The 53683-nt window shown below is 51.5% G+C and overlaps 1 protein-coding gene and 1 long non-coding RNA gene across 2 annotated transcripts; one reads left to right on the top strand and one right to left on the bottom strand.

Annotated features, from left to right (window-relative positions):
* The first annotated feature begins 13015 nt into the window (after positions 1–13015).
* LOC122209891 lies at positions 13016–18859 on the top strand. The gene is made up of 2 exons (XR_006197817.1): positions 13016–13116; positions 18574–18859. It is a non-coding gene; the product is annotated as an uncharacterized LOC122209891 (long non-coding RNA).
* Positions 18860–30140: 11281 nt separating this feature from the next.
* RHBDD2 (rhomboid domain containing 2) lies at positions 30141–41413 on the bottom strand. Its single transcript, XM_042922083.1, has 4 exons — positions 41151–41413; positions 38723–39130; positions 33894–34044; positions 30141–31135 (listed from the first exon to the last, which is right to left on the bottom strand). The coding sequence occupies exons 1-4, from the start codon at positions 41335–41337 to the stop codon at positions 30778–30780; spliced, it is 1104 nt and encodes a 367-aa protein (XP_042778017.1). The 5' UTR covers positions 41338–41413; the 3' UTR covers positions 30141–30777.
* Between the last annotated feature and the right edge of the window lie 12270 nt (positions 41414–53683).

Genomic DNA, 53683 nt, shown 5'->3' on the forward strand with positions numbered 1-53683 from the left:
AACGCTTTCAGGATGTAAAAGACTAAAACAGTAGGGTACAGATTTAAGCGGCGTAAGATTCCCAAATGAGCAATTCACCCAGAAGGGAGGATATTGGCAGTGAGAGGGTCTGAAAACCCACTACAAGAATACGCTGCTCTGTCCTAGTCACATCATCCACCTAGTTCAAAGCCTTCCCATCACTTAGCATGGATCACAAGACTCCTTCAGATAAGCCCCAGATTGCTTCCAAGCCCCAGGCAACCTCTACCCTACACCCCCTGGGGGAAGTGTGCCTTCGTGGGTTCAGTGAAATCCCACCTACCCTCCAAGACCCAAATCAAATGTCACCTCTTCTGTGGAGCCTTGCATGACCCCTATATAAAAGCAGCTCACCCTGAGTGTTCCCCAGCACATGCTGGGCTCAGCACCAAGGATAAGCATCTCACACGCTCTATCTCCAGAACGAACTCAACACATTCTGCCATAATTGCTTGCTTTATGTTTGCTCTCCTCCCTGACAGAATTCTCAAGCGCCTGCACCAGGCTCTAAACAGACTCTTAGAACCTGAGGGCCAAATACGTGGTTTTTAAGCATCATTCCACAGGGATGGAAACACTGCCAAGAATGGGGAGAATTAACCGCTGGAAAATAAACACCTTTTGAACTGTTCCAGGAGGCAGGTGGAGTGTGGATTCTTTCTCCCACTTCATGGCTGAACCAAATAAGGCCTGGAGCAAGCCAACACCTGTATAAGCTGGTATGCTACCTCTGACCCAGGAGCTTCTCCCACCTGCCAAGGGGAGTCTAAATCTCTATCGAATGCCAGACAACAGAACTACACAGAAAAAGAAGCTTTGTTCTGTAGCCTATATGATGATGATGATGATGATAATAATGGACTGGCATTGTCTCTCTCTATATAAGATACTCATTTCATTTATGTTTCTTACACTATAACATACAGTGAGACGTATTAAGACATACTGAGGGGCACCTGGCTGGCTCAGTAGAAAGGACGTGTAACTCTTGATCTCAACGGGTGTGAGTTTCAGCCACGTCAGGGGTAGAATTTACTTACAAAAATAAATAAATATATATTTTTTTTAATTAAAAAAGAAAAGACAGACATACTTACCGGTGTTTTGGTATTGGAAGTGGGGAGGAACAATCATATTATTGAGCAACTACATGGATTATGTGATTTCCCTTCCACCCAAAAAAAAAAAAAAAAAAAAAAAAAAAAAATCCTGTACAGTCAGAAAATGAGATAACACAGCACAAAAGGAGAGCGAAGGTTCTGGAGGCAGAGGGGCCCTGGTGAGGCCTCAGCTTCACCCTCAGCCTTGAGCAAATGACTGCATCTCTGAGATGGCCTCCCCCGCTGTGAGGCGGTCATGAAAACACTAGCCTTTTGGGGTCATCGGAAGAACTTAAAAATACACACACACGCACACAATATTGGGTGTGTGCATGCACACACGTGTGCATACATAATACAAACTTAACACAGAGTCTGGCATACATTCTCCTGAAATAAAAACACTCTTTGCCATTAGCATTGCATGGTCACAACTGACCTGAGAATTCTGAATTTAAAAATGCTGAGTCTCTGCCGGTGGGAACATAATAAGGTACTGTTTTTGGAGGGGAGTTTAATACCAATTGACATTTAAAGTCACACCATTTCTATAAACACACACACACACTCCTTTGTATTATTTTTCTCGATAAAGAAAATGTCGCAGTGGAAGGCTATGAAGGACATTCACAGTCTATATTGCATATTTCTGTAATAGTCCTTTTTAAATAAAAAAGCACTTCCTTTTTTGGTAAGCAGAAAAAATACATTTTTTATAAAAAGTCATTTCTCCATTTCACTTTTTTTCTGATTTTCATTTTTAAGTGAATCTGCTATGCAATAAAAAGTTAAATCCCAAATTAGGTATCATTTGATAAACCATTATGTTGTTTGCCCCCCATAAGAGGTCAGACTCATGGGGGGTTTGTCTGTTTTGTCACAGCCAAACCTTCGATACCTAAGTAGTGCCTGGTATATGGTATTCAGTATCTGTTAAATAATACATTTAAAAGCTCATAAACATTGTTCCAGCTCTTCTAATTCTAAGAATTCATACTACAAGAATAGTTGCCCAATGGCACAAAGATAAAGAACAAAGGCTGCCGCAGAATTCATAATAGCAAAAAGCTGCAAAAAATACATTTTTTCCCAATAATTCTGGTTACTGGAATATTCTGTCATTTTAAAAAAGAATGAGGTAGATCTTTACAAAGTGATAGAGACATCATGGTAAGGAGTAAAAAGCAAGCCTCAAAACAGTATGACTGTTTAACAGTATGACTCTGTATTTAAAATTTAAATAATAAGGGGTTCCTGAGTGGCTCAGTCGGTTAAGTGTGTGACTTCGGCTCAGGTCATGATCTCACAGCTTGTGAGTTCGAGCCCCGTGTCAGGCTCTGTGCTGACAGCTCAGAGCCTGGAGCCTGCTTCAGATTCTGTGTCTCCCCCTCTCTCTGCCCCTCCTCCACTTGTGTTCTCTCTTTCTCTCTCTCTCTCAAAAATAAACAATCATTTAAAAAAATTTTAAATAGTAAAAATAAATAGTAAAAGATTTCTGTCGTTTTAAGTAAAACAAAGTTAGATAATAAGTGCCCTTATATGTGAAGGAAAATATCTGGAAACACGTATTATACCACCAGTGGTGATTTTTTGTCTCAGTGTAAGGCTATGAGGGATGTTCACTGGATACACTGTGTATTTCTATAATTTTAATAATGAGCACTTAATAGTTCTGTAAACAGAAAAAAATACATTTTTATAAAAACAGCCATTTCTCCATCTCATTTTTTTCTGATTTTAATTTTTTTTTAAGTTTATTTATTTATTTTGAGAGAAAGAGAGTGCAAGCATGAGCAGGGAAGGGGCAGAGGGGGAGGGGGTGGGAGAGAGAGAATCCTAAGCAGTCTCTGCGCTTGGGCTCAAACCCACAAACCGCAAGATCATGACCTGAGCCAAAATCCAGTCAGATGCATAACCAACTGAGCCACCCAGGCACCCCTCTGATTTTAATTTTCAAATGAATCCGACATAGAAGTTAAATCCCAAAGCATTACATTGAGGGCCCACAGGCCCGATGTGGTTTGCCAAAAGGCACACGGTGCTAGTGTCATAGCTGGAAGTCACGTTCCGTGACCCCCAGCCCTGTGCTTTGCTCCTTCCTAAGGCACAAGGAAGCAGAGATGTTGCAGGGGCAGCTGGGGTCTCTGGAACCACAGAAGGTCATACAGCTACAGAAGCTTCCATCAGGGGGAAATTTTTTTGTTTAAAAGCTAAACTCTTCTTAACCTGAAACGCTCCATAGGTTTAGCAAATAAATGTTCTAGATTTGCCAAGCAGTCCCGATTCCAAATACTCTCCTGAGCACAGGTGGACTTCTGTAACTCAGATCCTGACTTTCAAGGGTTAAGGAAGAGCCAACTCAGAGACACTGGCAGGTCCCAAAATGTTAGGTTTGTCAGGCAACCAAGCAAACCCGTGGCCTTTCACAAACTCATACCACCCAGAAGTATTCACCTGCCTTACGTCGGCTTCAGTCAATGCTCTTCCCAGGTGCTGAGGCACATCCTTGGGGTTCTCTCTGTCTCAAACCTACTTGCTGTTTTCCCCCAAGTGCTAGACACAAAGAATCTGGGACAGTTAAGACCCCTCTGCAGTTTTCAACACCCCAACACAACTGAAGGCTAATATGCCATTCTCTGAAATGCAGCCCTGTTTTTTGGACACTCGAGACAATGATGAAGCTATCTGCCCGATGAAACAGTTTCTCATCTCAGCTGGTACACAAACCAGGAGAAACACAAGGACTGTCCATTCTCTCAAAAAAGAAAAGAAGACCTCCGCAGAGGGCCACCGAGAAAAGAACGCGTTCCCTTCTGGGTTCACTGCTCTACCAACTACGACTCACAACCACCCAAAGGGGAGCCATCTGCATGGGCAGAACTTGAGAGGAGTTGGAACCAATGTCTCCTCCCCAAACGAGAGGGCCCGAGGAGTAACAGCGCAGTAAGGACACTGGATCCCAGAGGGTTAGTTAACTGATCTGCTCACACGGAAGGTCACCGTTCTCAGTGGCACCCTCCAAGCCTCTTTTGATGCTCAGAACCTCAACCCTGTGTGGGTGGCAGACAGGGCTGTATCAGTAGCTGCACTCCCGAGGAGGCAACAAAGGCTCCAAGAAGTTAAGGGTCCTGCCAAGGTGCCAAGATTCAAATCCAGAACTGCCCACTCCAGCCCCATCTCCCTGGATGCTAGAGCTCTAGAATCCCAGCCCAGCCAAATTCAGAGGAAAGGCTGTGTTTTGTGGGTCTGAGAGAAGGGGCGGCCACCTTCACTGAAAGGGACTCAAACTCTTCCGTACTGGTCATCAGCTTACACAACGGGCTTGAGAAATGTAAGCAAAATGTCGAGGTCAAGTTCCCTGCAGCCCCCTCATCTCCCAGGAGACCTTGACCTCTTACCCAATTCCTCCCACGAGCTAAGGGGGTCACGACTAATCAGCAGACCCCGGCAACGTGTCGCAGCGGCCGCCAAGGCACCTGCCCTGGAGGGGGCACTGCCCCCCAGGGATGCCCTTGCCCGCACCCCGTAAGATTCTCAGGAGAGGAAGGGCTGGCAGGCTCCCCTGAGCCCTCGACTGAGTCCACCTGATGCTGCAGGGTCGGATTCGGGTTCCAGTCGCATTCACAGAGCATCTCCTACGTGAGTTACCGCAATAACTTGGCCTTCTCCTGAGGCCCATTGTACAGATGGGGAAACTGAGCCTCAGAGGGGAAAAGCGGCTTGGCCGAGGGTGGCGGAGCGGAGATTGCAGCTCGAGCCCTCTGACACCGAGGCTCGGCCCTCGGCGGAAGGGCCCGTCGGGCGCCCTCGGCCGTGAAAACCACGACCCTCAAGCCTCCGCGAGAGGTCAGCGAGAGGGGAAAGGCCGCCCCTGGAACAGCAAGGGTGGGAGCCGCGCTTTCCGTGAGAGCGCCAGTTGAGACACGCAGCGACCCGGCCCGAGAGCCCGCCCCAGCGCCGAGGGCTCGGGCGGCTGAAGCGGCCGAAAGCCGTCCGGCCCAGGAGCGCCGACACCCAGAGCCCCGGCGCCCTGACCTCTCAACCCCACACCCACGAAAGCACGCACTCACCGCGGGCGGCCCGGCAACACTGTGGCCACCTGAGCAGGACGCAGGCCCGCACCACTGAGGCGCTACCACAGCCCGCGCCGGCCGCGGGGGTGGAGGCGTGGCCTTCGGGACGCCGCCCCGCCCCACCGAGCCGCGCGCGCTGTCAGGGCCGGGCTCCTCGGCCCCGCGCCCCCCCCCCCCGCAAATCCGAGCTGTTGGTACGGTCCGGCCCGGCCGCGCCCCCTTAGCGGCCCCGCCCCGCCGCCGGGCCAGAGAGCCTGGCGCTGGGCTCTCCCGGCGGCGGGCGTCTCAGTGCTCGTTACGCTGCCGGTACCCGGGCGGGCTGCCCCAATTCGTGGGTCACCGCGGGGCCGTGGCTGTGCGCCGAGATTGTCTGGCCTGCTGCTGCCGGCTGCCGCTTGCGTGTGTTCGCGCTTCCTCTCCTCCGCGGCCCAGTTCCCTAACCCAGTTCGCGGAGGGCCGGGACGGAAATGCGGGCCTGCTTGGGGTAGGGGACGGGAGGTGATCAGGCTGGGGGCGAGCACTGGACCTCGGAGGCGGAGAGGGGGCAGAGGGCGCCTCTGGCTGGAAAGGTCTGGCCGCTTTGGTCGTGGTTAAGAACCCCACCTCTGGGGGCGCCTGGGTGGCTCTATCGGTTAAGCGTCCTACTCCTGATTTCGGCTCAGGTCATAATTTCACGGTTTTGTGAGTTTGAGCTCCGCATCAGGCTCTGTGCGCTGACCTCTGGGAGCCTGTTACTGGTTTTGGAGGACTAGGCGATATAACTTGTGTTTCTAAAAGATTTAACTCAGTGCAGTAGTAAGTGGTCTAGAAATGGAAGTCGTTGCCAGTAGTGGTAGTCGTCACAGCGGTAGTAGTGGAGGCTCTGTTGCAAATTCCTTTTGGAACAGTGGGCAACTCACTTCTTTCAGAGCCCATTCTCCATCTTTAAAGACGGGACCAGCCAACCAACAACAATACTTTGAGAGAGATTATTCCTGTGGCCCCAGTTCTAGGCTTCTGGAGCCAGTCTGTCAAGAACCAGCCTGATCCATCCCATTGAACCAGTCCCTCCAACAGATGTGATAAATGTAATAGCCCTCAGGGTGAGGTGCACCCTGTCCAACCAAGCAAGGAAAGGTGTAACTCTTTTACTTGGCCCTCAAGAGAGGGGTGGGGAAATTCCTCTTCCAGATCTCTGCTACTCCCTCCCACCTTCCCAATATCTTGTTGAACATCTTCCCTGGGTGTCCCTGGGAGGCTTCAGCCTTTGACTCTGAATCCTTGTACCCTGCTTCCGTGAAGCCACAAATTACGACACTGATCGCTAATCATAGATCACTGAGGCAGGAACAGACACCTTCTTTTGCTTTTCCCCATTGAACCAGTAACCGAGTCCTATGGATTCTATACCCAGGACCCTCCCTCCCCCTTCTCACCTTATCTGCTGCCTCTGCCCTAGTTCAGGCTTCCCTGGGTTCAACTCTCACCTGGATGATGTCAGCGGTTCCTGAAGACTGTGCGTGTCACTCCGGTTTCTTCTACACCCACTTCCAGGGAAGGTTCTTCACGTACCTCTCTGCTCACTGCCCTGCCTTCCTGTCCCTGTCTCGTCCTCCCCAGAACACACTCTTGCTGGCCTGCTGAAAAAAAAAGTAGGTTGGGTACACACTTCACACTCCACACCAATATACATTCCTGATGGATAAAAAATTTAAAGGATGTAAAAAAGAAGAAAAAGGCCAAGTCCTACAAGGAAACATTGGAGAATTTCCCGTTAATCTCCAAAAGGGAGTTCTGAGTTATGACAAACTCCAAAAGACATAAATGAAAGGTTGGGAAATCTGCCTACATAAAAATAAAAACTTGTGTGCCAAAGACCTGCAGACGGGAGGCACCTGGGTGGCTCGGTTGGTTAAGCATCCAATTTTGGTTCAGGTTATGATCTCTGAATTCATGAGTTCAAGCCCCCTATCGGGCTCTCTGCTCCTGATCCTTTGTCCCCACCCCCGTCTCCCTCTGTCACTCCCCTGCTTTCGTACTCTCTCTCTGTCTCAAAAATAAACATAAAAAGAAAAAAAAAAAGACCTACAGGCAAAGTCAAAAGACAAATGAAAAATATTTGCTATTATTAAGAATCAAAGGACTAGTTTCCCTCATAAAGAGCTGCACTAATTAATGAGAAAAGACGAATTAATATAAGTGGACAAAAGATATGAATCATCAGTTCACAGAAAAAAAGAAATACAAATGGCCTTTCACCATTGGAAGAGTTTTTCAACCCCACATGTAAAAGAAATGCAAATCAAAACTCAGTTGGGATAACGTTTTTTTTTTTCCTTAGGAGTTTTATTTTTTTATTTTTTATTTTTTTCAATATATGAAATTTATTGTCAAAATGGTTTCCATACAACACCCAGTGTGGGATAACCTTTTTAATCTATGCTGATGACAAACCCCAAAAACTTGATGAGACACTGTGGGCGGAGCCATGGGGAAATAGACACTGTCATTTATTGTTGCTACATCAGTACATGAATATCACCCAGCTATAAAAAGGACAAATGAGGAAGTTCACTGCTGACATAGAACAATCGTGAATAAATTGATTTTAAAAAATGAAAGTGATAGCAGTTGTAGAGACCTACTGTTTGTGTTTTTAGAGAAAGTTGCTGCGGTGCCTGGGTGGCTCAGTCGGTTGAGCGTCCGACTTCAGCTCAGGTCACGATCTCGCGGGTTCGTGAGTTGGAGCCCCACATTGTCCCGGTCTGTGCTGACAGCTCAGAGCCAGGAGCCTGCTTCCGATTCTGTGTCTCCCGCTCTCTCTGCCCTTCCCCCATTCCTACTCTGTGTCTCACTCTCTCTCAAAAATAAACATTTAAAACATTTAAAAAAGAATTAAAAAAGAAGAAAAAGAAAACACTATTTACTCACCCTAAGTTGAATGCATACACACTTTTTAAAAATACCCAAACAACCTTGTCTCTGGCCAAAGAACCAATTCTTTTACTGGTTCCCAGTCCCTAAAGATTAGTAACTACACACTTGATTTTTCTGAAATCAAAATCAGACACATGTGGGTTTCGGACAAGAGTTTCCTGCCAATTCTCCTCCTTTCCCCCTTTATCTTCACTGCCCAGAAAGAATCACCTCTTAACTTGTTTAGCACTTTATTCTGGTCCTTATTTCCATGCTGGTAAATAAATGTCTTTGTGGCTGACTGTTGTCCCATATTTGAGGTGTTACCTCTTCAGTCCTGCTAACGGTCATTAAAACCACAACCTGACTCCCTTGCCCGCGCATTTCAACATAATTACTTATTACTTACTTTGCTTCCTCTACTAGTCATCTTTATAATCGAAGCAGCAGCCTTGGACCTTTCTCCGTCCGTCCACTGCAGGCATATCTCTTCATACTCCATGATGACGTTATCATGATGTATCCTTGTCCTTGTTGCTCTGTGCCCCCACCTCTGCTTCCCACGTTCAGCCGTCTGCCCCTCGACATTTTCACGAATGAGCTTGATAATGTTTACATTCTATACGTGTTTTTGGCTTTGCCTCACGTGGGAAGTCCAGGCAACAAGCGGCATTGACACTGCTGTAACATTGGGCAGAGTGTGCACAGATGAGCCAATCAGCCCTGTGACTTCAGGGCTCTTCCTGTGCAGCTGCCCTCTTTCCAAAGGTTGGAAATCAGTCCTCATAGCAGGTGCACAATCAAAGTGTGTGGAAAGGATGGATCTCCTTAGTCTGGAATGCAAGGGTGTTCAAAAGCCAGCCTTATCTTTCCAGTTTGGTCTTTATGACTTTCCTCCACAAACTCTATACTCCAGCAAAATTGAACAAATCCTGGTATGCGCTGTGCATTTTTACTCCTCTGAGCCATCAGGAATGTCATTCTTGTTTCACGTTTCTATGTCTGTGTCCCACCAATGTGCCCACCTCCGAAAAGCTGCCCTTAGCCCTCCTGGAGTGATGGCTTCTCACTACTGTCCAGCCCTCCAAGGCCCCAACTATTTCCTACTTTAAGTCACATCTCCAGAATATTGGTCTCCTTTTGATCTGGAGTCCTTCCAGGTCATGTCTGTGTCTGGGGTCTCCTCTGTCTGTCTCTCTGCCCCCCAAGTCTTGCCAAATACAGGCAACAGGAGGCATGTGTTAGATGAGCCACAGAGGATTCGGGAAAGGTGGGCTGGAGTTACAGAGACTAGACTGGGGTCGGTGGGAGCTAGGGACTGGACTGTGGTCATTGCAGGACAAGGACTTGGTGGCCTGTCCAGGGTCCTGTTTTATTGGGTTTTGGAGCGGGGGAGCCATCGCCATTGAACAGGTGCAGGTGTGACCGCATTACCAGTTCATCGTGAATGTGTGATCTTTTAAGGGAGTGATGGGGCGGGGGGGCACCAGGGCTATTATCTGCTGCAGGCAGTCCAGTCCCACACATTTCCCCCATAAGGTTCTCCAGAACATGAACAATGTGAAAACTCATTGCACCTGCAACAAAGTGTCTTTCCCTGGGAGCAGCCTTTAAACTGTAGCATCCTCCAAAGCTAATCTTACCTTGTATCACTTTTGATCACCATGATCCCTTGGAACCTTCTCTTGTTCTATAGAACCAAATGCTTATTGAGCACTTGTAATGGGCTCCCACTTGCTATTGGATAGAGGGGACTAACTACCATTTATTGAGTACCAAATAGATCCCAAGCTCTGGGCTCATCACTCTCTACATGTTACTGCAAATCTTCTCTCAGAAGTATACATGGGACGCCTGGGTGGCTCAGTCAGTTAGGCAGTTAGGGGTCCGACTTCAGGGGAGGTCATGATCTCACTGCATTGGGCTCCGTGCTAACAGCTCAGAGCCTGGAGCCTGCTTCGGATTCTGTGTCTCCCTCTCTCTGCCCATCCCCTGCTTGCGTGCTCTCTCTTGCTCTCTCTTAAAAATAAATAAACATAAAAAAAAAGTATACACTTTTATCCCCACTTGACAGATGAGTAAACAAAGGTTCAGAGAGTGAAGGGATTTGTCCCAAGTTCCCCAAGATCCTACAACTAGTAAGGGTGAACTATGACAAACCTGGTGCCCATGTGAGCTTGTCAAGTTTGTTCAAACCCTTCCCACCTCACCCCATCCCTGGGAGTGTCAGGCTGGGTCTTCCCCAACCCCCCTTCCCCCCAACCCTACCCTGGGACACACACTCAGCTCCTGAGGTCTCTGTTCAGCTCTTACTTTGGAGTGGTACCATTCCCCGGGTTGGTATGGACTCCCCACACTTGTGCCCAGGCAGCCCCCTCTGCTGAGGGCTCTGGCCTTAGCCTCTCGGGGCCCCTGTTCCGGGGGCCTGACTCTTCTCTACTCCTTCTGACTCAGGCTTCCTCTTTCATGGGCAGGCAGATTCTTTTTTTTTTTTTTTTTAATGTTTATTTATTTTTGAGAGAGAGAGAAACAGAGAGAGCACAAATGGGGAGGGGCAGAGAGAGAGGGAGACACAGAATCCGAAGCAGGCTCCAGGCTCTGAGCTGTCAGCACAGAGCCTGACACCGGGCTCGAACTCACGAGCTGTGAGATCATGACTTGAGCTGAAGTTTGACACTTAACCCACCGAGCCACCCAGGTGCCCCATGACCTTGGAGTTTCTTTAAGAGTCTTCATGCCCAGGGCGCCTGGGTGGTTAAGTCGGTTGAGCGTGGAACTTCAGCTCAGGTCATGATCTCACGGTTTGTGGGTTTGGGCCCCCACCGTCCGGCTCTGTGCTGACAGCAAAGTGGGTCGTAGGTCAGCTGGGCGCTCAGAGAAGTTGGGTCGACACCGCCCACAGATGCAGAGGGGTGTGGCGGGTAAACTGAAGGCAGCCTCCTCACTGCTCAAAAATGCTAAGTGTCACACCAGCTCTCTGACGTGGTGTCTGAAATGCCACCAGGGCCCTCCAAGTCTGTCAAATTAAGCATCGCCCTGGCCCTCTTCCCTCGGGAGGTTTCCATAAGCATGCAGGGGAAATGATTTTGCAGATTTCCCGATGCCACAGGCAGATTTCCTGATACCTGCAGGGCCAGGGATGAGGCAGTCACCCAAGCGCAGAAGCACAGAACCTCCATCAGGAGGTCAAGGGCCAAATTCTGCTTTGACTGCTAACCAGATGCGTGGTTAGTCTCTTTATTTCCCTTCCTGGATAAGAAATCAGTTTCCTTATCCGCAAAATGGGGAGTGGGGGCGGGGGCAGGTATCCTGTGCCTGCCTTTGCCACTTCTCACAGGCATCCTGAGGCTTGTGATCATGAGCAAAAGGATGGATGTGTGACAGTGGGGTAGAAGGCCAGTACACAGGTGAGCCTCACTATCAAAGAGGAGAGGAGGGTAGAGCCTGAAGACGCACCTCCCTGACCTCTAAGCCCACGGCGAAACCTCATGCCTAGGACCCTGGACTTCCTGAAGCTCTTCGATGAGCCCTTGGTCTTGTCCCCACTCTTACAGGGGAGGAAACTGAGGCAGAGAACTAGAGCAGCAGCCCCTTCTGGCTGGGGCACCCCAAAGTCAGTTCTTTCTCCACAGATGGGATGCTTCTCTGCCCAAATCCCTTTTCCAAAGGGCTCAAGACATCACAGTTCCTTTCTGATGTCAGGGACAGCTGGCTTGGCCTGCGCAGACCCTCCCAGTTCAGGCCTCTGGTCGTGAGCCAGGTCCTTATGAAACAGAGCAGAGGGGCGGACTGCTGGGCTTAATGAGCCAGGTGTATGTGGCCGAGCTGGCTGCAGGGTGTGCTGGCCAGCTAGGGACAGCTGTGGCTCTCCTGTGTGTACACAGTGCTGTGGGGGCTGGATAAATTGTTCCCAGGGAACAGCAGAGAGGAGAGGGCAGAAGCGGCTGGGGCACTAGAATAAGAAGGCCCTGAAACCTGGGGGCTTCCAGAAGGCACCTGGAACATACGGGGGAAGGCAGAGGCTCTGGATGTCTCAAAGGGCAGGCAATGGGCTGCCTCCAACAGAGTCATCACGGGGCCTGTTAAATGCCAATTCCTAGGGCACCCCTACCCCCAGCCACTGGGTCAGGATCTCTGCAGGCAAGACAGAAATTGAAACTTTAAATCAATCAGCACATGGGAACACAAGAACCACTGCCTTACTGGGTTAACTTGGCCAGAACTGGGGGTGGGGGTGCGTCATCCAAAGTCTGGCTCAGATGGATCCAAACATGAAAGCGAATAAAGAGGAGGGGGCGGTTGCTACGAAGGGCGAAGTCCAGAATACGACCAACCTACTGGCCTGGCTCCCGGAGGTGTTGAAAACACTTCTCCCCAAGCCTTCCTCACCGCCTCCCTGCTACTCCCACACCCCCGGGTCCCTCTAACCATGTCCAAAGTTCGACAGTTTCAAAGAGGCAGCCCCGAAGTGAAGGAACAAACATGGCCTTTGGCAACAGCAGACTGGGTTTCCAATCTGGACTGCCAAGGCCCTGCGAGCTGTGTGGCCTTGGAAGGGTCCCCGGAGGGCCCTTGTGACGTGGCCCCTTAGCGCCTGGGTGAGGATAACACAGGTCTATGTGTGTCAAGGCCAAGCGCATAGTGGTTCTCAGGAATAAGGGTTCCTTCCTCTTTCCCACTCCCTACCTAGCCACACATCCACCCTTCCCTTTGTTCCTTTCTCTGTTATGCAACCAAAGTTTAAATCCTTCGTAGGTTCACTGCCAGCAAACAGCAAAACAGTGGCCTGGCAAAGGGAGGTTTCGAAAGCCACATTGCCCACGTTCTTGTCCACGTGCTCTAGGACAGGACCTCTGCGCTCTTTCCCCAATATCGCAAAGAGCCCCGTGGTTATGTTCTCCAAATCGCCGAGCTGCGGCCAGCTGTTGCTATGGCGACCGGAACCCGCTGACAACCATCTCCAAGGGCCTCTGAGGAGGAGACTGCTTGGCTTCCATTCAAGCGCAGTTCAAACGGCTCGCGCACAGGTACTGACAGCACCCGCCGTGCGCCCACCCTGAGCGGCTACCTCGCAGAAACAGAAGTAGGGTAGAGCTGATCCCTGGCCCGGAGGGGCTGGTGGTCTCCTGGACACCGGTGTAGTTCAGTGATTCTCGAAGTGTGGTCCCCAAACCAGCATCACACCTGGGACTTGGCTAGAAATGCCACCTATCAGACCTCTTCCCAAGTCCACTGAATCAGCAACTCTGGGGGAGAGGGGATCCCCAAATCTGTGTGTCAATGAAAGCCCCCCTCTCAAGGGATGCTGTTGGAGGCTGAGGTTTGAGAACCACAGATCTCACTAAAACCTCACACGATCTCAAAAGGTGTGTACTAATGTTCCCATAATACAGATGAGGACACTGAGGCTCTGACCTGGTCTGGTGTGTGACGTGCTGTAGGTAAGGCTCTCGGGTCCCTCTGAGTTGTCAGGTTCTACCTCTGTAGCACCTGTGTGAAGGTAACGAGCAGATCTTCTTCCGGGGTCCCACCTGGAGAAGCCTACCCCCGTGGAGGTATCGTACACTGCATCCAGCAGGGGCAGGGGCTGAGCTGGCCCGAGCATCCTGGTGCAGACACAGGCTCTCAGAAAGCAAGAACCTCGGGGCGCCTGGGTGGCTCAGTCAGTTAAGTGTCTGACTCTTGGTTTTCAGCTCAGGGCATGATCTTGTGGTTCATGAGATCGAGCCCCACATCGGGTTCCGTGCCAACAATGCAGAAGCTGTTTGGGATTCTCTCTCTCTGCTTCTCTCTGCCCTTCCCCACCTCTCTCTCTCTCTCTCTCTCTCTCTGTGTCTCTCTCAAAATAAATAAATAAACTTAAAGAAATAGCTTAAAACAAAAAAACAAGAGCCTCACAACAGGGCAGAGAACAGCTGGGAGGAATGTCAGGAGAGCCACCCTGGTGACAACCACTTGCCCCAAATGTGGCAACGCTGAGCTGACAGAGTGTTCATCCAGCCAAGGCCACCCTCACTTCCAAGCCTCTTCCTGCCCAAACCCAGCCCTGAGACCTTTTGTTGTGTGCTCACTCACCTATATCCTGCATTGGTCTCTTTCCATGCACCCGCCCTCACAGACTCGCAGGGTCCCGGAGGTGTTGAAAACCTTACACGCCACCCCTCCCCAAATTTGGAATCTACTTTTTCAGTAACTAGTGGCTTCCAGCCATTTTTTGCATACACCCCCTGACGAGGCACTCACTGCCTTTTCAGGCAACCCATCCATCTGTGAAATCTCTGGCTGGCTCAAGTTCCCTTTGAATGAGCTGACATACATCCCCGTGTCTTTTCCACCTTTACAATATGAGTTAATCCAATCCCTTTTAACAGAGATTATAGACTTATTTTCCAAGTACCATATGAAGTAAGAATATCTATGCCAATCAGTTCTCATGAACCCACCACCCACCTCTGCAGAGAAACAGAGCAGGCGAAACATACCAACCCATCATCTTGAGGACAGTGGGAACGCGATCAGGGTGGGGGTAGGGAGGGCCAGGAGGAAGGACAGGAGGAGGTAGAAGGAAAGCTCCAAGCTGCCTTGGAGCCATCCTGCTTGGAGTCCCCTGAGGGACCCTGGCAGGACTGGAGCAGGTTTCCCAAGGACCGATGCACACTGGGGCCCCCTTTAAGAAAAAAGGCTGTAAGGGGCGCCTGGGTGGCTCAGTCGATTAAGCGTCCCACTTCGGCTCAGGTCATGATCTCATGGCTCGTTGAAGCCCCACGTTGGGCACTGTGCCGACAGCTCAGAGCCTGGAGCCTGCTTCGGATTCTGTCTCAGTCTCTCTCTGCACCTCCTTTGCTCGTGCTCTTTCCCGCTCTCTCCAAAATAAATAAACATTAAAAAAAATTTTTTTAAATAAGAAAGAAGGATAGAATATTACAAATACCATGAACCAGATTTTGTTCCATTTTGAGAAATAAAGTCACAGATGGATGTTTTATAATGACAGAAAAGTTAAAGCTCACTCACGGTGTTTTTAGCCATAATTTTCAGGTTTCTTTTTTTTTTTTTTTTTTTTTTTTACAGCAAACGGGGGTCTTGCAGCTTCAGGGAAATGTGCCTCTGACCCTGGGTGTGTTGTCCCCATTTCCCGGCCTCAGTTTCTTGTCTGCAAAACAGGGGAGATCCTACCCACTTTCCTTTTTTTAAATTTTTAAAAATTTTTTGAATGTTTATTTATTTTTGAGAGAGAGAGAGAGAGTATGAGCAGGGGAGGGGCAGAGAGAGAGGGAGACACAGAATCCGAAGCAGGCTCCAGGTTCTGAGCTGTCAGCACAGAGCCTGACACGGGGCTCAAACTCACAACTGTGAGATCATGACCTGAGCCGAAGTCAGATGCCCAACCGACTGAGCCACCCAGGCACCCCTAGCCTACCCACTTTCCAAAGCTGGTTTGAGTAACAAGCTGAATGAAGGGGAAAATATCTGCTGGGATGTTCTCCGATTTCTAAAGATGACTGCTGGGAGCCCGCATGGCTGGGGAAACCAGTAGATGGCTCCTAAGGCGAGCAGAGGGACAGAAGGGTGCCCGGGTTCATCGCTTTGCATGCAGGAAGCCCAGGCGAAATCTCCCTGGGAAAACCAGTGACCTCAGAGGACTAGCCCTCTAGTAAAAGACACTGATCAACCCCTCATTACCAATCACTTTGGGTTTTCAGGATTACTTTTCACAAAATTCTTTCCCAAGCGGCCCTCAGTGCATTTCTGAGAAATGGCTTTGCACGCATGTGGTCTCAGAGACCCTGTTCACCCCAGAGGCAGCTTCCCAGGGCCTTTGAGAACCCCTTTGGCTTTGGGGCGGAGGGCGGGTCGGTCATGCCCCACAAGGAAGGAAACCCGATCAGGCCCCTCACGGAGATCCACAGGGACGATAACAGGATTAGTTTAATCCTTTTGGCAACATTGGCTCTGCCAAGCTGGCCAAGAAGAAAAGATGACCCTGTTGTTCAGGAAAGAGAAAACAGCTACGGCCTTGTTGCCCTGAATGTGTTTTGCAAGAATGCCTTATAAACTCCCTCCTAGCTCCTGGCCCAAGCCAGGTGTCTTCGGGTGCCCAATTCGAGACAGCAGCCACTACGAGTCCGGCCTCCCAGGCAGGCTGCAGGCGGCACCCCCATGCAGGGCTGAGGCCTGCTTGCAGAGAGGCCTCACCCCATCCCACCTTTCCCAAGTCATCCAGACCAGCGGCTACAAACCTCAGGAGGCGGAACAATCCCCATGCACCATTCCAGGGACCCCATTCAGGAGGCCAGGGGCCAGGAATCTGTATACATTTTCATCCCGTGGATGGTCCAGAAAGCGCAGAGCTAGAGAAATAAGGGGTCTTTCTCCAGGGACTCAGTCTGACACCCCGCAGCTGGGCCAGCACTCCCCTGCGTCCCCCACTGCCCACCCAGGCCCGCTAGACATGTGTAGTAAGCACTGCCCTTGACAGGCCAGCCCTGGGCCTCCCAGGCCGTGTGGCCTTGGGCACTCTGCTCTGCTTCTCTAAGCCAAAAATGCCTGCCCAGCCAGCCTCCAGGAAAGACAGAGGTTGACCGTGAAGATCTGTGCACTGCAAGGCTCTGGAAAATTCCCCCGAAGTCACTGGTCTTTGGCTTGGGGGCTCAGGGCTGGAAATTGGAAATGGACGAAGGATTGGGACAGGGTGGGAGCCGGTGAGGTGGAAGAGAATGGAAGAGGGTAGCACGTCACTTGGTCCTTCCACAAACTTAAAAATAGTCAGCACAGACAAAACTTCCAGATCATCACATGCAACCTCCTCATCTAGAGATGTGAAAACTCAGCCCAGAGAGGCTGAAGCTCCTGCCCAAGGTCACACAGTAAATGGGTTGGCAGGACTGGGACTAGAGCCCTCGGTTCAGCATCCCTATCCGGGACTTGTCCCATGACACCACCAGGCCTGGTGCAGGTCGGGGACAGGCACCACACCAGCTCCTTCCTCCCCTCAACCCCCCGCAGGCTGGGGTGGACAGAGAGCATGCCAGAGCCCCACCAGCTACCTGCCTCCTCACCGAGCCTTTTCCAAGCCGTTCTGCCCATCCCCAGCTCCTCTCAGGTCTCAATCCCACCGTCCTGCCAGGTACGGACAGCCTGCTCTCTGCCCTCCTTGCCTTGGACCAGGCTTCCCTCAGAGGGGCAAGGTGGGGGCAGTCCTGCCACCTCCTAGTGCTCAGTCTCCAGCCTCCTAACCCCTGCACCTGCCCTGTCCCCATGTTGAGGATGCACCCACCTGGGCAGCCGGGGGTGTAGATGCCCTAGGCAGGGCCAATCAGCAGGGGCAGTTCCTGTGCTGGGCACCGTCCTGCCTTCCCAGGACTCGAGCCCCATAGTGGCCTTTTATGGGGCAAAGGGGCATGGTGTGATGGCTTAGTTTAGGGTATCTGTATCTGAGAAACGCCTCCACCCTGAGTGGCCCTGCCAGGCACCGAAAACGGCAAGGTCAGGCTGGAGCTGGTTCCGGAACAGCCTCTGCCCTGGCCAAGGCCTTCACCCCTCACAAAACAGCCAAGATGCCCCATTCAGCCAAGCCCAGGCTTCTTGTGCGTTTATGAGTAGGGCCCAGGGGACAGAGGCCCTTTTGGGACATATGACATCCTTAGCACCCCGTAGTCCATGCTTGGAAGCTTCAGACCCTGGCATCAGGAGCCAGATATGACTATTCCCACCTACTCTGGGAACTTGAACAGGTTATGCCACCTCCAAGCCTCAGTTTCTTCATCTCTAAGATGGAAATAATTATAACACTCACTTCATAGGATTGACACAGGACCTAGCAGGTAGGTACTCAGTCACTATTTGAATGAATGAATGAATGAATGAATGACCAGAAAGATGATGAGGACAGTGAGGGATCTGGAAACTAGTCCAAATATATCTTAACGACCCTATTTTCTCAATAGGTCACGCTGCCTGGGACAGATGCCTAAGGCCTCTCCCATTGCCTACCAGCTCAGGCTGGGGAGGTGGAGGAGGCCAGTCACAGGGGCTGAGGGGCTCACCTGGGAGTCTGTCTATGCTGGGGAGCCAACAAAGGTTGCATGCGGCATGTGCACTTTGGATCAGAAGAGCCTGGGTGCTCAGGAGAGAAGTCACGAGGATCTTCACTGGGTAGGGCCAGTAGGGAGGAACTGAGGACCTGGCCAAAGAGGCATTGTAGAGGCCCTACGATGGGCCTTTAGTGACAGAAGAGAGAGTGAGGGTGAAGGAGGAAGGGAAGGTTCTGGCATATGAAGTGACTGTGTAAGTCCTGGAGCAGGGGACATTGGCCACCATTCTCCAGAGTGGCCCTCAGTGATCTCACCTCCTGATATCCCACACTCTATCAGGACTGGCCTATGTGACCACGAGCCACACAGGAAGGAGGATGACATATGACCCAAAGCTAGGCCATCAAAGTCATTGCAACTTTTCTGCCTTACTTCCTTTTCTCTGATCAGCTCTGGGGAAAAGCCAGCTGCTACACTGTGGGAATACATAGCCTCAAGAAGAGGTCCTCACGGCAGAGGACTGGGGCCTTCTGCCAAAACCCAGCGAGATGCTGGGCTCTCCCACCAATGGCTGTGCGAGTGAGCGGGAAACAGACCCTCCGGCCCCAGTCGGCTTCAGATGCTGGCAGCCCCACCTGTAACCTCAAGGCAGGCCTTGAGCCAAACCATCCGGCTAAGCTGCTCCAAATTTTCTGACCCACAACAACTGTGAGATAATAAATGTTTGCTATTCCAAGCTGCTGGATCTGGGAATCATTTGTTATGCAGCAATAGCCAACTAATACAGGGACCTAGAGCACCATGATCTTACTCTCCTGCCGTCCTTCCTAGAGGAAGGGAAGATTATTATTACCACTGTGTGGGGTTGGGGCTGGGTGTCCCCCAGCCACGTGGCCCATGGCTTTACCCACCTCCCTTTACAGCTTACAGAGCATTTTCACATAAGCCAACTTTTCATTGTTGCAACGAGCTGCAGGAGGTGATTATAATCCCTGTCTCTGAGGGGGAAACTGAGGCTCAGAGAGCTGGGCTTGACTTGCTCAAGATCATACTTGTCAGTGGCAGGGCCTGGTCCAAAACCAGGATGAGCACACGGTGGGCCCTTGGCACAGCCTGGGGCCCGACTGGCTCATTGCGAAGGCTGGTGAGCACAGCCACAGGCAGGAACCTATGCTAACTGGACACCAGCAGACGGCAGCCTGCTGAGCAGGACAGGGGGTGCTGGGGCTGGCTCTGTGGGAAGGCTTCCTATGTAAGAAGTCAGCTGAGGGTAGGCAGGTGCTATAAGGAATAAAGCAGGCACGGGGGGTGAGAAAGCTCAGAGTGCTGTTTTAGACATGGGGCATCTCTGATGAGTGCACAAGTAGGGTGAGACCTGGAAGAAGTCAGGGAGTGAGCCATGCATACATCTGGGGGAGAAGCCTCCAGGCAACCAGAGCAGCAGGTGCAAAGGCCCCGGGAGGCGGGGAGAGCATGCTCCACACCCAGCCCTGGACTCAAGTGCTCAGCACAAAATGGGCTGCTTTGAAAGCCAGGGGCCCACTGTCTCCCCTAACCAATGAGCCTGGGCTGGAGGGAGCGTCAGCTGAAGCACAGAGGAAAGATCCAGACTTCACCTGGCCGTGTGTCCCAGCTGTACGACCTTGGACAGGGCTCTTCTTCCATCTGTGCCCCTAGGTCAGGTGCAGGGGCCCAGTGACTGTAGAGATTGGCCAGATGTCCCCAGATCTTCTGGCACTCAGTAGACAGTCAGTATCGAGTTTTCTCGGAAGACCGAGCTGCAAAACAAAGAAACCGGAGGGGTGCTGGGGAGGGACTAGGTCCCATTAGCAGCTACAAGATTTGGGTGCCCCCCAAACCCCATCAGGGCAGCTACTTGGTGTCTTTCTCCCAGGCCAGAGGCCAAGAGCACTGAAGAGCTGTTCTCTAGAGACAGAACCACTAGTCCCCCTATCCCGCTCCCAGCCTCCTGGACCACCAGGGTAGGAGTGAGAAGTGAAGGCCAAGGGCAGGGATTTCCAAGTGACCCTCAAGAGTTAAATGACAGAGGGGCGCCTGGGTGGCTCAGTTGATTAGGCGTCCAACTTCGGCTCAGGTCCTGATCTCATGGTTTGTGAGTTTGAGCCCCACATAGGGCTCTGTGCTGACAGCTTGGAGCCTAGAGCCTGCTTCGGAGTCTGTGTGTGTGTCTCTCTCTCTGCACCCCCCACCCCACTTGTGCTCTGTCTCTCAAAAATAAATAAATGTAAAAAAAAAAAAAGTTAAATGGCAGCTTTGCTTATGGTGGGGAGGGGGCTGGGTGAGAGGAGGGGGTCCTGAGGGGTCAGAAGCAAGGGGAGCTCCCTTTGAAGGGAGGGGAGACAGGGTGCCATGGGGGCAAGACAAAGACAAAGGCACTCAGTCCCCCCGCCCCCACACATGCACACACAGGCACATAGATATGTGAACAAGTATGCACGTACATACACATAGAAACACGTGCGTGCACACACAATACACGTATCCACATAGGCGCACATGCATGCACACAGGAAACGTGCATGCACACATATTCACACACGCACACACACATGCACAGAGCTCAGAGAAGACCCGTGTTGGTTAAGCCACGTTCAGCAGAGACGTTTTGGCTCTCGGCCCGGCAAGCCCCCCTCCCTGGTTGTGGGGCAGCCTGAACAGTAGGAAGAGCAGGGCAGGACCAGCGAGCTGAAGACCTAAGTGTCCATCAAGACTCTGCCTTTACCGAACACGTCACTTCCTTTCCTGAGCCTCAATATGCTCATCCATAAAATGGTAGTAAGAGTCGTGCCTCCCAGGGTTGGGTGACAGGCTCAGGACCCCCGAAAGCCCATTGGAGAGAATGAAGCCAGATCTCAGGACTTAGCTCAGGATTTTTGCCTTTCAGGACCGGTGATGGGGGTTGGGGCCAGGCTCCCTAAAGCTGGAGAGGGCTGGAACTGTTACCTAACACCACCCAGAGCCTCCCAGGGCCAGCAGCAACCTAAGCTCCAGCTCCCTTCTCCCTGTGGCCCAATGTAACAGGACTCCCAGCCGGAGCCTGGTTCTCAGGAAAGCTTAACCTCTCCCAGGTGCAGAAACCACCAGAAGCTCAGGGGCGGGAGGGGCCCAGGGCCTGCAGGGAGGCCCAGGCTTCTTGCATTAGGACTGGGATTGCAGCGTGAGGGGTTGGGGCTGACACGTCCACCCCAAACACTCCAGAGAGCTTGCTAACACTAAGGGGTACTGAGCCACATTGGCTCAAGAGGCCCGGGCAGAAGCTGACACAGGGCCAGCATGGGACGGGGCTGTCCTCATCCAGAGAAGGCAGTCTCTAGAAGCGATGGGACGCTCCATGCAGCTTCAGGACAGGATTCTTTCCTCTCAGGACCAGAGGCGATCAAAGGGCCTTTCCCGCACAGTCAGCACTGTCCCTGAGACCAACCAGCCTGCACAAGGACCTTTCCCACTGGAGAATGGGTGAATCACTGCACCGTGTCCCCTCCACCTTCAAACATTTCCACTAGCTCCCATGTTGAACACACGAAAACACACACACACACACACACACAGATGCAACCACCCTGGTGCCTCACTCACATGCTCACTCCTCCCCAGTCCATTATGGGGTTCCCCGAGGCAAGAAAGACTGATGGGATGCTGGTATTGGGAGCCACCACCCACCCCAGACCCCAGGAGAGGCTCCCTCCTTGCATCCCAGGTAAGAAGAAATCAGATTAGTGGAATTTGACACCTGTGGTTCAGGCCAGCTGTCCTCCTTTACAGGACAGGGAGGGATTCGGGCTCCCTGCTCTCCAGCATTCACGGCCAAGGCGACAGCTTTCCTCCAGATGGCAGGGCCCTGGGGATCTCTCTGGGATGGCAGGGAGGGGAAGAATTCAGGGCAGGTGGGAGCTGGGGAGTGGGACACTCGCACGCCACCTTTCCATCCGGGGCATCTGGTTATGCCCAACCTCACCTCTAAGGCCAGGTGATCTTTCTGCACACCTGGAGCCCCGAGAGTCAAAGAGGGACCACACCTGGGAGTGGAGACCAACAAAGAACAAACATGAGGCTCAAGGGTTTTAGATTCCTTCTCTGCCAACCACAGGAACGCCCCTGGGCGGCCCAACATACGAGAGATCCAGAGAGAGAGCTGGCTCGCCCTTTGGCAGAGATTTCAGGCCTGTAGAAGGGTCTGGTCTGCCGGTCTCTAAACGCCCTCCCTCCTCAAGCCCCCTGAGCCCCGGGCGCAGAGTGGCCCCAGAAGCAGGCCTGTTTCAGCCTGCTTCATCGTTGGGTGATTTGTGCGGCTCCCCTCAGACTTGGGCACAAACAAGCAGAGAAGGCTCCCAGTGGTCTCCACTACCGGCAGGATTAAGTCCAAACCCCTTAGGCTGAGCCTCAGAGCCCCTCCCACCTGGCCCCTATGGCCTCTCCACATCCATGTTTCCCCGTGGACGCTTCCTCACCTCACTTTCTGGTCTAACAGGCTAAACACATCCATCTCGGCACATACTCTCCTCCCAGAGGACCCTTCTCATTCCATCCTGGAGAGGCCTGCTCGGCCCTCCGGGCCGGGTTCGGGGATCACCTCCTCTGGGACGCCTCTCCTGGGTCCCGAAGTGCTGGCTGATCGCTTCTCTGTGCTCTGCAGGAAGTGAGCAGATGCCTCTCCTGGAGCCTCCCGGGACTAGTGTGGATTCTGTCTCCCTTACCAGAACACAATGGGGACCAAGCCTTGCAGCCTTTGCGTGCCCAGCCCATGATGAGGCCCAGGAGGTAGCAGGTACTCAGTAACTATTTGATGAGAGAATGAATGAGTGAAGAGTCAATGAGTGAATGAGCAAAAGGGTGAGAGGGTGGCCGTTGCCAGGGCTCAGGCTCCCAGGATCCATCATCCTGGACCAGGTGGGCTCAGAGCACAAGTGTGGCCTCCCAAGCCATGTGCAGATTCCCAGGGCTTATTAAGCACTTATTAAGCACTTACTGTGTGCATCACCCCCAGCCATTCTGTTGTGTTCTGAGAACATGCCTGGCCCTCTGCTCTTGTTCCTCTGTCTACCTGGAAAGGTCTTCACCCTGATCCTCTCATGGCTGCTCCTTGGATTCCTTCAGGTCTCAGTGGCAATGTGGCCTCCTCCAGGTGGCCTTCCCTGATCTAAAGTTGCCGCTCTCTGTGTCTCATCAAGCGGCTTTCCTGCCCTGTGTTGTGCTCTCGTTAATTCATGGCTTTGTTTGTCTGTTGGCTAATTGTCTTTCCCTCCCTCCCCCCCAGACACACACACACACACATGCACGCACAGATCACTAAGCTCTTGGAAGGCAGGCATTGGCCACCTTGCTCACCGCTGTGCCCCCTGAACCCAGCATAAGTGCCTGGCACACGGTAGGTATTCCATAGATGTACAGTGAATGAACACAAGCTTTGCCAGGTGGTTCCTGCCCTCCAGTGGACAGACACCTGCCGAAGAAGGCCACCTTGCACAGTTTGTCACTGATAAGCTGACAGAGCCTTTCCAGCCCCCGAGGGAGCCGCACTTGTTGGATGCACAGCACCTCAGGCCCCTCTGTGCAGGCCCCTCTTGCTGGCAGCCTCCCTAAAGGCCAGGGTTCCTCTTTGGATTCTGCAGGGGAGGGGTGGAAGGTCTGCAAGGAGCGGCACCTTGCACACAAGTCAAACTCTAGAAAGAAGCATTTTTTACCCTCTCCCTCTCTGTTGTGTCTATAATCTCCCTCTATGGGGCAGGTGCAATTGTCTCTCTTTCCAGACCAGGACCTGAGGCTCCAGGAAGCCAGGTGACTTGCCCTCATGGCCAGGGACAGGAGCTGGAGACTCAGAAGCTCCCCTCTGCCTTCTGACCAGAGAGCCTCCCTGGGCCCTCAACCAATTCTGTGCTGCGCAACACCCCCCTGCACCGCCCCAACCTCAGTCCTGCGCAGAGACCTGGGGGCAGGGTAGGGAGCTGAAGGTCCTTGTTTACATTCACCTGGGGCTGGGTCCTAGCTTGAGTTCCTTCCCGGTGCCTCTGGCCATCTCTGCCTGCACACCCTGGTGACCTCATAGTCAAACTGCCCTAAATGGCATCCCCCCCCCCCTCGCCATGCCCCTGCCTGCAGACCACTTCCCTCTTCTGGCCCTCCTATTTGCAGCAGGACACCAGTCACCCATGTTCAAATTTCACTCCTTTCCCCCTTCCCACCCTCCTCTCCCTCCCATCGCACGAGAGCAGAATGCTCTGGAGTCAACAGGTTGCAAGTGGGGAGGTGGCGAGGGGCGGGGTGGGGGCCTTGGGCAGACTCGTGCCCTGCTCTACCTGCAGCTGGTGGGGGGGCCCCTGGGGGCTCCGAGCAGGACGGTGATGTGCCAAATGGAGGCTTCTGGGGAGAGGAACCTGCCTGTATCTGCCTCCTGGAGCTGGTGGAACAAATCACCACAACTGGGTGGCTTCAGACAACAATTTTTTTCTCAGTCCTGAAGTCCAGAAGTCCAAAATCGAGGCATCGACAGGGCCATGCTTCCTCAGAAAGCTCTACGAAGGAATCTTTCCCTTGCTTCTTCCTAGCTTCTGGTAGATTCTAGAGATTGTTGGTGTTCCTTGGCTTATAGACTCATCCTCCAGTGTCTGCCTTGTCTTCACACGGCTGCCCTCTCCCTGGCCCTGTGTTTTCACGGGGCTTCTCTTTTTTTTTAAATTTTTTTAACTTTTTTATTTTTTTTAAATTTACATCCAAATTAGTTAGCATCTAGTGCAACAATAATTTCAGGAGTAGATTCCTTAGTGCCCCTTACCCATTTAGTCCATCCCCCCTCCCACAACCCCCCCAGTAACCCTCAGTTTGTTCTCCATATTTGAGTCTCTTCTGTTTTGTCCCCCTCCCTGTTTTTATATTATTTTTGTTTCCCTTCCCTTACGTTCATCTGTTTTGTCTCTTAAAGTCCTCATGTGAGTGAAGTCATATGATATTTGTCTTTCTCTGACTGATTTCACTTAGCATAATACCCTCTAGTTCCATCCACATAGTTGCAAATGGCAAGATTTCATTCTTTTTGATCCCCGAGTAATACTCCATTGTATATATAGACCACATCTTCTTTATCCATTCATCCATCGATGGGCATTTGGGCTCTTTCCATACTTTGGCTATTGTCGATAGTGCTGCTATAAACATGGGGGTGCATGTGTCCCTTCGAAACAGCACACCTGAATCCCGTGGATAAATGCCTAGTAGTGCAATTGCTGGGTCGTAGGGTAGTTCTATTTTTAGTTTTCTGAGGAAGCTCCCTACTGTTTTCCAGAGTGGCTGCACCAGCTTGCATTCCCATTCACGGGGCTTCTCTTAAAAGGACACCAGGTGTTGGATATAGGACCCACCTTATTCCAGTAGGACCTCATCTTAACTGGATGACATCTATAAGGACATTATTTCCAAATAAGGTCACGTTCACAGGGACGGGGGTTAGGATTTTGACATATCTTTTTGGGGAACACGGTTCAACAACCCATAGCACTGACCAAAGGGTGCCGGGTATTGGGCATGATTGAAGCTGGGCCCGGAGGCTGTTGCGCTGACGGGTGGGGGCTGAAACTTGGGTCCCTGGGGAGAGGGGGACAGTCGCCCTGGCAGTGGGTGGGCTGCTGAGGGCCCATGTGCAGGTGCCGTGTGAGGCCACCCTGCGGCTGCCACTGGTGTCTCTCATCACCCTGGTCTGCTTCTTGCTGGGAGATGCCTGGACTCTGCCAAGGGTACAGGGGGTGTGGCCTTGCACGGGGCAAGGGGCAAGGCCAGGGTTTGGGGGAGAGAACACTTCTCTTGTGCCCTTATAGCCTCTGCTGAAATCTCTCTTCAGGAGTGGGGGTGGGGTTGGTCCCCGCAAGGGGAGGGCGATGGGATTACGGGTGGGGTGGAGGTCAGTCCCATCCAGTCTCAGGAGGGGCCCTTCTCTGCTCGCTGCTCCCCAGGGAGATCCCCGACTGCACTTTGGAATGGGTACATCTAGGCATGTCCTGGCTCCAGGGCCCGGCTCTGCCTGATGAAAGAAGGGGTCTCTCCCCAGAACCCCCAGCCATCCTGGAAGGGTGTGGAGTGCTCCCACACACCAATGCCACCACCCTCCACAGGAGAGTCTGATGGAAGAGAATCTCGGGGCGCCCTGTGAGCACCAGTGCCCCAGACTCTGTGCCTGGGCTCCTGGAGTCGGCGCATTCAAGGGGGCTCAGCTGGGCCACATGAGAGTCCTCACCTGTTCTCCCGGCTGTCCCCTAGCCCACTCTACCCAGCGACCAGAACAGTGGAGCAAAGACAAGAGTCAGAAGCCCCGGGTTCTGTGCTGGCCCCATCACCGGAGTCCCTGTGTGTCCTTAGCCGGATAAATTCCCCTCTCTGGGCCTCACATTCCTGCGTGCAGCGTGAGGGCTGGGCTCACGGTCTTCTCCAGTGTTCCCTCAGTGATGAACCTTGATAAGCCTAATTCACAGGAATGGGCCTCTGATGGTAGAATTGCAGGCAGTGTGTGACAGGCACATGGCAGGGGAGGTTTGGGCCCAGAGGGCTTTCCTGTTACCCTGCTCATCACAAGCCACAAATGGCCATGACTGTTTCTGAAGATTTTGCTCAATTTTAAGACGCTTCCTGTCAGCTGTCTGATCAATTCACACAGTGCCAGCAGCACGGTGTGTGGGGCAAAGGCAGGGAGGTGGTGGGAGAGAAGATTGGAGTGGTAGGCTGGGGTCAGATTGGGCAAGGTGCAGGGGAGAGGGAGAGGATTAGGCGGCTCCCACCTGCGAAGGAACACGTATGTGTGCGTGTATATACGGCACGTACCCGTGCACAGGTCAGCTTGTACATGAATCTGTGCACGGACAGGTATGAATACATGTAGGTGTGTGCCTTAACCACATATGGGTTTTTGCAGGTGGGTACCTACCGGTTTGAACTCGATGTGTGGTGAGAGCCCAGATATGTGAGTTCAAAATGTCACATCTGTGTTTACGTGTTCCTGTGTAGGAGCCGTGTGTGTGTGTGCGCGCACACACGGGCCAACTGCCCTGTGCACCACGGAGGCCTGAACTGTCCCAGTGCCACCTCTGTGGGTAGCTCGCCTGGCCATTGGCTCCCGGCGGGGCTGTAGCTAGGCCCCCAGGAGAAGTGGTTCCATTAAGGAGGCAGCCTCAGGATGTGACCTGACCGTGGTTCAAGGGCAGGGTTGCACAGGCAAGCCTTTGGAGATATTTCTTGGAGGAGGGGCTCTAGGCTCAAAACAGGACCCTGGAGCAAGGTCTCAGGTGGCCCAAGCTCTGGAGATGGCACGGACATCCCTGAGGTTCTAGGCTTCAGGTCGGGGCTGGGGTATCGCTCTCAGAGCTGGCAGGTGTCCAGGCATGGACCAGCAGGTCAGACTCAGGAAGCATCCTGGGATGGACTTCTGGGTGGTGCCCCTGTGGGTCTCAAGAGTCTGAAGTCCAGCACCCAACTCTGAGGCCAGCTCTCCCTCCCCCGCTCTCCCCCCACATTCCATGCTTGGGGGAACCTCATCCTCTAGGATTGTCCTGCTTCCAACCCTACTATGGGCCGCTCCCCACCCTGCTCACTGGGAGTGAACAGGTACCTTCGGGCAGGGCAGGAGCACCAGGCTTCAAGTGGGAAAGCTGTGTAACCCCAGAAAGACGCTGTGTGTGCTAGGCTGCGTTTCTCCCTCGGGCCGCTCTCACCAATTCCAGCTTGGGCTGCTGCAACCATCTTCTTTCCCACGCACCCTCCCGGCCCCCATACTCACATGCCTCCCCTCTCCCGGCTCCTGGACTCTCCCCTTCCGGTCTTTGTTCAGGCTGTCCGCCCTCTATCCACCTGGCCCCTGCCCTTGGGCAGGTCTCCTTTAACCAACTGTGAGCACATCGAAGGCAGGACTGGTCCTCTTCCATCTTCGTGTCCCCAGAGCCTAGCACAGGCCTGGAACTCAGCGGTTGCTCTCAGCGTTCACTACACAGAAGAACTAAGGAAAGAACAGGTGTGTGACAGAAGGAAGCCTCGCAAGGTGGGGCGTATCTGTGAATCTGATTCCCTCATAGGATAGGAGCCAGTCTTTCCCTTCTGGACCCCCAGCCTGGGGAGCCCAGCCCAGGGGATGTTTGTAGAGGCCTCCTCCCCCTGCCGACAAAGCAGGGCAACTAGACAACATCTAGAAGCTTCTCTGGCAGCAGTGAGTCCTGCCTTGCCTGGGGAGACAAGAGCAGTCTCTAACGAGCACGGAATAATGGCTTTCTCTGAAGCTGAATGCGACAGCCGTGGTTAACGCCTCTCTCCTTCCCTCTCTCTCTATGGAAGGGTGTGTGCCTGGCATCCAACCGGTCTCCAGCTCTCCAGGCTGGTCAGGAGGCCTCCCAACGAGTGCGTGAAAAGCATTGCTGAATTTCAATTCCGTATTTGGCCATCCCTCCCACCCCCGAGCTTCCAAAGGGCAGGGATCACCTGCTCACCTATCTAGATATTCAGCAAATATTTATTGAGCGCCAGCCCCATGCGTCCTGTGGACTCGCCTTTATCTCAGTCTCTCGTCCCAGCCAGAGACTTAGCACACAGTGTTCATGGACAGGGGACACACTAGTGGCAGATTCAACAGGTACATGGGGAGGGGGCTCGGGATCCCCGCCAGGCCCTAGAAAATGAGCTGCAGCCAGACCAACGGAAGCCCAGGGATCACACAGACTTGGCAGAATCTGTCTCAGAGCAGTGGTTGTTACAGGGGCCCGGGTTGGGGGCTGCTGCTGGCTGTCCTGCTGGACCCACGCTGCCTCCTGGCAAAAGTAGCAGTGGAAGAGGTGATGGGACTGAATGACCTCTGAGTCCCCTCCAGCCGTGCTACTCAGGGACCTGTGACAGGGCCCGTCAGCCTGATCATCCCCACAGCCCCCACAGCGATGACCAGCCAGTCCACGTAGTAAGCCGGACACAAGGGATGTGGCCCTGTCACACCGGGAACACGTGGTCCTCGTACCTGCTTCTGGACAGAGGCCTGGAACTGGAGTGTCGGGGAAACGTTTGCAGAGACACACAGAAGACTGCACTCACTGAGTGACACCGTGGGACCAGTGCCCCAGGTGCTTGAACAGAGGCCCCAAGCCGGGCCCTGCCAGACTCGCTCTATGCTTGCAGACAACTCTCAGCTGTGGCCTAGACACCCAACTGCTCAGCCAGTGAAACCTTCTTCACAGTCTGTCCCCTGTGTGTGGGTGTCCCCACACACCCAGGGTGTGCCTGTCACTGCCCGGCCCCCACGGCTCGGCGGACTTGTGGGTGTGCCTTATCCACTTCTCATACCCAGGACCCATTAAAAAGCCGGCACAGAGCAGGCCATTCAGCTCCTGGAATAAATGAAGGCCATGCGTTGTAAAATCTATGAACACACCTGCCAGTTGGCGTGCTTTCTTGACCACAGGGAGGAGCTCCAGCCATGGATCAGAAGCCACGGCCCTCAGGTTGGGCAGGTGCCTCCGGGCTCAGGCACAGCCCTGTCCTTGTCCTGCCTTCCATGAGAGGGACTGACCCCTGCAAACTCCATTTCCTGGGCTTGCTCGCCGGTGGGTTCTGGCTAATCTAGTCCGTGGGAAGCCCTGACGGTACATGAGACAATGGGCAGAGGAGCTGGCCTCTTCTCAGGCCTCTGGCTTCGCATGCCAGTGCAGCCAGTGCCCGCCTCACCCCTCGGAGGAGGTCCTGCCAGGCAGCCCTCCTTGTTGGTCCCAGCCTGCAGCTGATCCCTAGGGGCACGGTGGCTTCCTGCCATTGCCAAGCTCGCGGTTGTCCGAGCTGCCCGATTCCGCCTCCGGCTACCCCACCACCTTTGCTGCCCCTCCCCCGCTCCCCACACCCCGGCCACGTCGGGTCCCCACCACGTGTAGGTCGTCTGCCCAGCTCAACCTAGATCCACCTCTCCCCTTCACCGTCACACCCCCCTCCTCTGCTGCCCAGCTCTGCTCTCTCCGGCCCCGGCCGGACCATGAAGAGACCACACACCACCGGCAGGTTGGAGGTTGTTTCTTTATACAAAGGTAATCAACACTATGGATCCATCAGCATTCTGCTGTGGCTCACGCGGCCCACCTCACCGCCCCTGGGCACAAGGTTGGGGCGGGGGCTGGGCCACTGCAGGGGAGAAATACTACACGGGCCTGGGGACTGCCCGGCAGGGCAGCTGGGAGCTCCCGAAGAGTAGACACAGACAAGCGGGCACTGGAACCAAGAGCACCACACACACAGGGAGGAAACGCAGAGTTAGGATTGGCCGCTGGCAGTCGCTGCCGACCCTCACCTCCCAGGCCTTCTCTGGGAGGCAGGGAGGCAGGGCGGCAGGTGGGAGGGGCCCCGGCCCGGAGCCCAGAAGCCTGGACGTGCCGCTACAAAAACTACATGACTTCATGTGGCTGCAGAGCATCTCGCCCTCCAGGTCTGTAAACTGGTGATGCTAAATCGCACTTCACAAAGTTGTCGTGAGGATGAACGGGGTTGAAATAGGATATATATCAAAATACTCGACACAGAGCCTGGCACATAGAGGTGTTTGATAAATAATTTTTTGTCAAGAAAATCTTAGCTCAGCTCGGAGAGGACCTTCTTCAGAAAGCCAAGATGGGAGAGAACTTCCCTAGAGATTCTCTATCAGGGGATCAGGACCCTTGAGCACTCCTTGGAGCCCGCAGCCGCTGGAGCGGCCAGGGCCCCAGAATACACAGTGCCAGGGCAGTTGAGAGGGGTGGGGGGCTGGACCCCCAGGGAGGCACCCGCGGTAGCCGGGTAGACACCGGAGGAGTTAGGGGTTGTGCCAAAATGGTTCTGTACGTAACACAGGCCGGAGGCCGGCTGGTATGGAGGCAGGCTGGGCATGTGCCCAGGAGCGCAGGCTGGCCAGGGGGCTAGTTTCTGGCCGCTGGCATGCTGCATCTGGGCGACAGGGTGGCTCGGGGACAGGTGAGGGTGGCCACTCTGCGTGGGGTAGGAGCCGGGCACAGGGTTCAGCCTGGAAAGGAACAAGAGAGAAAATGGTCATTCCCATGGTGATGCCAAGGCCCCCCAGCTATCATCGTACATGAGAAAAGCTTGGGATCACCGTACCACTTTATAGGACAACATGCTTTGGCCATTTTCTATAACTAGCTCTGAGCACCAAGTGGGGAGGAAGGTTAATCTCAGCCGGCCAGGAAATGCCCTGAGAGGGAAGCGCCCATTCACAGGCCTGCAGTGAGCCTGTAGGATGAAGGGACGCTGAGCTCCTAAGGCCACCTGAGGTGGAACCGCTCACAGACTATGCCACCCAGATGAGATGAAGGTGGGACCGGATCACGGTCATCAGTGTGCCTGTGGCCGGCTCAGCAATTGCACCCAAAGAGAACAGACCAACCTCTAAGGGAGGAAGGGCAGAAGGGCTCTAATGGGTAACACAGGGCTTGGGCCCAGGCCCTGTCTGCTGTGAGGTTTTCCACCTGTGGCTTCAGGAATGAAGACTCATAGCTCAAAGTCCCGGCCGGCAGGAACCATCGAGCCAGATGTCTGGAGCTGCCCATGCAGAGATTAAAGACCCCACCACAGACCATGTGGCTGGGACCACGAATGGAGACACAGCCTGAACTTCGGCGCAGTTCCAAATATGGACAATGATTGCCAATACCACTGATGTTTGTGGTGGATGATTGCACTGAATCTGTAGATATTTCAGTTAGAACTTGATTTTACGGGGTGCCTGGATGGCCCAATCAGTTAAGTATGTGACTTTGGCTCAGGTCATGATCTCATGGTTTGTAAGTTCGAGCCCTGCATCAGACTCTGTGCTGACGGCTGGGGCCTAGAGCCTGCTTCAGATTCTGTCTGTCTCCCTCTCTGCTCCTACACTGCTTGCACACACTCTCTCTCTCTCTCTCTCTCAAAAATAAACATCAAAAAAATTTTTAAAAAGAACCTGATTTTACAAATCAGCGGTTTAAGTACAGGAACAAAGCACTTAATGGCACTTCTGGGATTCTTAAGAATATAGAAGACTTGGGGGGGCGCCTGGGTGGCTCAGTCGGTTAAGCGGCCTTCAGCTCAGGTCATGATCTCGCGGTCCGTGAGTTCGAGCCCCGCGTTGGGCCCTGTGCTGACAGCTCAGAGCCTGGAGCCTGTTTCGGATTCTGTGTCTCCCTCTCTCTGACCCTCCCCTGTTCATGCTCTGTCTCTCCCTGTCTCGAAAATAAATAAAACGTTAAAAAAAAAAAAAAAAAAGAACAGAGGATTTGGGCCACCAGAAGTTCTGCAAGAGCCTCCAAGGACGCAAAGTTGTCCAGACCGCGTAACTGCCAAGACAAACACACATGTTGTCATGCCAGTGTCCCCGTCAGGACATCTGAAACATCACTTTCTGTCCCGGGTGCCTGTACCAGGCCAGGATAATGAGGAACCGTATGCCATGCCATGTGAGGAAGGCGGAAAGAACTGGGGGATCATCACCTCCCTGACCCGGATCTGTCTGCCGTGATGAAACAGAATCAGATGTACCACCCAAGTGTCCCAGTTACAGAGAGGCAGCTGCGCTTCAGCATGGGAGAACTTTCTCATTCATGATGAGCTCCCAGCCGGGAGGGGGGTGTAAGTTCATGCCGGGTGACCGCCCTCAGCTGTCTGAAAGGAGGGTTCCCTCACAGGGTGCAAGTCTGCACCCAAAGGCCCCTTAAGTCCCCTCTCGAGTTTATGAGAACAACAATGAAAAGCCTACAAGCCACAATACACCTAAATTTCAACACTCTCCCCCACATTTAGACCCCAGGGATCACCTGCCTGAAGCAAACTGGGTGCATGCGCATTTCTAGGTTTCCCAGTACTCCCCAGCAGTGCCCTCCCCTGCCAATGTCCCCTTTTTTAGGAAATGGCCAAAGGGCCCTGAGCTGGTGAAGGCCAGGGGCATCCACCTCCTGAAATCAGCTACAAAGAGCAGCTTCCAAGTCAACCGAAACCCTGCATCTAGGTCAGGCCAGAGCACAGAATCTATTCCACAGCTGGTTGAAGGTAGAAAAGGGCCATTGGCAAAGCATCTGAACTTCACAGTGAGTCGTTTCCTTTGGGGAGACCACTGAAGGAAAGAAAACTTCCTACGTGGTAAAGTCTAAGCATGGAGGCAGCCACAGGCCAGAAGTGGGGAACAGTGGAAAGGGGATGAATTGGGCCTGGAAGCAGCGACCTTAGCTCAAGACGGGGCTCTCCTATCCCCCTGACACCTAGAGAAAGACTCTCGAACTCCTTGGTCCTCTTCTCTGGTAGGAAGGAGTGAGACTACATGGGCCTGGGCGGCTTGCCTGGCACCTTCCGTGGAGTGAGCCTGGACCAGAAGACTGGAAACCTCACCTCCTGCCGGGTGGCCAAGAAAACTCTGCCTCTCAGGCCCTGTGCTGTTTCACGTCCAAGCCACCTCGTCAGCTGTGTGTGGACTGTCTGCTTCTTACCAGGGCTCCCTGCCCAGGGCCCGGCTGGACCTGTGCAGGGTGCTCGTCAGTGCGGAAGGCTGGTGACAACGCTAGATGGGGCCACTCCCTCCCACAGTCTGTCACAAGTCAGTCGGGATGACTGAAGGCTTTTCCCATTCCGGCTGGCCAGAGTCCCGAGTGCTCAGACGACATTCGTGCACGAGTGTTCTGGGCCCGGACCTGCCCACACCCTGGCCCTTTCTCCCATGATACTGAGCCAGCCACACTCTCTCTACAAGCCCTGGAATTGCTTCAAGAATAAGCTCCAAGAATTCTGTAACTTACTTCCGGCTGTGGGCTGCCCTTCTTTCGGCTGAAGAGCCCGAGATGTACTTGAACACCGAAATCCTCCTCATCAGGCTGAAGGGGAACTTCTGGTCGAGCTTCAGGGCCACTCGCTCTGAGAGGTCGATGGAGTAGCAGTAGGTGAGGCCATCTGAGGTCGACATATTAAGTGAAAGTGGAGGCAGCTCGAGGGAGGCGGGCCGGACACTCCTCACAGAGTACAGGTTCCCACGTTTATTCTGCAGGGGGATTAGCGCTCATTCTGCCACCAGCCTGAGCTCCGGGGGGACCAAGAGTCGAGTTTCTATTCCCTGCACCTCAGAGGGAACATGAACCAACCGTCGGGGGAGGCAGGGGGTGGGGGTGGGGGGGCAGATCGGTGCCAACACCTCACCCAGCCCATCCCTTGAGCCCTGTCATTCCTGCAACCCGTCAAGCTGGCACACGCCTCTGTGCCTGCAGTGGGATGAGGCAGGAGGCTGTCCCAGCACCCTCTGGGAGGACTGACATCTTGTACTTTGTCCCCAAACAGAAGGCACCTTGCCTCAACGTGACCAAGTGAGCTTCACGTGGGCCTCTTCGGCAGCAATTTCCCCCACACTGTCACCGCCCCAAACAAGTGGTGTGACGGCACTCTGGCCGTCTGGCCCGTGTCAACCCACCACTGCCTAGGCAGTCATAAAGATTCAGCTTTTGTCCGTCTGTCCACCCATCCATCTTTTCGGCAAATGTTTACTGAACGTCTGTTACTTCCAGGAACTAAGAAATGAGGAGTGCCAGGCAAGGGGTAAGTCACTAGGGTAGGGTCAGTAGGGATAAGAAAGGGATTATCCGGAAGACCAGGCTGGGGACCCTAAGCTAGTCTAGGGAGATCAAGACGACTTTCTCTAGGAAGTGACATGCATGCTGAACCCTAAGTGGGGAGCAGCAGTAGCTGGGAGGGGGTGGGGATGGAGGGAAGGCTGTAAGGAAGCACCGAGAACGTTCCTCAAGCCAGCGCTCCTCGCTGGAATGTGAGCAAGACAGTTCTTTGTGGGGCTCGACTGTTTCCCTCGGCAGCTCCGGCCACCGGCGACTAAGGGGCAGTAGCACCTAGTCTTTGTGACAACCAAAAATGCCCCCTGCGTGTTACTAAATTCTTTCAGGGAGGAGTACATCTCCAAATGCTGAGTTCCAGCATTAAGCGATGCTGTGAAGGAGTTCAAAGTCGTCGCGGCTGATGACTTCAGAACGACCTCAAAGGTCTGTTCTGCCTCTGACTCTGCGGAAGTCCCAATGCCAGACTGGTCCTCCCACCATAGATAACTGTGAGCCAGGATACAACATTTTACACACTTGCCTTCAGACTTTGAGCGGCAAACACTGCCAGACTGTGATACCTACGAAAAGGGAAACAATTAAGTGAGCCTCAAGATGGAACTGGCTTTCAGCCTGGAGGCACTTTCCAAACTACAGCATCCGAAGGGGAATCCAAGCAGAGAAGAGCATTTTTTTTTTTTTTTTTTTTTTCTGAATTGAAGAGATAGATAAAGAATTCAGAGAGGAAAAAGGGCCTGGGATTTCCAGATCAGAGTAATGGAGAGAAGGGAGGTGCTCTGGGAAGGAGCTCCAGAAACATGCATGGGGTTCCCCGAGTCTTTAGCTGAATGCCAATGTGCACACCCACAGGCCAAGACGCCTCAAGCCAGGCGAAGAACAGCTACTGAGCTACTGAGGGAACAACTCTCCGGGAGCTGTTCGCTTAACAACAGGGAGCTCACAGGGGGCAGGGACATGCTCGAGTTCTAACCACACAGGGGAAAGAGACCTCGCTGACACCAGGGCATTCAGACGAGACTCCCAGAAAGGTAATGCCTTGCCAAATAAATGAACTGCCTATCAGGAAAAAAATCAACACTTGTTAAAAAAAAGAAAAAAACCCACAACTCGGCCCTGGATACCACAGCATTCGCAGTGTCTAGTATAAACTAAAAGATTACGAGACGCGTGAAGAAGCAAGAAAGTGGGTCCATTATCAGCAGGAAAATCTGTCAAAAACAGATCCAGAAATGACAGACATGATGGTGTTAACAGACAAAATGTTTTAAAATAGCTACTATAAATAGCTATTTTACAAACAGCTACTATACGGAAGTATATGAAGGGTTTAAAGGAAAACACAATGAAGGAACAGATGAAGAATCCTAATATGGAAATGAAAACTATATATATATAAAAAAAAGAACCTCCTGAGCTGAAATATACAACATGAGGGGAAAAAACCCAAGCAGATGGGTTTAACAGCTGGGCACACACTGAAGAAAAAGAGATCACCCAGCTGGAAGGCAATGGAATAGAAAATATCCAAACTGAAATGGAGAGGGGGAAGAAAGCTAAAAAAAATACAAAATAAACAGAGCCTCAGGGACCCACTGAACAATACTAAGTAGTCTAACATATGTTTAATTGGCACCCTGGAAGAAGTGGGGAAAGTAGAAGAGAAAAAAATACTTGGAGACATAACGAGGATAATTTTTTTAGACTTGTATGAAAACTGTAAACTCACAGATCCAAGATCCAGTGACCAACTACAAGCAAGGAAAACAAAGAAAATCACTCCAAAGGTACATGAAAATTAAACAGCTGAAAACCAATGATAAAAAACTGTGAAAGAAGCCAGAGGAAAACAACGAATTATATAGGGAAAACAATAAAAATGATTACTGCCTCCTCATGATAAAAGAATATTAACCAGGAGTAATGCAATGACATCTTTAAAAGTGAAAGAAGATCAGAGAAGAACAGAATTCTGTATGTGGTGAAATAAAGGCATTTTCAGAGCACTGAAAGCTGAGAGAATTTGTCACCAGTGTACCTACTGGGGGGTATGGGTATGAAGGGAGGTTCTTCAGGCAAAAGAAAAATGATACCAGATGGAAACTTGGATCCACACAAAAGAATGAAGAAAATTAGAAATGGCAAGTATGTGGGTAAACGCTGCTTTTTTAAATTAAAAAATATATAACTGACTGTTTGAAACAAAAGTAATAGCAATGTAGGGGTATCTGGGTGGCTCAGTTGGTTAAGCGTCCAACTTTAGCTCAGGTCCTGATCTCATGGTTCATGAGTTCGAGCCCTATGTCAGGCTCTGTGCTGACAGCTTAGAGCCTGGAGCCTGCTTTGGATCCTGTGTCTCCCTCTCTCTCTGCCCCTCCCCTGCTTGCATTCTCTCTCTCAAAAATAAATAAACATTAAAAACATTTTTTTAATTAAAAAAAGGTTCAAAATAAATGAATTAAATTTTTAAAATAAGATAAATAAGAACTATGTGATCAATGTATATTTACCTACCCTAATAGCTTATAGAATCACACATTGAAAGAGATTTTAGAGGGTGCCTGGGTGGCTTAGGGCGTTAAGCAAACCACCCTTGATTTTGGCTCAGGTCATGATCTCACGGTTCATGAGTTTGAGCCCCGTGTCAGGCTCTGTGCTGCTTGGGATTCTCTCTCCCTCTCTCTCTGTCCCTCCCCTGCTCAAGCACTCTCTTGCTCTTAAAATAAATAAACTGAAAGAAAAGAAAAATATCTTAAGAATGTACCTTATTCAACCTCCAACACTAACCATTTCTAATGTTGAAGAAAGTAACCCACATGGAGGCACCTGGCGCCTCAGCTGGTAGAGCATGAGACTCTTGATCTCGGGACTGTGAGTTCAAGCCTCATGTTGGGCATAGAGATCACTTAAAAAAATGTTTTGTTTTGTTTAATTTTTTTTTAACGTTTGTTTATTTTTGAGACAGAGAGAGACAGAGCATGAACAGGGGAGGGTCAGAGAGAGGGAAACACAGAATCCGAAACAGGCTCCAGGCTCTGAGCAGTCAGCACAGAGCCCGACGCGGGGCTCGAACTCACGGACCGCGAGATCGTGACCTGAGCCGAAGTCGGACGCTTAACCGACCGAGCCACCCAGGCGCCCCAAAAAATGTTTTTTTAAACAATAAAGAAAGGTAACCCACATTGTATTTTAGAATGCCCCTCCCCCCCCCACCCCTGCAACGGCCAGAATATTTATACAAGGGTTGTAAGGCTTATCCTAAGTTTTTAACCACCCATAGGACCCTGCCTGTCTTTAAAAAATTTTCTACTGGGGGCGCCTGGATGGCTCAGTCAGTTACGCGTCCGACTTCGGCTCAGGTCATGATCTCATGGTTCACGAGTTCGAGCCCCGTGTCAAACTCTGCACTGACAGCTTGGAGCCTGGAGCCTGCTTTGGATTCTGTGTGTGTGTGTGTGTGTGTGTGTGTGTGTGTGTGTGTGTGTCTTTCTCTCTGCCCCTCCCTGACATGCATGCAGAGAGAAAGAGCTCTCTCCCTCTCAAAAATGAACATTAAAAATAAATTTTAAATATTGTTTCTTCTGACAAAAAGACTAAACCCAACCCAGCCCAACCCAAACAAACCTATTTCCTATTCCTTTCATGGAACATCTCCAGCTCATGGGCATCTCAGATTCTTCCCATGAAAACTCATGTCATAACTAGCCAAACGTAGGGTTTATGCCTCCATTTACGAGGAAGAAAAAACCTCAAGTCAGAATATTTCACTAACTGGCAGTGCTACGCTGGCATGAAAAGAAAGCTAGCTATGTTGACACTTTCCAGGCGGCAAAATTCTGGCCCAGAGAAGGGAAGTGACCGGCCCAAGACCACATGGGTTTCAAAGCTGAAGTTCAAACCTGGACTACCTACACCGGAGCCCGCGGCTCTACCTCCGCCCTCCGCCCAGACCCTCCACCGTGGTTCACCGCTGGCCGTGTCACCACCCTACAGTTCCCTTCCGCGAAGGATACAGGTCAGCCCAATCCCAAGCCCGCAGACATTACTGAGGAAGGAGGTCTGGGGAATGAGCCAGGAGGCACAGAGCAGGAGCCACGGCACCAGCATCGAGGGCACAACCATGCCGAAGACCAGGGCCCTCCTCATGCGAGAGCGGACAGAGTTGACGCCCAGCATGGCAAAAGCCACTGGGGTGAAGCCTCTGGCATCCTCCACCTCCCCCAGCTTCGAAAGCGATGACACGGCTTCAAACGACAGGAAGATGATGGCAGAGAAGATGGCGAAGATCACGGTGAAGAAGCAATGGCGGACGGTGCCCACGGTTCTCTCGAAATTGCCAGCAAAGCGCCAGATGATGACAGCACCGCAGAGCAGGGAGATTGGATTCTCGTAGACAAAGATGTACGTCACCAGCCTGTAAACTGCAGAGGGGACGGACAGGGTTAGAGGCTTGACCGCGAGGGGCTCTACCGGAGGGAAAGCCAGGCTACAACCCACCGCGGGAAGGGGGAGTGGCAGGCTGTCAGCACCAGAGCAAATCAGCCAGGAGCCATGAAAGGCAGTGGGAGACAGCACTGAAGGACCCAAGACTCAAAGCAGAAGTGTGGCATCCAGTCCTCGCTCTCTTCCCCAGACCTGGAGCGAGTCTGTGACTGGCTTCCAAGTGGGGGGAAAAAAAAAGACACTTTTTAGCACGGGATGGTCTGGGAATTTGTTAACGTGCTTCATAATCCTTTTTAATTTTTTATTTTAGGTTTTAATACTGACCTATCTCACCGGGCAGTTTGAGGGTTAATTAATTGTAACAGCTTCAGGGTGGATTTGAGTGGGTATCACTTAACACTCTGTGTGCCAGTCTCCTCGGCTGTAATCCTGACCTCTCCTTCCATAGTGGCTGTTCAGAGAAGAAAAAAGGGACCGTGAATTATTTTGCACCTGCAACGATTATAAAACTATCACTAATAAAATATAGAACTCAGACACCTTTCTTCAAAGTGCGTACCCAACCTTACAGGTAGAGCAATGCTTTATGGCAGTAGGTCAGCAAAGAATACTACTCCTATTTTTCTAAAAGCAGTCACTTCTTATGTACTTTTATGTCCCCCCAGGCCAAAACACTAAAGTGAAGGAGGGGACTGGTGAGGTAGTAGTGATACTGAACCTTGGAGGCCTAAAGGCTTGAAGTGGAATCTTGGCTCGGTCATGTCCAGGCTGGCTGAAGCTCAGTCAAGTCATGGGCCCTGCGAGCTTCGGTTTCTTCATTTAAAATGATAGCATTACATCTGAGGACTTCAAAGGTCTCTTATCTGTCAGATACTCACATGCCCACGAACCCCACACTCAGAGAAGCTGTGAGCTAAAGGGAAAAAGGGGGAGCTCGGTTTACCCTGACATCTTAAATATCTCTGAGGATGCGCTCTGTGTATCCAGGGTGGTGGTGGGAGGCAACCATATACCTCAGGCCATCTCTATAAAATTTCATGATCTGATGAGTACTTTATGATTTGTTGAAACCATTCCAAGTATAAACTGAAATTCCAAGTATAAGTGTGAAGATTCTACAAGTTACTCTATATGATTTGGGTATCATAATACACCCTCAAGGCTCCAGTTCCCAAACATCATACAATAAAAAACCCGTGTTCCTGTCTCAATTGCAAGACTTAATAGCTCTGCGGTTCCCTATTGACGCCTGTTTCAGCTAAATAATGGGGAATAACAAAGACTACGTCACAGGATGGAGATTAAAGCTCATGAGTGTGTGCTTTGCAAAACAACAAAAGCTATACAAATTTCCCATTTTCCTCCCCAGAAAAGAACGGGGGAAGAGACAAAGACTACGAATGTCTCTCATGAGCGGATGTTTATATTCAATCACCTAGAGAAAACAAACACCTTTCCCAAGGCACAAGATGCCTCCCCCCTCCCATGAGCTGGGAGTAGGGAGTCAGGATTAAGATACACGCAAGTAAGCAGAAGACGTTCTAAACCCCAAAGAGGCCAGGACGCTTATAGAGGGTGGCCACAGAGGATGCTTAAGTGTCCTGATGAAGGCGAGAGAGACATTTTTTTGCCAGTGGGGAGGTTAGGAGGTGTGTATGCGACGGGACAGGGAGAGGAAACAATCCTTCTCCTCGGAGAGCGAGCAATGGGTGAACGAAGCCGGTTTGCTAGGGAACGGGTGTGGGGCCTTAACCAGGCCGGTGGCGCCAGGGCAGGGAACAAATTCGGGTAGGTTAGGACTACAGATGGAGTAATGGGAAGATGGGACTCTGGAGGGACAACGACGCGGGAAACGGGACTGGTTCACAGGATGGGGAGAATGACGCTGCGGATGGAGTGGCCGGAGGCGTAGCCCGCGGCTCGGGCACTGGGAGCGCCGGGAGAGGTGGGAGGAAGAGGGCTGGCCCCCGCGGCCCGGCCCCGCCCCTGCTTGCTCACCTTGCCAGTTGCGCAGGGCCTCGGACCGCAGCGAGAGGCCCGAGGGCGCCAGGGGCGGCTGCAGCAGGAACAGGCGGGGCCCGGACACCAGCAGCGAGAGCAGCGCGGTGAAGAAGGTGGCGGATGGCACCTCGGGACACAAGGACCAGCTCCGAGGCCCGGGCTCCGAGACCACCATGGCCGCCATCGTGCCTGCGCCACGCCTCGGCGCCGGCTGGTCCCGGGCTCCTTCCGCCTCCCTGCGGCTGTCTCCCCTGGCAACAGCGGCGGCGGTGGCCGGAAGCCCCGCCTCCTCACGGCCCCGCCCCGCGTCGAGCTGTCCAATCCGCTCGCGCCGCCAGCCTCCCGCGCGCGCTGGCCGCCGAGAGTCGGAGCAGCGCCCTCTGGCGTGCAACCCTGGGGCCTGCGCAGGTGCACTGCCGGGACCAATTGGGGGACGCGGGTTTGAATTCCATCGCCTCGTCTCCAGAGACTTAATGATTACAGTGTCTTGCGGTTTACAGAGCTCTTTCACTCACACGCACACGCGCACACACATGCACCTGCCTTATCTGTGCTTATCCTCATTATACCGATGAGGAAACTGAGGTCTAAGGAGGGCCCTGAGCAATTCAGTTGAGTAGCCGACAGAATTCGAACTCAGATCCTCCCACTACTAGGCCCATAATTGGCTGGGAGTACAGCCGGGGCGGCTTTCAGTGGCTGGATTGGAGAGGAAGGGGCAGGAGATGACGTTGGAAGCGTTAGAATGTAATATAAACACCTTAACCTTCAGGTCTATTTCAACTCTTCAAATCTGACAAGCGGCTTCTCCAGAGTACAGCTATTTTAGGTAGACAACTAGAATGTGTTTCCCTGATTCCAGATGCCCAAGAAGGTGAGGCAACCTGCCCGAGGTCACAAGCAGGAAGTGGTAGGATTCGGATTTGACTCTGGTTTACCAAGCTCCAATTTTCTGCTCTTTTCATTATTACCCCCTCCTATCCCGCCTACTGCTACCTGTATGTAAATTTGACTCGAAGCCACACGGGCTACTGAAAAAGAAACAATGCTTCGCTCTTTGTGCAGAACATTTATGTCCATTCTCTGGCCCTACTCTGCCCGCTCTGTAGTTCTGGCCCTGTGTTCCCATGGGCCTCAGGAAGAGAACCTGAGATTGTTTTTGTCCTTTGTGTTCAGTACTAAAATATAACCGTATAATTTTCCAGAGATTTTCTATATATACATATATATGTATATATGTGTGTATGTGTGTGTACACATACACACATATAGCAATGGGACACATTTAAATTTTTTTAAATGTTTATTTTTGAGAGAGAGAGTGAGATAAAGCATGAGCGGGGGAGAGGCAGAGAGAGAGAGAGAGAGGGAGACACAGAATCTGAAGCAGGCTCCAGACTCTGAGCTGTTAGTACAGAGCCGGACGCGGGGCTCGGACTCACAAGCTATGAGATCATGACCTGAGCCAAAGTCAGACGCTTAACTGACCGACTCACCCAGGCACCCCATCAATGGGACACATTTAAATGAACACTGGGTATATTTAACTCATGCTTCTCATGGTGCAGCAGTGGGCATAAAAATTAAGGTTTACTCAACAGGAAGCAAAATATGAATCAGGAGTGTGGGAACTTGGGCTGCTAGAATCAGGTCCAGGCCCTGAGAAGAGGAAGGGGGTGGTGGTCCCAGCTCCTCTGTGCCAGTCAGGCAGCCCTCGGAGTTCTGAGTCTACTTCTAGACACCGACCCTGAAAGAGAATGTAGGAAATTAGAGCTTGTCTAACCCAAAGGGACCAGGATTAGGAAGGAAGCAGGAGGGGTGGGCGGACTTCAAATCATATCTGACAAGGAACAATGAAAGGAACCAGAGAGATTTCTCTGGAAAAGCGTCAGGGGTCCTGACCACTGGCTTAACTATCTGGCGGTTTTTCCTGAAGGTGAGGGAGTAGGTTTATCCTGTGTCACTCCAGAGGGAAGGATTGAGAGAGAAAGGTGGAAATGACAGCGAGACCAAGGGACACAAGGGAAACCTTTCTGACGGTTTGGGTTGTCCACCCATGAAATGAACTGCCTTGATCAGTAGTGAGCTCCCCGTCACTAGTAGTGTGCAAGCAGAGGCCATGTGGTGACTTGATGAGAATATTGAAGATATTCAAGCATCCACTTGGAAGTAGAAGTCGATGGCTTTTATGGAGGGTTGATGCATTTACCACTTAGCGGGGGGTCCACGATAAGTGCATTTGGTCTCCTGGCAGAACGAGAGCTGTAGTGATGTCACATATCTTACAGTCAAGGGAGCCTCCAACAGTCTCCTGTCTCTCTGACTCTGCCTCCTCCTCATTTTCTCCCAATTATGCCTCCAGAAGACCCCAAGACCTTCTCTTAAGCTCAGGGGGTAGAGAACTGGCATGAGCCAAGAAGAGCTATCGTCAGCCTTGAGGATGGGGCCCGACTATGAATCATTTTTATTCTACCCGCTTTGCCCTTGGTCTACAGAGAGACTTCCGGGCCTCAAGTGTGCTCCCCAGGGATGCCTCTGTTCTACCAGGCATTCTCTTCCTGCTTGGAGAGTGTCTGGTTCTCCAGGTGCCAGACTTTGAGGCTGAGAGACAGAAAACACACACACACACACACACACACACACACACACACACACACACACACGGAGTTTCTAGATCAAATCCATGAGCAAGTGCGATTGGGTGGTTTTTTACAAAAGTAAATCAGAAGGTGTTGCTGCTATGCTACAACTCATAAGAGCCTAGGTGCATCTGTGTCCTATTCCCTGCGAATCTTTCTCAGCTTATCTTTCTGCCAGTTTATATACCCTGGGGGAGCCAGAATAATGGCCCCCAAGGGTGTCTGTGTCCTAACTTCCGGATATCCATATCCTATCGATACGCTATCTCATGCAGCAAAAGCTAGTTTGCAGACGTGATGAAGTTAGGAGTCGAGGTTATCCTGAGCCCATGGAATCAGGAGGGTCCTTTTCAGGAGGCAGGAGGGCAAGAGGAAGAGAGGGTAAGGAGACAGAAGCAGGGGTCAAAGCTATGGGCTTTGAAGGTTGAGGCAGGGGCTGCCGGCCAAGGAATGAGTCAATCTCTAGAAGCTGGAAAAAGCAAGGAAACTGATTCTCCCCAAGAGTCTCCAGAAGGAACACAGGTCCGCCCACACCCTGCTTTTAGTCCTGTAAAGTCCATTTCGAACTCTGAACCCCAGAACTGTCAAGACTATAAATCTGTGGGGTTTCACTCCAGTCTTAAAATTGTGGTAAAATACGCTTAACCCTTACCATCCCGGCCATTTTTAAGTGCACAGTTTGGAGGGTGTTAAAAACATTCACACTGTTGTGCAGCCCTCACCACCATCCGTCTCCAGACCTGAAAGTCTCTATTCAATGGAGCACTAAGCCCCCGTTCCCCGGCTCCATGCAGCCCCCGATAACCACCCTCTACCTTCTGTCTCCATGATTTTGACTACTCTAGGGACCTCATAGAAGTGGAATCATACAGTGTGTGTGTGTTTTGTGATTTGCTTATTTCACTGAGCCTCATGCCCTCGAGGCCCATCCATGTTGTAGCAGGTGTTAGAATGTCCTTCCTTTTTTAAGGGTACATGATATTCCATTCTCTGTATATACGAAATTTTCACCGGGTCCAAGAGGACGGACACTTGGGTTTGCTTCCACCTTGTGGCTATCGTGAGTAATGCAGCTAAGAACCGGGGCGTACACATCCCTCTTTGAGACTTAGCTTTTAATTCTTTCGCATAGATACCTGGAAGTAAAACTGCTAGATCACATAGCAGTTCTCTTCTTAATTTTTTGAGGAACTGCCATATTGTTTTCCGTGGCAAAAGCACCAGTTTACATGCCGACTAACGAAGAGCAGGGGCTGGTTCCACTTTCTCTGCATCCTCATCAATGCTTGCTATTTTCTGGGGGTTTTTTGGTGTTTTGTTTTGTTTTGCTTTGTTTGTTTTGTTTTGTTTTGATAGTAGCCATCCTAAGGGGTGTGATGTGGTCATTTGTGTTGCTTTTAAGACCCTGAGTTTGTAGTAATTCAGTAATGTAGCAATTTCCTCTTATAGCGGCAACAGGAAATGAATGCATTCCCTCACTCACTACACTGGTTTTCCTTCTGTTTTTCAAAGAGGCCAAGGCCTTTCTCGCCTCAGGGCCTTTGCACCTGCTCTTCCACTGCTGAAACGTTCTTCTCCTGGCTCCTAGTATGGTGGTTTCCTTGCTAGCCGTCAAGTCTCCAGCTCGGATGCTCCTTCGGAAGGGCCTTCCCCAGGTCCCAGATTCTCCCGGTTACTTCTTTGTTTGGTGTGCTTGCTGCTGTCCCAAACTATCTTGCCTATTCTCATCTTTCCTCCTCTGTCACTGTCACTAGACTGTGAGGTCCCTGAAGGCAGAGACCTGCTCTATGGCCTGGTACCTGGAGTAGATCCTGGGACATAGTGGGTGCTCAGACACACTTGCTAGTCCCTCCTCTGCACAGCTGGTGTCCTTGGGTGGGGAAGAAATGGTTGTTTGAGGAGCTGAGAAACAAGGACCAGATGCCTCACTTTGCACAGCTGAGACAGCTCTGGGACCAGGGCTAACCACCCATCTTGGCGGGTTGGGGTGTCCTGGATTTGCCGCCCCCCATCCCAGGGCACGTCTGCAAAAGGCACAGAATGATTTGCAGGGCTCCCTAGGGCTGGGGGCGGGGCGGGAGGCTGGGGAGCTGCACCAGGGGCGCGGGACATCAGGTCCCTGGGGGGACCTCCCAAGGCGTCCCAGCCTCTCAGCCCGAGCGCACTGAGTAGCGCAGCTCCTTGTTGCCCCGCACTTGCCTCTCTTGCCTCGTCAGTTGCTGGAGGATGGCGGAAGGGCAGAACCACGTGGGCGGCCAGTTCCCGACTTGAGCTTGGTTTCGCCGCCCTGGGGCCTCCGAGCCACGTCCTTACTGCCCTCTGGTGGACAGCTCCGTGCAGGGCTCCTCTATGATGGAGAAAAGGCCCGGTCCCAAAGCAGAATGCTGCCACCTGCTGGCTGTCCCGGGAAGCGGCCCTCATCCAGACGGTTTAATCCCGTAACAGTTGAGTAGTCCTGTTTAGGTCCCAAATCCTGGATGGCAACACCCCAAGGTAAGGTAACTGCAGCCTTCCGTGGCACTCATTTGCCACACCATCTCTCCCCAGTTCTCTTGTTCCACATTCACAGGTTGGGGCGCCCAGCAGCAAGCCTGGTGCCTGAACACGCATCTCCCCTCCGCCTCCCCTGCCCCCCCCCCACCCCCCCCACCGACTGAGGACGGAAAGCCAGTTCCCTCCCACCCCCTTCTGCATGGCATCCAGGTTTCTACAGTGATCTTCAGGATCTCCCCCAGCACTGGGCTTCAGTGCGTCGTGGAATGTGAGGTGGGCAGGAGCCAAATTGTGGAAGCCCTCCCAGGCTGCGGGTGTGTGTGTGTGTGGGGGGGGGGGGGGGGGTGAGATGTTATCTTGTGACCGCTGCAGTTTACAGGGGTTAAGCTGGGGCAGTCATGACCCATTCATGCTTTAGAAAGGTTGGGGAAATGAGCACTGTTCACATTGCTGAGAGGATTGAAAATTGGTACAATTTCTGGGGAAGGAAATTTCACAACATTTTGCAAAATGACGAACGGGCATATCTTTGAAGCGGCAATTCCACCTCTAGTATTTTGAGCGACAGATGTAAAGTGGAAAATGTCTTATGCGTTGTGGTGTTGGCTGCAATGACAAAATGGAGACATCCTGATGTACATTGCCATAGGAATTATTAATAAATGACGGTCTGGGGGCTCCTGGGTGGCTCAGTCGGTTGAGCTTCCAACGACTTTGGCTCAGGTCATGATCTCGCGGTCTGTGAGTTCGAGCCCCGCATCGGGCTCTGTGCTGACAGCTCAGAGCCTGGAGCCTGCTTCGGATTCTGTGTCTCCCTCTCTCTCTGCCCCTCCCCCACTTGCGCTCTGTTTCTCTCTCTCAAAAATAAATAAAAACAAAACACTTAATTTTTTTAAAATGTTATCAGTGATTTTTTTTAATTAAAAAAAAATTTTTTTGGGGGGGGCGCCTGGGTGTCTCAAGTCGGTTGAGTGTCGGACTTCAGCTCAGGTCATGATCTCACACTCTGTGGGTTCGAGCCCTGCGTCGGGCCCTGTGCTGACAGCTCCGCTTTGGATTCTATATCTCCCTCTCTCTCTGCCCCTCCCCTGTTCATGCTGTCTCTCTCTGTCTCAAAAATAAATAAACATTAAAAAAATAAATAAATTACGGTCTGGCCCTTCAAAGGAATACTCTATACGGTCCTAAAAACAAAATGTAACAAAAAACCGAGGAAGCTATATATCAATATGGAATGATATCTAAAATATTTTGCAGCGTGGGAGGAGCAAGGTTAATGATTGGAAATAGTGTGCTACCATAAAGATGCTGGGGGATAAAAATTCATTTTTTTCAATGCTAAATCATCACGGTGGTTTCAAACTCCCCAGGGTTGGCTGAGGCCCCCACTGAGACAGCATGACACACTAGTTTTCTTCCACAATCGTGCTTCCTTCCTTTCCCTAAGTGCTGATCCCCAGAGCACTCCGCCAATAAATATTAATCTTTATCTCAGAATGTGCTTCCTGGAGAGCCCAAACCTGTAACAGCACCAATTGAATGTTACTGGAGGTCACCAGTTTTCCAACGTGGCTCTCTTAGTTGATACTCCTGCCAGCAGTAACTAAGAGTTCCAACTGCTTCCCGTCTTTGTCAACGTGGGTGTGCATTCATTTTAGTGTTAATTATCTCTCCACGATGACTAGGGGCAGTGAGCATCTTCTCAAGAGCTTGTTGGCCATTCTGTGGAATGCTTGAATACAAATAAAATATTTAAAATGGGAGGGGGGAGGGACTCCTGGGTGGCTTGAGTGGGTTGAGTGTCCAACTTGTGATCTTGACTCAGGTCATGATCTGGTGGTTCGTGAGTTTGAGCCCCACATCAGTCTCTGCGCTGACAGTGTGGAGCCTGCTTGGAATTCTCTCTCTCCCCCAAAGTAAGGAAACTTAAAACAATAAAAACGGGAAAAAAGGAGGTGACTTTGGTTACTGTGTGGCAGGGACAAGAGTAAAAATAGGGGGTCCCATCAGTAGGTAGCGCAGTGTCCTAGAGAAAGATGACAATGGTCAGACATATGGTAGCAGTGGGGACAGAGAGAGGAGGATGGGTTTGGAGTATAGTGTGGAGGCAGAGCCCATGAGATGGTTGACAGAGTGGGTTTGCAGAGTGAGAGAAAGGGAGAGATCAAGGGGGAGAATCCTTCAAGGCGCCCCTTGAAGATCTGGGGACAAGGAGGGGGAGAGCAACATTAGGGGAGTGGTAGAAATCATTCTGGAGGAGAGGAAGGATCGGGAGACCCTGAAAGGGCAGGGAAGGCGTTGGGGGCAAGGGGGCAGGATGGATGAAGAACGAGTCTGGACAAAGTTATAGTAATCGAAATGGTGTGGTACTGGCCTAAGGACAGGCATGGGGACAATGGAATAGAATAGAGAGCCCAGAAATAAACCCTCACATACGTGGCCAGTGGATTTTCAACAAGGGTGCCAAGACCCACGGGCAACTTTCCCTGATGGAAGGATAATCTTTTTGACAAACGGTGCCGGGAAAACTGGATATCCACACGCAGAAGAGTGACGTCAGATCCTCATCTTGTACAAAAAGAAAAAAAAAAAAAGATATACAAAAATGAACTCAAAATGGATCAAAACCCTAAAACTATAAAACTCTTAGAAGAAAACATGGCAGGGGGGGAATCTTTATGACTTTGAATTTGGCAATGATTTCTTGGATGTGACACCAAAGGCACAGGCAATAAAATAAAAAAGAGATACACTGAACTTCATCAAAATGAAAAACTTGTGCATCAAAGGACCCTACGAAGAGGATGGAACGGGAGAAAACTCTCTGAAGAAAATACACGTGTAAATCTTTGTGACTTTTGATTAGATATGGGTTTCTTAGTTTTGACACCAAAAGTACAAACAACCAAAGAAAAATATAGACAAGGCGAACATCACTGAAATTAAGAACATTTGTGTGTCAGAGGACATCATCCAGAAAGTGAAATGATACAATGGTAGAAATGTTTGTAAATCACAAATCTGGTAATGGTCTAGGATCCAGAATATATAAACAACTGTCATAATTCAACAACAAAAGGGCAACCCAACTGAAAAATTGGGCAAGGGATTTGACTGAACACTTCTCCAGAATAAATGCAGGCTCAACATTATTAATCATTTAGGAAATGCAAATCAAAACTGTAGTGAGATACCTCTTCATACTCAGTAGGATTTCTAAATTGAAAGGAGGCGGGGAGGGGGAGAGGAAGGGAAGAAGGGAGGAAGGAAGGAAGGAAAAAATGACAGAGTTAGTGAGGGTGTGAAGAAGCTAGAACCCTCATACACTGCCGTGGAGAATGTAAAATGGTGACATTACTATAAAACAATGGCAGTTTTTCAAGAAGTTATTCATAGAGTTATCAGATGGTTCAGCAATTCGAATCCTATGAATATACCCAAGGGAAGAGAAGGCAGCTATTCAAACAAAAATGTACGCAGGAATGTGCATAGCAATATTATTCATAATTAGCCCCCAAGGGGAAACAACCCAAATATCCATCAACTGATGAATGGACAGATAAAATGTGGCATGTACATACAGAGAAATATTTGGCTGTAAAAAAGAATGATGTGCTGGGCCACTTGGGTGACTCAGTTGGTTAAGTGACCGACTTCCGGCATCGGGCTCTGTGCTGACAGCTCAGAGCCTGCTTCAGATTCTATGTCTCACTCTCTCTCTGCCCCTCCACTGCTCGCGCTCTGTCTCTCTCTCTCTCGAAAACAGGTAGACATTAAAAAAAAAAAAAAAGAACGATGGACTGACACATGCTACAACACAGACGAACCTCGAAAACATGTGCACTGAAAGAAACCAGTCCAACAGGAGCACAGATCACATGGTTCTATTTGTATGAAACGCCCAGTGTAAGCAAATCCGTAGAGATAGAAAATACATTAGTGGCCACCAAGTTGTGGGGGGAAAGGGGAATGGGGAAGGAGTGCTGATGGGTATGGTGTCTTTTTGGGGGGTGGTAAAAACGTTCTAGGGGCGCCTGCATGGCTCTGTTGCCTGAGGTCCGACTTTGGCTCAGGTTATGATCTCATGGTTCATGAATTCAAGCCCCACATCGGGCTCTTTGCTGACAGCTCAAAACCTGGAACCTGCTTCAGATTCTGTGTCTCCCTCTCTCTCTCTGGCCCTCCCACACTCGCGCTCTGTCTCTCAAAAAAATGAATAAATATTAAAAAAAAATAGAAAGAAAGAAAGGCCAGATGACAGCAGCTGTCTGGTAGAGGAGTCCCGGGTAGAGAGGACGAGGGAGACTCCTTTCTTTTTTTCATTTTTTCTTAATGTTCATTTATTTTTTGAGGGAGAGAGACAGAGCGTGAGCAGGGAAGGGGCAGAAAGAGGGAGACACAGAATCCGAAGCAGGCTCCAGGCTCCGAGCTGTCAGCACGGAGCCCAATGTGGAGTCAAACCCATGAAGGGTGAGATCATGACCTGAGCCCAAGTCGGACACCTAACCTACTCAGCCACCCAGGCGCCCTGACCAGAGAGACTCCTGATTCAGTGCATAAAGGTCAGCCTACTCCACGGAGAATGATGGAGAAGGGTGGAGGGTGTGTCTGGAGGATGGAAAAGATCCCACCTACTCTGTTATAGCCACCACTGTTTTTACCCTAAATTACACCACGGCTAACAGTCAGACGTCCTTCATAGGAGTTTATTCCTAGAGTTTGTGATGGGGCAGTGGGGGAGGGGGGGTGGAGTGCATCAGCTTTTGAATCAGAATACCTGAATTCAAGGGGATAATGAGATTCACCTCCCAAATCTGTGAAGAGGAACAAACAAGTTAATATTTGTGGAAGTTGTATAAAGTAGTATACAAAAATAATTGACTATAATTACTTCCTACCTCTGTGTGTCCCTCCTCAGGACCACGAGCCATCCCAGACTCTGCATTCCCTGGGCTTCTCTCTGCCTCTTCCTGGCATCCCCGCCCCAGCAATTCCCACTGCGTTGTCTTCGTTTGGGCCACCGTTATCTCTAGGGGCTTCCCAAGTGGCCTCCCTGCCTTTGGCTGTTTCCTGGAAGGGAACAGGAAGGACACAGGCATTGGAGCCAAGTCCATGATGGCTTGAATCCACAGCTGGGGATTTGACTTAATCCTTTTAACTTTAATGTTCTCAGCTGTAGAATGTGCACAATAAGGCTTCCCTCAAAACATTACAAGCAATGTATGTAAGACACCTGGCAAGACAAGTGAGCCATAAATTATAGCTATTATTACTGACCCCACCCCACTCACGCCACCGGTGCCAGATCGATCTCTCCAAAAAACAGGTTGGGCTCAGAATCCAGCTGTGGCCGCTCATCGGCAGGAAAGGGAAGTACAAACTCCTCGCTTGGGAAGTGTGGACCTAAAGGAGAAATCGAGAGACTGCCTATCACACCGGCCAAGGCATCAAGACTGGCTGGAGGCATCCGGGATGTGAGTAAGCCCGGGGAAATGACAGAGGTCAACCTGATCGCGTAGGGAGAGATTCAGACCTTGGAGAAACAAGCAAACTAAGGAGAGAAGAGGAAGCAGAACGATGACGTGGTGTGTGCATTCTTCTGGCAACTAGAGTGAGGAAAGCCGAGCACGCAGAGCGAACCGGGGGAAAAAAAAGAAAAGATGGACCCAGGGCCCGCCACCGCGGGTTGCCCTGGCAACAGACTCCGCCCCCACCGCGCGCCACCAGAGTCCTAGGGGATCAACACTGGGGCGCCTTCCCCTTTTCTCCCGCTTCCCTAAGGATTTGCGGGGGAGGGGGGTGCGGGGGAAGAACTGGGGGAAGGGTTTGTGCTGCAGACCCGCCTCCAGGCTACGCAGCTGGCCTAAAATCCTGGAATTGCACGTCGGTGACGTCGGCCTCTTCTGTCTTTTGGCTTTGCTACCAGGAAGGAATCACATTCCTGTGAAAGGCAAAGCGGGGAACGGGGGAGCGGGGAGGGGCGGGGGAGGGGCTGAGTGGCGGTCCTCAATCTAGCCTATATTGGTAACAAAGGAATCATTTTGATTGTCTATGTGTTGGCTCAGCTGTCCCGTGCCCTAGTTCAGAACTCAGGGGAGAAAGAGGGTTCTGTTTATTGGCCTTGTGGTAGATTGTGTTATTGTTCCAAATATTCAGTTCTTCCCTGTGAGAAGATGATTCCCTCCACCGCCAACAAAGCCTGCCTTGATTATTTATTTATTTATCTAATTTTGTTAATGTTTATTTTTTGAAAGAGAGAGAGAGAGAGCACAAGCAGAGGAGAGGCAGAGAGAGGGAGACACAGAATCCGAGCTGTCAGCACAGAGCCCGAGGTAAGGCCCGAACTCATGAACCGTGAGATCATGACCTGAGCTGAAGTCAGAGGCTTAAACGACTGAGCCACCCAGGCGCCCCTTGGTCATTTATTTAATATGGCTAACAAACCATGTGAGTAGGAGTCACATGGGCCACTTCCCAGAAGAAGTCCTAAGAGCCGGTGCTCTTGCACCATTGTTCTCTGTCCTCCTTCTTTGTCTTGAGCCTTGTTTGTTGTCCCAGATACGAGCTGCTCTGCCAGCCTGGGACATGTGAGCACAGCTGGGACTGATGCTAGAATACATGTAAAGTGAGCAAGAAATCAACCTTTACCTTCTTCTGTAGGCTGCTGAGATTGAGGGGCGGCCGTGGTAACATAGTAGTGAATACTGACCTACACAAAAATCGGTGCCTGAAGTAAGTACAAAAATCTAAAAATAAGAGGCATTGGCATGGTCCGGATGGAGGACCGCGAGGGCGCTGTCATTCACGATTGGGAAAGTGGCGTGGCAGTCCTGTTGTGCAATGGCAAAACCTTCGTTAAAATTCTCATCTGAGACAACTTGGTAGGGAGATAATCCGGCTAGTAAGGTTTGGGCTTTCGATACAGAAATGGGCAAACAGAGTTTTGGTAGCATGGGGTGCTGGTGGTTGGTTGCCCTTGAAAAAAGAATCATGAAGCCAACTAAATATTTTTGCAAGCCATGGCGCCAAAAGAACCATTAATCTGAACTAAAAGAAACAGCGACTAGTTCAACACTTGAAATAACTTTTGGGTCTCCCAACGTTTTACAGGCAGGGAGCTAGATGAGAAAGCAGCTCAGCCTTCATGGGGAACACATAGTCCATTGTCTGTTTCAGATACGGCCATTGGGTGTAATGGTGTAGAGTGGACCCACACGCCACCGGGAATCGCTGGGGCGAGCTAAGTAATTTCCCCCAATCCCGGGTAGGCAGCCTTTCATCTTTCCCTTACCTGAGACCGTTGGATGTGGTTAACATTTTCCGGTTCTCCTATTGTGTGTGGGTAAATATCGGGGAGGGGGCGGGTGTCTGGAAGTCGAAGCATTTCCCCTACTCCCT

Source organism: Panthera leo, chromosome E3 (genome assembly GCF_018350215.1).
Source record: "Panthera leo isolate Ple1 chromosome E3, P.leo_Ple1_pat1.1, whole genome shotgun sequence".
NCBI classification, from domain to species: Eukaryota; Metazoa; Chordata; class Mammalia; order Carnivora; family Felidae; genus Panthera; species Panthera leo.

What these genes read in the sequence shown, in the direction of transcription:
- RHBDD2 (XM_042922083.1), bottom strand. Translation starts at nt 41,337, where the DNA reads ATGGCGGCCATGGTGGTCTCGGAGCCCGGGCCTCGGAGCTGGTCCTTG. An exon ending in GGCCCTGCGCAACTGGCAAG is followed by an intron (nt 39,131 to 41,150) that starts GTGAGCAAGCAG and finishes TCCCCTCTGCAG; the next exon opens with TTTACAGGCTGGTGACGTAC. An exon ending in GCTTGGGATTGGGCTGACCT is followed by an intron (nt 34,045 to 38,722) that starts GTATCCTTCGCG and finishes TGTCGACCTCAG; the next exon opens with ATGGCCTCACCTACTGCTAC.